The sequence below is a fragment of the Pimephales promelas genome, chromosome 15 (assembly GCF_988280905.1).
Source record: "Pimephales promelas chromosome 15, fPimPro1.hap1.1, whole genome shotgun sequence".
Lineage (NCBI taxonomy): Eukaryota > Metazoa > Chordata > Actinopteri > Cypriniformes > Leuciscidae > Pimephales > Pimephales promelas.
In genome coordinates, this window is record NC_142783.1 from 4,385,342 (window position 1) to 4,457,430 (window position 72,089).

The 72,089-nt window shown below is 38.0% G+C and overlaps 3 protein-coding genes across 3 annotated transcripts in view; 1 reads left to right on the forward strand and 2 right to left on the reverse strand.

Annotated features, from left to right (window-relative positions):
• The first annotated feature begins 4,645 nt into the window (after positions 1–4,645).
• On the forward strand, positions 4,646–17,262 carry LOC120487518 (D-beta-hydroxybutyrate dehydrogenase, mitochondrial). Its single transcript, XM_039683717.2, has 4 exons — positions 4,646–5,046; positions 12,309–12,461; positions 14,098–14,231; positions 16,761–17,262. The coding sequence occupies exons 1-4, from the start codon at positions 4,662–4,664 to the stop codon at positions 17,121–17,123; spliced, it is 1,035 nt and encodes a 344-aa protein (XP_039539651.1). The 5' UTR covers positions 4,646–4,661; the 3' UTR covers positions 17,124–17,262.
• Positions 17,263–24,995: 7,733 nt separating this feature from the next.
• On the reverse strand, positions 24,996–28,742 carry ccr6b (C-C motif chemokine receptor 6b). The gene is made up of 2 exons (XM_039683719.2): positions 28,657–28,742; positions 24,996–26,383 (listed from the first exon to the last, which is right to left on the reverse strand). Exon 2 carries the CDS (start codon positions 26,366–26,368, stop codon positions 25,304–25,306), a length of 1,065 nt encoding a protein of 354 aa, XP_039539653.2. The 5' UTR covers positions 26,369–26,383; positions 28,657–28,742; the 3' UTR covers positions 24,996–25,303.
• A 14,621-nt stretch (positions 28,743–43,363) lies between these two features.
• The window catches only part of atp6v1c2 (ATPase H+ transporting V1 subunit C2), a 29,927-nt gene continuing 1,201 nt past the window's right edge, over positions 43,364–72,089 (reverse strand). Inside the window, exons 2-13 of the mRNA XM_039655359.2 lie at positions 63,284–63,351; positions 54,016–54,101; positions 53,525–53,587; positions 52,788–52,900; positions 52,588–52,679; positions 49,321–49,419; positions 49,168–49,236; positions 48,843–48,935; positions 48,319–48,406; positions 47,208–47,305; positions 46,991–47,120; positions 43,364–43,512 (exon numbers count right to left, since the gene is read on the reverse strand). Of these exons, the coding sequence (XP_039511293.2) occupies positions 43,417–43,512; positions 46,991–47,120; positions 47,208–47,305; positions 48,319–48,406; positions 48,843–48,935; positions 49,168–49,236; positions 49,321–49,419; positions 52,588–52,679; positions 52,788–52,900; positions 53,525–53,587; positions 54,016–54,101; positions 63,284–63,351 (1,095 nt within the window). The 3' untranslated portion in view covers positions 43,364–43,416. The remainder of the gene's footprint in view (positions 43,513–46,990; positions 47,121–47,207; positions 47,306–48,318; positions 48,407–48,842; positions 48,936–49,167; positions 49,237–49,320; positions 49,420–52,587; positions 52,680–52,787; positions 52,901–53,524; positions 53,588–54,015; positions 54,102–63,283; positions 63,352–72,089) is intronic.

The window sequence follows — 72,089 nt, forward strand, 5'->3', positions numbered from 1 at the left end:
AAGAGCCAGTCCCTTAGGCAGTCTATGTAGGACTGATCTAGCTCTCAGATTCAATCAAAAATATCTTTATTTGTGTTCCGAAGATGAACGAAGGTCTTACGGGGTTGGTACAGCATGGGGGTGAGTAATTAATGACTTAATTTTCATTTTTGGGTGAACTAACCCTTTAAGATGTAGATGTAGAACGCACTGAATCTGATTAAAACAAGACTGTAGCGAGCACGAATTTGTGTAGCACATTAAACACAAATTTTTAGGGGGTTAGGCATAAATTTAGGGAGGCTGAAGCTGAACTAGGGGCTGAACTAGGGCGTGCAATTTGATCCTCATATAAGCTAGGCCAATTTAGTTTAAAGATGAACTGAACTGAAAAATATTGACGTTGAAAACGTGTTGTTTATGACAATTAAAAGTAAATTACACTAAACATTTTTTTAAAATATATATTAATATAGCTTTATTAAGCAAGCAAAATTGCGCTTGTTAGCGCTGGCAGTTCCGATGACGTCACTGGCATGGTAGGACCCGCGGAGCGCCATAGACAACAGCTGTAGGTCCTGTATACACAGACGAAAATGAGCGCTTTTAACGGCATGGATTACGCATTTGAGCCCGCGAGGGACAGGCCGATAGTGTCTAACTACCACCACATGGAGGACGATCAGTTTCAGGCTTCACTTGCAGTACAGGATCGTTTGGGGGAAAGTGACTGTGGGCGCGAGCGCTGTGGAGCATAGACACTGCACGGAGACGATCTGTTGCAGAGAGGTAAACATGGACATTTATTGATAGGCGAAAAATGCATCACCATGCACCGTTCATTTCGGATGCTGTTCGGTGAGTGAAACGTGTTGAAGGAGGCTATGCTGTCTCTAATGGATGTCCGAGCTGAGACGCTGGACCACCCCATAAGTAGCAGGGTATTTTACGAATAGGTGACGGCTGGGCTAACTTGTTACACTTTTCTCTCAGATTGTTTAGATTAACAGCGTACTGGCAGTTCACTCTATGGGCGAGGGTGCATTTAGGAAGGAGAAAATCCCATCCTTTACAGTGAACTATACATCAGGGATCTTTTCCCCCTCACCCGAATATCAAGGATTCGAGTAACGTTAACGTGATGCATTGAACTTGTAACTTGTGTAAATAAACATTTTGTGCATTGTCAGACGTTTCATGTACTCATTGACGAAAGTACACATCTCTAAATAGTGTGTCGCTAAAAAATCTGTTTCCTCAGCCATGTCAGCTAGCCTCAGACTGTTTACAAGCTACGGCTGTTCTGCTGGTGCGGGTAGGCAACGGAGTGGCTTACCATGCCAGTGACGTAGTCGAACGTTGAAATCCAACATGGCGGCGCCCGTGTAACAAAAACAACACTTTCAATGTACCATTTTATCCCTTTTAACAAATTCTGCCATTTTAAAAATTGTACCAATGAGAATAAATAAAATACATCTGTTATATCACCTTTTCTCAAATTTCAGTTCAGTTCATCTTTAAGCTTGTAAATTACATCCAGACACAGTGAACAGCAAAGCTGTAACAAGGAGGATGGTGAGTGGGTGATCTGAAGAAGATCGAGCAATTTAAAGTACTTTTTTCAGCATTGATTTCTTTGCAGTTTAAGATTCAGTCTAAAGCAACTCGCCTAATCACAGGTCTGTGTGATAAACGATGCTGAGCGATCTAATCGACGTCGATGACAAGACAATGATAAGCTCTGGACATTTTTACTCGTTATGAATTCATCTAACAGCAGGAATTAACGCGACAACAGCCAGTCAGTGCATGACGCTACTGTTAAGTAATTTATGCGTGTCTCTGTGTGGATAAAAACATTTTGATAAACAAACTCACACTGATGTTTTCAGCATCTGCGTCTCAATAGCACGGACTTCATCTCTGGTAAGGTTTCAGCAGTTCTAAGCTCAGCACATACAGGCATACTGCGACAGGGTTTCTCGAGTCAAGACAAAAACTGGTTGTTGTTGCAGCGGTTTTCGAATCACCAGTACTTACCCACAGAACCGAGGACCGATGAGCTTGAGATACTGCGCATGCGTGATAGCACCGTCTCTGCTCTGAACCGGTATTTTGATTTTGAACCGGTTCATTGTAACGAACTGTTTTTCTTATACTAATCGAACCGAATTTCTAATATGGACCGGCTTTGGTCCTTCACAAGATTTGAATTTTCACCGTTTCATTTGAGAAAACCACCGACAAACAACACTGAAACAAAAATCATCACGACAATCGTCAAAATAAAAGTCTTCAAAAATAAATCACTACTGCAAACTACTGTAGCCTACTTTTTGAAAAAAAAATGCAATGTTTTGTTATAAATTAATTGTTATAAAATCTAATACAATTGTTGTTTAAAATCTTGATTCAATTGTTAAAGTTTAAATAAATGTGTAAACACAGAATTCCATAAAATGTAATGGAAAACAGAATTTAGGGGAAAATAAAATGGATTTCATAGAAACCTAAATTAAAGGTTAGTTGAAAAAAAAAATCTGACATTATTACTCACCCTGATGTCATACCCGTTCACCGAGGAACACAAATGAAGATATTTTTGATTACAACATGATTTTGATTTGAACATGACATTTCAGGCCCTCCCTCATTTAGGAGCAACGCAATTTACACATTCAAGGTCCAGAACAATAGAACACAAATGTCATAAATATCTTAATTTGTGTTCTGTAGGTGAACTAAAGTCTTACGGGTGACATAAGTGTGAGTAATTAATGACAGAAGTGAACCCTTTAAAAGTTAGCTACTCTGTGGAGTTTAATTGTGATCAAACATTTGTTAGACATTCGTTCTCAATGTCTAACAAATATGTGGAAAGCATTTCCTTCCCCATTTAATTGTGATAAATACCGATATCATATAATATGGAAAAAGTATATTGTAATATGTTTGGCCATATTGCCCAGCCCTTGCTAATCATTCCTCTAACATCCATGTATCACTTTAAATACTTTTAAGATATTTAAGACATAACTCTTTCTCTGTACTTAAAGGAATAAAAAGGAATAAGAAAAAAGTTGCTATATTTTTGTAAGATGGGTAACCATTTTAGTCCTTATTTACTGTACAAAGAGTATTTTGTAGTGATGTTAGCCACAGTCCGTATTTTACTCATAAATCAAAAACTGCCTTTCTAGTATCCTAGGAACTCTCCTGAAGGAACCCATGGCGAATTAGCCTCCCAGTTAGGGATTGTATTATTTTATTTTCTAAAAAATATAATTGAGTTAGTCGAAGAGTTGTCAATAGCAATTCATTATATAAATGTATTAATGTGCATGTGAAAGGTTGTCAACCTTCCCTTAAAAAATTCAAGAATCGACACAAATTATTAGAAATAATTTTAAATTCAAATATTCTTGTGAACAAACCATGGAATTTGTTTATAAACCTCAAATTGGAATGTTTGTGTCTGCTTATCTGCAGATTATCTTCAATCACTCCTTGTAATTTACAGTAAATGAACCGATCGCAGCTCTTAATCAGTGGATCAATCTGTCTTTTCATGCATGACCTGGTTATGGTAAAGTGTAATCTTACTCATCTGTGTGTGTGTGTGTGTGTGTGTGTGTGTGTGTGTGTGTGTGTCAGTCAACAGGTAGGGCCTACATCAAGGATAAATGAACACTGTAAAAAAAAAAAAAAAAAACAATCCATTAAATTTACGGTAAAACCCTGGCAGCTGTGGTTACCAGAGTTTTCCTGTTAAAAATACGGTAGCAAGATTTTAGGTTTTACAGACTTTCAACCATATTTAATTTTACAAGACTTTCAACCGTATTTAATTTTACAGCAATATACTGTATTTCATTATCTGATATAATGTTACAGTAATTTACTGACCTTTTGAAGTATTAATATCTGCTTTGTTCAATTGTAATACATGGACAGCCAACAATCACAGCAGTTGAGAGTCGTATGATCAATCTAAGCTCATCATCATAATCAGCTCTTCCACAAGAGAGTTAATGCTACTATTAAGAAGCTGCACAGCTTCATTCACACAAACATTAAACACCATCATGGTAACATGTTGAAATTAAAAAAAAAAAATCAATAACTATAATTTAACAACATTAAATGTAACATAAAACCCTAATGTACATAAGTGATTAGAAAGAAAAAAACTAAGAAAATTCTGAAGAAACAGTTTAAATACATTAAATGTGAAGTGTCACGCTGGGAATTGTGGGAATGTCAATTTACATTTTTTATCACTGTATAAATTATATGTAAATATACTGTTTCACTTCCAAAAACTGTAAATTTATCAGTATTTTACAGTAAAATTACATTAAATGTACCATGTATATATATATATATATCACAGTTATTTACCGTATATAGTAAGGAAACTTTCTGTTAACCAGTTTACAGTTTTTCACTGTAGCATTTTTACTGTCTTTTACTGTTAAAATCACGATCATTTTTTTACAGTGAAATAAAATAAAAATGAATGTTGTAACATTTCTGCAATTGTGAGATCCCTTAATCTAATTATCAGTGTTAATTTCAGTTGTTTTACAGTAATTACAGTAAGTTGTTATTTTTTTGTTTTGTCTATTCCTAGGTTTGTCAATCAGAGCTTGTGAATGTTTGTGAGCTGCTAATTCACAATGAAGCCAGTTATACTCAGCATGAGTGTCCTGCTCATCTCCTACATCTGTTGGGGTGATCATATATGCATGTATGTTTGTCTCGGCGCCTGCTTCGTGCTCTTGGCTAACTCAGTTCGCCAGGCGGGACGTGGCTTGTCCGATGGAGATGGCCGGGCAGTGTTAGTAACAGGTTGTGATAGTGGATTTGGACATCACCTTGCAAAAAAACTGGACAGCATGGGCTTCACAGTGTTTGCTGGATGTTTATGCCCTGAAGGTCCCGGAGCTCAGCGTCTGGTTGAAGAAGGCTCTGACCGTATGAATGTGCTCCAGCTGGATGTGACCAAAGATGAACACGTAAGCTCGGCCAAAGATTTTGTGGAAGCAAACTTGCCAAAGAAAGGTAACTTAAACACTACAAATTCAATTCTTTCTAATATAAGGCATAATGGTATTTAAAGACGACCTATTACTCTCTTTTTCATGCTCATCTTTAGTGTGTAATGTTGTTTGAGCATTAAAAAGCTCTGCAAAGTTTCAAAGCACAAAGATATATGATTATCTATATATCAGTGTTTCTGAACTCCTGAACCGCCTCCATTGTAGTCTTGAGTTTCTTCCAGGAACGAACACGTCACAATATTCCTCATTTAAATAATTCATATGCAGAATAAAGGGGTGGGGCCTGGTTGAGTTAGTAGTGTGTTAAAACTGGCAATTATAGTAATTTCCCAAACACACCCAAAGCGCTTGACCAATCACAACACACTGCTCCAGCCAACCAATCAGAGCACAGTGTGCTTTTCAGAAGGAGGGGCTTCACAGAGACAGGAACTAAACGGGTGCGTTTCCCGAAAGCATCGTAAGCCAACTATGGTCACAAGTTTCGTCATTATCGTCATAGTTCAACGAGTCTGTGTTTCCCGAAACCGTCGTTCCAATGAAATTTCGCAAAATATCGCTAAGTTGTGTGTTCGGAGCGACAGCTCTCAGGCTGTGCATGGAAGCGATTTTGTAGATTGCATGGCATGTGTACTTTTTTATTTTATTTTTTAACAGTCAGACATACATACTGTACAAACAAACCAACATAGTGCAGTAGTGAGCAAACTTGTAAATCCATGATTCCAGCAGTGGCAAGAGTGATTTAAGTGTTTGATCTAAGTGTGTATGTGAGCGGGTGTGAGTGTGGGTATGTGTATGTGTATGTAAACAAAGTAACCATTTATTATTTATTACCATTGTCATTACCATCACCATCCCACTCCCCACTACCACCATACTACCCATATTGTGTTTGTAGATTTTTATTTCCATCCTTCATCCTATGTAACAATTGCCATTGTCAATCCTGTATAAAATATACACTGTGTGCAGAATTATTAGGCAAGTGAGTATTTTGACCATATCATCATGTTTATGCATTTTTTCCAACTCCTAGCTGTATAAACTTGAATGCTTATTGGATTTAAGCATTTCAGGTGATGTGTTTTTGTGTAATGAGGGAGGGTGTGGCCTAATGAGAAAAAACACCCTATATCAGGTGTGCATAATTATTAGGCAGCTTCTTTTCCTCAGGCAAAATGGGCCAAAAAAGGGATTTAACTGACTTAGAAAAGTCAAAAATTGTAAAAAGTCTTTCAGAGGGATGCAGTACTCTAGAAATTGCTAAGATATTGGGGCGTGATCACAGAACCATCAAACGTTTTGTAGCAAAACCTCAACAGAGTCGCAAGAAACGTGTTGAGAAAAAAAAACGCAAATTAACTTCCAAAGATTTGAGAAGAATCAAACGTGAAGTGACCAGGAACCCATTATCCTCCAGTGCAGTCATATTTCAGAACTGCAACCTACCTGGAGTGCCCAGAAGTACAAGGTGTTTAGTGCTCAGAGACATGGCCAAGGTAAGGAAGGCTGAAATCCGACCTCCACTGAACAAGAAACATAAGTTGAAACGTCAAGACTGGGCCAGGAAAGTTCTGAAGACAGATTTTTCAAAGGTTTTATTGACTGATGAGATGAGAGTGACTCTAGACGGACCAGATGGATGGGCCCGTGGCTGGATCAGTAATGGGCACAGAGCTCCACTTCGACTCAGGCGACAGCAAGGTGGAGGTGGGGTAATGGTATGGGCTGGTATTATTAAAGATGAGCTAGTTGGACCTTTTCGGGTTGAAAATGGACTCAAAATAAACTCCCAAACCTACTGCCAGTTTTTAGAAGATACTTTCTTCAAGCAGTGGTACAAGAAAAAGTCTGCATCTTTCAAGAAGTCCATGATTTTTATGCAGGACAATGCTCCATCGCATGCATCAAAGTACTCCACTGCGTGGCTAGCCAGTAAAGGCCTTAAAGATGAAAGAATTATGACATGGCCCCCTTCGTCACCTGATTTAAACCCTATTGAGAACTTGTGGGCCCTTCTTAAACGGGAGATTTACAGTGAAGGGAAACAGTACACCTCTCTGAACAGTCTATGGGTAGTGATGGCCGGTTCGTGAACGAATCGTTCTTTTGAACCGGTTCTTTTTAGTGAACCGGTCGAACCAGTACACTAAATCGGACTGAATCGTTCGAAACAGTTCGCGTCTTGCGTCAGCGCTAAACCAAAAGTTACTAAAGTTACTCACTTTCAGACATGCCTGACAGTCCCTCCGAATCGAAATAAACCAATATCCAGAAGTACATTTTATTCCAGTAACTCAAAAAGTTCACTGAACGGAGACATATGTTGGTGCTGAGAGAAGTGATGAGCACGAGCAGCTGATACTGCGCATGCGTGTACTACCGAACGTACAGATACAGCGGTCGGATAACCAGTACAGAACCGAGAACTGTTTCTTTCGGACACGTTCGACATATTGAGAACTGATGAGTTGATGAGCTGAGCATGCGTGCATTTTTTTTCTGAGGGACGAAATGTACGTTTCCACGTCTTTAGTTGAACATCAGTAAGTGTAACAAAATAAAACATTTTGGAAACATGTTTATCCCATTACTGTATCACTTATTTTAACGATTGGAAATAATGATTGGATTCTAAAACTGTCAAACTACTAAACATTTATTATTATACTAAAATAATATTTTCAGGAACAGCTCATTTAATTTCTAAGTATATAAATCTTTGATGTAAACTCTTGCCAAGGTTTGGTGCACTGCTTAGTAAATGTTTATGTGTTAACATAACGAATTAAACATATTTAACGAATTAAACATATATGTTTAATTCGTTATGTTAACACATTATAAACATGATGTATACTGTTACGTATATAGGCTACAGGCTATATTGGAGACAGACATGCATCGATTTTTTAGTTTTGTCGACTGTCAGCTCAGCACAGGCTATGGTTCTCGAGTCGAGAACTGGTTGTTGCAGCTCTTGAATCACTAGTGCAGAACCGAGAACTGTTTCTTTCGGACACGTTCGATACGGAGAACCGATGAGCTGGAGATACTGCGCATGCGTGATAGCACCGTCTCTGAACAGAACTTTCTTTCGGCCGGCTGATCCTGTGCTGATATACGAGCACGCAGTAGTACGGGTGAACCCAGGACTTAAATGAGAGGGCGAATCGGCGAAATGTAAGTTTATTTAATAACAAATAAAATAATGAAGACCATTTATGCATTTTATATATTTAAAACATGTAAAACATCCGCGTTAGCACATCGACTAGGCTGCAGCAGGGTTCGTTTTCAAAATGTAAATGTAAGAAACTTATCCAAGATGATTATGACAATGCATACTATTATTTAACTGAAGTTGTGATTACAAATGCCTTTAATTTGAAGTATTTTTATCCGCCGGGATGATAGAATTGACGTAATTACGTGATGACGTAAAAGAACTGGTGAACCGGTTTTTTGAACCGGTTCATTAAAACGAACTGTCCGAAAGAACCGGTTCGCGGAAAAGAACCGGACTTCCCATCACTATCTATGGGAGGCTGTGGTGGCTGCTGCACAAAAAGTTGATCATCAACAGATCAAGAAACTGACAGACTCCATGAATGGAAGGCTTGTAACTTATTGAAAAGAAGGGTGGCTATATTGGTCACTGATCTTTTTTTTTAAATGTTAGAAATGTTTATTTGTAAACTGAGTTGTTGTTTCTGTAATTCTCACTTTAACAGATTAAAATAAACTGTTGTTTATTTAAAAAAAAGTGAGAAGGGAACATTTTCATTTTGCTGCGTAATAATTCTGCACACTAAGAGTTGCCTAATAATTGTGCACACAGATATTCTCCTAAGAAATCCAAAACCTCACTTTTGCTTTCTTAAATATTCAGGATTGAGGGTTTATTAACGTTTTGGATTGACTGAGAGCACATTATTTGTTCAATAATAAAATGAATCCTCAAAAATACAACTTGCCTAATAATTTTGCACACAGTGTAATATGATATAATAAAATAATATAATATAAGATAATATAATATAAGATAACCTTCCCCCACATCTCATCAGTCCCTATCTTTTCCTTATTTTTCTGTTTTTGTGTGTGTGTGTGTGTGTGTGTGTGTGTGTGTGTGTGTGTGTGCGTGTGTGTGTGTGTGTTATGTGCAATGTCTAAAGTGCATTAAAAGAGGGAGTACAGTGCGAGAGTGTCTCAAATTGGGCCAGAGATGCTGTCCTGTTGAAACCACTTCTCGCCTGTCTTGCCTGCCTTGGTGTTTGGCGTGGTTTTTTTGTTTTTGTTTTTTTTCCCCCTATTCTATGTTGTGGTGCATTAAAAACCCATGAAGAGATAAGAAGGAAGTTATTGCAATACTGATGACAATGACACTTAATTCTAGGTCTACATTCTAATTCTACAGCATTGACAATGGCAATATTGATGATAATTATAATAATAATAATAATAAATGACAATGATGATGGCAGTGGTGATCACAACGGTGAGAGCAAAAGACAGCAACAACAGCAATTACAACAATGAAACAATAACAAAAAGAATACAAGTGAAAACAGTAATCATAACAGTAACAGTAAAGATAGTAATAACAATGATGACAGAAACAAGTTCAAGCAATTAAAATGCACAAATATTCGTGGGTTGGTTAAGAAGGTGGGAGGAGTCGGAGTTAAGAACAGAGAGAGGATTGATAGCTGTAAGAGGTCAGTGTGTAAATCCTTGTCTAGAGCAAAATAAGTAAGCTGGCATTCAGTGCAATCAATATCTTTTATTAAGAATACATTCAAATGTCTTTGAGTTAGATTTAAAGCAGGAGTTTTTTAAGAGTGCACTCTTTTCAAGAGGTCTACTATATAAGAACGAGCATTATGATTGAATCTGGAAATAAAGCAAAGCAACTGAGAAGAATAAGAGATAGTCCTCAGATATCATGTATGTAATTTATAGCAAAACATCTATCACTGATTCGATCTCAAACAGATTCACTAAAAAACGTTATTACTCCGCCACCTGTGCGACATCATTAAAAAATGTGGTTGAACAACCAATTTGGGATAATGCGGTTTCGAGAAACAGTCGTTACTAGCTGATTTCTTCAATGATGCATTGTACTGTTAGAGTAGATGCCAGCCTGATCCAGGAAGTTCGGTCTGGACTCGATCCATTGAGGTGTAATTATGATCGGTTCAGAAATTGTCGGGCCAATAAAAATGGCCAGGGTGGACTTTATACGATGGTGGACAGATCTGCAGTAACGTAATCATCAGAGCGCTTGGGTTGAACTGGTTTCCCTCAAAGTTGACTCATGGAGGACCAAGTAAAATAAGCAACACTCATTATTTTACTACTTCTTCCAGTGTGTGTGTGCAGTTCTGTTGACAACTATGTGTAGCTCAACATGCGTCACTTATTGCGTTGCTCTGATTGGTTGTAGGTCTATCCAATTGAGTGCAGTTTTTTTTTTCCTGGTTCGGTTAAAGGGTCATGAAACTCCCCTCTTTCAGCTCAAGTCTAGCTCACCATCTTTTTGAAAAATGCAGCTTAAATGTGTGTGGATAGCTGTGAGAAAAAGGGAGGGAGTGGGTGTGTTAGTATCACTAACAATGTCCCATGCATATCGACTATCACTAAAAAGCAGTGGTAAAACGTGAGGAAATGCTAGATTATTTTATATAGCTGGCAAAGTCTTATGAAATACACTGACACTTTATTATTGTCCTTTCAAAAGGAACTGAATGCCCTATACATATTAGCCTACAGTAATCGTAATTCTATTCAAAACATATTAATGTAGGCTACACATATAATTATAATGTCATTATAAAATATATAGTGGTTTATATAGACACTACAAATGCATTAAAAATGGTAAATTTTCCGCTTTAAAAAAATCTTTCCATGCATAGCTCTACGTGCCCCCTGAACCCCCATGATGGCTCTGCTGAGGTGTATGACTTCTCATTTTAGACACACACACATCTCTGAAGTGCAAGACGCCACTCCACATCTCTCGCAAGACGCCACTTGGATTAGTTGTCAACAAGGCGAAGTCCACCATTATCTACTTCTCGCAGCTCTTTCTCTCTAAAATGTTTGCGGCACACACTATATACCCCTTTTGCGCCGACGTCACAGTTAGGTCACGGCGCTAGCTGGAGGCAAAACAAAGTGAAAACTGGAGGCGGTCAATGCAAAACAGCACAGATTCGGCTACATAATAAGGAGCTTAAATAATTGTTACTATTATTAAATGTCATCTTGTTGTGTTGTTTGGTGCAAAAATTGATGAAAAATGAATATGCTGTGTCTGGAACTTTTATTTCTAGAAAATATTCACATCATTAAAATCGCACTGTAATGTCACTCTTTACATTGTCGTGGTCTCGGCGCTGGCTCGGCAGAACTGCGGATCGTACACACAAGTCTTGTACAGGACCATATAGGCATCTAAAGATTTATATGCCTCAGTTTCTCTTTACGATCGGTTTCTCTATAAGGTAGGTGTAGAAGTCAGGCCACTCAACCGAGGTAACGTAACGTTAATCCTGTCAGATCATCCATGCATTGAGTGAGCGTGTAGGCGGCTACGGGTCGGCCAATCTGGTTCCGTCCGTTAAAAATAACTTTTGGAAATAACATTCGCGGTCCTGGACACTGAGTGACCTTACACATTAAGATAATATCGGATTTTCTCCAGTCATTGTTAAAAAACAAGCTAACAATCCTTGCTAACTCGCATTAGTGAAGTGGCCAGATGGATCTTTCTGCCTCCTCCTAAGCTCCGCCCACAAAAAAACGTCACCATGTTTACCAACTGTAAAAGGGTCTATAGTTTAGATCGTGTTTAGATGTGTCCGGTTGATGTGTAGATGTGTCCGGTTTAGATGTGTTAGATGTGTATTCAATACACATACTTCTGTTAAAATCTCAGAAAATTTGGTTTGAGGTTTCATGACCCTTTAAGACACGCCTCATAATCAAAGCCCTATGGAGCAGCATCAGACTCACATTCTGCCTATGATGAAGTCAGGCTATCGTACTGTGGTAGTGAAGCAACGAGTTGTGTCGTTGTACGGTGGAGTATATGGGAATAATATTGTGTTTTTTGAAAAGCATGAAACATGAAAATATATTCAAGTGGACCCCAAAAACAAAATCAAGACTTTGTAAAAGGGCATATGGCCTCTTTAAAATGTCCAAAATGGAAAGCCCTTTTCTCTCTATATTGTTGTGCATGGTCAGGTCTCTATGCTGTTGTAAATAACGCTGGCATCAGTGACTGGGGAGAGACGGAGTGGAGCAGCGCTGAGGACTTCCAGAAGATGGCTGATGTCAACCTGTTCGGGGCCATCAGAGTCACCATCCCATTCTTGTCACTTGTTAGAGCATCCAAAGGTCATTAAATATAATGTACTAAAGTCATTGTTGATTGATATATTCCTTCAAAAAAGTTAAAGGAGAACTCCGGCGAACAATGAACCTTTGGTCTAATAAAACATCGGTACATAGTTAACCGTTCTCTTAGATTTGTTTTCATGATAATCGAATGTAAAGAGTTTTATCTCTAAAAACTGTTTAGCGTATAATGCTAGTAATGGGGGCATTGACTAAGTAAAAAGAAATCGCTGGTTTATACCACCAAAAAGGCTCAAAATAGCCCCACACTCACACAGTAACATAATGAGGCTCCATACATGCAAAACGAAGCATTGAGAACTTTGTAAGTGTACAGACCGTTTAATAAGAAGATACTTTATGAAGACAGTTCACTTCGCGTAAACAGACAGGAGCCATCTTAAAAAATAGTCTTGATAAGTCAAACCACGAACGTCGTGCTGAGTGATCTGAACTGTATGAAGTTCAGCGAACTTCTGAACTGTATGAACGGCGTTCGGGGATCGACTTATCGAGACTATTTTTTAAGATGGCTCCTGCCTGTATACGCGAAGTGAACTGTCTTCATAAAGTATCTTCTTATTAAACGGTCTGTACACTTACAAAGTTCTCAATGCTTCGTTTTGCATGTATGGAGCCTCATTATGTTACTGTGTTAGTGTGGGGCTATTTTGAGCCTTGTTAGTGGTATAAACTAGCGATTTCTTTTTACTTAGTCAATGCCCCCATTACTAGCATTATACGCTAAACAGTTTTTAGAGATAAAACTCTTTACATTCGATTATCATGAAAACAAAACTCAGAGAACGATTGACTAGGTACCGATGTTTTATTAGACCAAATGTTCATTGTTCGCCGGAGTTCTCCTTTAAACTGAAGCTGTCAATAGGGGGGCATCCTTTCAAACGGTCATTTTTACTAGTGGTCGGCGATAGGGATTTTTTGATGACTGATATTTTACAGAGCAGAGTGGCTGATATGATCCTACATCATTTCATTTAAATAACATGCATAAAAATAGATTTATTTTACATATTTACTAAACTAGAAATAATTAATTGTAAAATGGATCAGTATGAAATATAATTTGTGCTTTACTAAAAATAAGTCAAAGCAAAATCAACATATTCATGTTTTAGTAACTTTTTGCTTTTGCTGTGGTGTATGTAGTCTTTTTCACAAATAAAGATACTGTTAAAAACCTGAATTAAAAGGATGTAAACAAAGCAATCAATTAATTTGTCAATCAAAATCAAGCCCCTCCCTGCATTTGTTCTTGTTCCTGAAGCAGTTTTACCCGGACATACATCACAATGACTATTTCAACTTCCGTTTCATGCCGACTTTAAAGATTGCATCAGTGCTGCTCAGGTGTAGCCGTTCTCAGCATCAGAATGAAATCTGCTTCCGAGACTGAAAAAAGCTTATCGGACGATAATTTAAAAGCCGACCTTTTACCATTTAGGTATTCTAATGATAATGCTTTAGGTGATGATATTCACCCTTTAGGGGTTAATAAGTCAATAATTCAAAGTCAAATAAGTTTGAAAGGGTGCCGCCCCACTGACAGCTTTTTCTGACAGTGTTTTGTGTATAGATAACTCACTACTTCTTTAATTTCACAATTCCTTCTTAGGTCGCATGTTATATGTGTCAAGTATCTTTTCTTTCTTCAATTGTCTGAACATGGGAGCATACAGTGTATCCAAGCGGGGACTGGAAGCGTTTGCAGACTGCTTGAGAGTAGAGATGGCCAGTTTTGGAGTTAAGGTAAGGACTGGTCCGTTCTGATTAAGAAACCTTAGAAACTGACACATGTACTGACCTTTTGTATTATTATAAATAAACAAATAAAAATATTCATTACAAATAGACCAAACTTTAAAATCAGGTGCTCAACTAACTGTTGAAAAGGTTCAACACAAAACTATATTTCTGCATTGAATAACAGTTGATTAGTTATTTTTGACAAAACATACTATATTTTTAAAGGGTTAGTTCACCTAAAAATGAAAATTCTGTCAGTATTTACTCACCCTCATGTTGTTCCAACCCCGTAAGACCTTCGTTCATCTTTGGAACACAAATTAAGATATTTAAGATATTAAGATCACTCCTGCATACTAGTCCATAGGCTTCTTGAGGGAATGACACTTGCATCGAAAAGTCATTAAAGACATCGTTAAAATAGTGCAAGTGACTACAGGCGCTCAATCTTAAGTTTATCAAACGACGAGAACACTTTTTGTGCGCAAAAACAACAAAAATAACGACTTTATTTTAACAATTCGTTTATTTCCCCCTCTGCGCGAGTCAGGTTACTAGTTTAATAGCGTAAGCTTCTGTTATTGTACGTCACACGCATCACACACATGACCAGCGTCGGCCAATAGTGAGCCTTCGTGTGACGTAGCTTTACGCTATCACACTACGTTAACTGACTACAGGCCCATAGAGAAGGAAAGTCGATATTTTTGTTTGTTTTTGCACACAAAAAGTATTCTCGTCGTTTGATCAAGTTAAAATTGAGCCCCTGTAGTCACTTGGACTATTTTAACAATGTCTTTGATGACTTTTCGATGCCAGCAAGTGTCATTCCCTCAAGAAGCCTATGGACTAGTATGCAGGAGCGATCTTAATATATTAAATATCTTAATTTGTGTTCGGAAGATGTTGAAACAACATGAGGGTGAGTAAATACTGACAGAATTTTCATTTTTGGGTGAACTAGCCCTTTAACATATGAGCAGAAACTTTCTAACTAAAGCTTATTTGATGTCTATTTTATAGTAAAAACTTTATAATCTATTTCGTCTCTATCTGTGCGTTCGTTCGTTCACACACCCGATTCATATTTAAACAGTCTTTTTGGTTTTACAGATCAGTATAGAACAAATCTAAGTCTATATAGTCTTACTAATATAGGAGCGAAAGTGAATGAACGCATGAACGCATCTGTCTGTGCGCGCATTTAATATTTAAACAGTCTTTGTGCAGTTTACAGGCACTATTTAATAACGCGATTAGAACAAAGCACTTAAGAATAAATGACTTACATCAGCTGAGTCCACGCTCCTCAAAATTAAACTGCACTTCTGAGGTAGCTTTTCCAGGATTACTGGTATTATTCCTCACTGCGCACTGCGCAGCAAGACGAAAGGTAAAAATTAGTGATAAACTGGATGTTTTATCCTGCTGATGTGGGCGTTTTCATGGTTTGCCTCAACATTAGCGTTTGAATGGCGCACGCTCTCAGTAGGCGGGGTCACATTAACACGTCATACGCTATAATTAGGTGAAAGGAAAAATACAGACATCTCTCTATTTTCATACAGATTACATCAACTGAGAATAGTTGCTTTTTTATGTAAATTACTTCATTTAAAAGAAGAGAATTTCAGCTTCATATAGAGAAATCTTTTGGGTCTCTGTGACAAGTATTGTTACAGTTTTCGGACGCATTTCAGAAAGATTTTTGCGGAGACAGAGTGAGCTGAAAGCATTTTGATGTTAATAAGAGTGTACACAAAAAGAGAAGACCCTCTATAGTTTATAATCATGTATTGATTTTATTTATATTACTATTAATGACGGAGTATTTTAAGTTGCAGCTATGTAAAAAAACAAACAAAAAAAACAGCTAAACGCGCCGGCGCGTTCCCGACCTCAGAGGGTTAAAACACTGTAGTTTAATCCAACTTTAAGGTCTTCGTCAGACATCAAGTGTTTCTAAGGGAAACTAAAGATAAACTTAAGAGACAGTAGTGGTCAAAAGTGATGTCTGGCCTTGGAAAATGGACATCTTCACAAATATTAAGAAATCTCTCAAACATTGAAAATATGATCACATGGAAAAAAATGTTGATTATGTTGTAGTAAATTTAGGCTTTTTCCTGTGAGCTTTTTTTTTTATCTATGCTTTTTTTTTTGCATAATAAAATAAAACATGTAGTTATGGTTTAAATTTTAATATAATTTTGTCAGATAAATACCTTACTGAGTTATGTTTTGTTATTCCGTCATATTTAAAAAAAATATATATATATATATATTAATTTTTCTTATTTCAATGGTTTAACCGAGCTTGAAGGGTCATTAAAAACAAGTATCCCCTAGGCAACAAATCAAGATAAATCACTATTTTAAATTCAACTGTATTTGTCATTTGACTATCTATTCACAAAATATTAAAAGACTATGACCCAAAATAAATAGTAGCACTAATATAATTAAAACAATCCATAATCTATTTCTTGATTTAGCATCTAACATTGCACATGGTTTTGTATTGTTTTGTAGGTCAGCATTATTCAACCAGGAAATTTTGGTGGAGCCACAAACATTCTTCGCAGGAAAACGCCGCAAGACATATGGGATGGATTTGACCATGCGCGTAAACTAAAGTTCAACCAGAAATACATTGATATGGCATGTGAATATTTCCAGTCGGTGTGCGCTTCCGGGTTTAAGGATTGCACTTTGGTTATCGATGCCATGCTACACGCTCTCACGGCTCCCAGACCTCGAACCCGATACCTGCTGGTGTCCTGGACTGACTTGCTGTTTTTCTACATATACCCTATTCTCCCCACATGCGTCACTGACTCTGTGTTTCTAGCCAGTTCCATGTACTACAAGCGTAAAGCAATGCTGTACTCGTAAATTACGATTATTCATTATCAGAATAGGAGAGCTCTCTTTACATGAACGACTCGGTTCCTATTGTTTGCTTAAGGTTTCCTGGACCGTTATAATGCACTGAAACAAAATATGCGTTCTGTACATCTTTCCCTTTTTTTGTCTGAGGAAAATAATAAAGTAGTTATCACAGAAAGTCTTCTTTTTTTCACTTCAATCTCCTAGAGAGAAACTATTATTTATATTTTTACATAAACACCGCAGGATCATTAAAACTATTAAAGGTAAAAGGGTGAAAAGGTGACTAACTTTACAGTTTACGGTAATTTTAAGAATTTAGTAACACTTTATTTTACAGCTTACATCTTACATGTACTTACTATAATCAGGGTAAGTTTCTTGTATTTATGCATAATTTACTGTTATTACTTTAGTAAGTAGGTCTACATGTTGTTAATAAATATTGGTACGTATAAAATTACACAAGGGCACCTTAAAATAGTCTAACCTAAACTTTTTTTTAAAGAAATTAAATTAATCAAGGATTATTTCAACAGGGACCCAGCAAGGATGTTTCAACAAAAGTGACACTTACAGTGTTACAAAAACTTTTTCAACGTTATATTCATTAAAGAATCCTGAAAAAAAATCATCACGGTTTTCACAAAAATACAAAGGTTTTAAAATTGATAATAATCAGAAATGTTTTTTTGTGCAGCAAATCATCATATTAGAGTGATTTGTTAGATGCTGAACATTCAGCTTTGATCACAGGAAATAAATTACACTTTACTATATTTACATAGAAAACAGCTGTTTTAATCAGTAAAAATTAGTGCTGTCAAACGATTATTCGCATCCAAAATAAAAGTTTGTGTTTACATAATATATGTGGGTGCACTGTGTAAAATTATTTTGTATACATAAAAATACACACACATGAATGTATATTTAAGTAAAAAGTATTATTTACATATAAAATATTTATATTTATATAATCTAAATTATATATACAGTATATACATGAAAATATTTCTAAAATATATACATGCATGTGTGTGTATTTATATATATAAAATAATTATACACAGTGCACCCACATATATTATGTAAACACAAACTTTTATAATCACGATTAATCGTTTGACAGCCCTAGTAATACTGTAATATTTCAAAAATTAAAGAGCCCGTATTTAAGATTGTGGCCAAAACTGGTACTGCAATCACTTTCATATTACTGTAGAGTGGTGTATCCCCCCCCCCCCCCCCCCAATTGAAACTGCTTCATGTTTTAGTAACAGTTTCTTGTTGAATCCGGTGTTGAATTCATGGAGATTCTGAAAGCTGTCTTCCGTAAAATGCGCAGCACAGAGAGCTAGATTACGATTTTTCAAGAACATAATCAAACATAAATTGTATCCAGTGTTGACAAAGTACAGTGTCCGTGGGAAGCTCGAACACAGAAGACCTGGCGGCTGGGGTAACACAACACACTCGACGAGCCGCTTAAATATGCGCATGCCCTTTACACACTAACAGCAACATTACACACTATTTACACACATTCGCGGAATTATCAACTTTACGTGAGTTCACCCTCGACACAGCACATGCGGATGAACACATGAGGAGACTGAGGCTGTCCGTCACCGACGTGCCGGTGTGGATACTGTCATTCAGAATCACAGATTATTCTTTTTGGAAGAATGACCAACATAGCAATTTTCACTGGGAAATGTCTGAACCAGTAAGAAACATCCACCTTTGTTCTGGTTCCGACATTGCAGTAAATCGCCCTGATTAAATCTAACAATCATCATATCACGAAAAAAAAACATGCAAATTACACTTTGTTCTCAAATTGTTAATGTTAACAACGTCAGAATTGCTTGACTACATGTAATGTCCTTCTAATATGAATCCTTGTTTTCGCATGGACCGGTTGCGGTCTGTTTTTTTTCTGTAGCCAGTCCGAAGTCCGAACAAAGTCTTTAGCATTTTACAGCGGGTGAATCTGTTAACGTTTAATTATATCGAGTGCTGTGAGAAAAGGCTATAAATCTCCACCTCCAACATCCTCACACGCAATATAGCTTATACTAGCCGAGACTGCTTCTTTATGTGTACAGATGTGTGTGTACAGATGTGACCTAATGATACAAAGACATGCTCGAATCTCCTGTGGAAATCCACGAGTACCACTGGAATTAAAAACATTATTACAAGCTTACCGCTTTGAATTGAGCTACGGCAAGCAGAGAGTTTTGAACTCTTGCTGGTTATGTATTTTCTCAATACTGTATGTATTTTGGGTCATTTTTAACCCCAAAAAAGCTACAGACTGCTCTTTAAAATGAAAAAAGTGAAATCGCAATCAACCACCCCATTAGATAACAATATCCTGGCCGGACTAGCCTTCTGTTGTCAGTGATATAATAATTCTTAATGTCTAGTGACATATCAGGGAAAATGTGTGATTCATTGAGATAAATTTCTTGCATACAGCTCCTTTAATATTACAGTTTTTGGTAAATAAATCCAGCCTTGGTGAGCAGAAGAGACTTTCACTTAGAAACTTAAAGGGATAGTTTTAGTGAAAACTCTGTCAGTAATTCCGCTCCCTCATGTTGTTCAACCCCGTAAGACTTTCGTTCATCTTTGGAACACAAATTAAGATATTTTTGATGAAATCTGAGAGCTGGATCTCTCCTCCATAGACTTCTATTGTACTTGAAAGTGGCCGGCCCAGAAAAGTTATTAAAGACGTGGTTAAAACAGTCTGAGTGACTACAGTTTCTCAATCTTAAGTTTGTCAAGTGACGAGAAAAAAAAAAGACTATTCACGGCTGACGTACAACACAGAAGCGCTGTGCTCTTACACACTACAAAGGGTTCCTCAATTAATTTTTACCAAGGGCCAAATTCTGCTGACAATACAGAGCCAAGGGCCACCAACCACAATGTTATGACCTCAATGTTTGCTCTGCTATTTTTGTTGTTGTTGTTGTTAAAAAGAGTCACAAATCACCACATAACCCAATTATTCTATTTTTATTCTATTTTTATTTATTATTTTCTTTTTCAAATGAGTGTTTTATTCAAGAAATTTTGAGCAGATGTTAAAATGGCGTTTGATATTCTCAGACTTACAGACAGCCACGGTCTGCTTGCATAGCAAACACGTTGGCTTTGCGTTGTGGTGGTCAGGCAAAATAAAACAAAATTGTTCAGTCCAGATTTGAATCGTCTGTTTTCTGTGTCCACTTTTCTTTTCTTCGCACTTGCCAATATTACTGATGTTACCATGACAACCTGGAAATGAGCGCGGGCCAAACATTTTCCTTTCGCGGGCCGGATGTGGCCCGCGGGCCGCCTATTGAGGAACCCTGCACAGAGAAGATAATAAATAGGGTTTTTTTTTTGGTTTTGTTTGTTTTTTTCCACAAAAAGTATTCTCGTCACTTGATTAAGTTAAGATTGAGCCACTGTAGTCGCTCGTTCTATTTTAACAATGTCTTTAATAATTTTTCTGGGCCGGAAAGTTGATCTATCCCTTTAATGTTAATAAAACTGGTTGCTGAACTTGTAAATTTAGGGGATTTACGATGCAGTGTATGTATGCAAATTCAGTGAGTTGTTTGCTGATGCACAGTAGGATGAGGAAATGAGCCAAGCATCATTTAAATAGATAAATACACTGAAAAGAGAACTGTGTTTTGTTAGCGACGGTTGAAAAGCCTCTTTCTCCAGTAGGGTTTTCATCTTATGATATTTCCTGCTTTCATGCACTCTAAAAAATGCTGGGTTGTTTTAACCCAATTTTGGGTAAAATATGGACAAACCCAGCCATTGGGTAAAAAATGTCATTCAAAAATGTAACCCAATGGCTGGGTTTGTCCATATTTTACCCAAAATTGGGTTAAAATAACCCAGCATTTTTTAGAGTGTGGTTATGATGTTGTAAGTCATGTTGTTTCATTTATTTGGTTTATTGCTCTCTGACCCATTTAGTTAGATTTAGATAATCATCCCACTACTTTCAGTAAACCCATGCATGTACATTTATATTCAGAGGAAGGAGAAGTGTGTCATTGGCCCCTATCCACACTTTGTGAAGACATGATTAGATCGAGAGCCTCCTTTCTGACCACAGGCCCAAAAGTCCCTGTCTGAGACTCCAGAGAAGAACTACAATGCAACAAAATACAACATTGTTCACCCTATAATGGTGGATCATCATTTAGAAATGTCGCAGAGAAAATGCAATAAAAATAATGCAATTATATGCAATATTAATGCAATAATATTCAACCAAAAGAAAACAAAATTCAGTTTAGCATTATCATATGACATCCACTGGTACTAAAATATAAATCCATTAGCTATGTGCTTGACATTTGAGACATTTGCTCATATAGGTCAAGACTCTATTGTGAGTTCATTTTAAACTAAATATAAATTCATAGCATTGTACATCCAAATGGTCATTTTTAATCCACATTTTGTAATAAAAAAAAATCAAAGACCAAAAGTTCTGTGTCATTTTAGAGGATTCATATTTTTTGTGCAGCTGTAAATGCTAATGTGCAGGTCAAATGATCCAAAAATAGGTCAAAATGGAGATACATGTGGAACGTCTTATTGATTTTCACTTGTGATACAATCATTGATTTGGAACAATGTTAAAGATTTGTTTTATATATATATATATATATATATATATATATATATATATATATATATATATTTTTTTTTTTTAACACTAAGATATTGTTTCATTTCTTTCCAGGCAGTAAAGTTCCACCTGAATTTGGGTCAAGATTTTGACATTTTCACATAATAAGTTCTAAATGAAATATAGCACAAGATGACATGGAATGTTAATAAAGCTTTTTAATGTTTGTTTTTTAAAACACTGAAATATTTTCACTACTTTTCTGATAGAAGATTTGAAAGTGTGTGAAGTTTCAGATAATTTGTCAAAAATAATTTACCCAAATAAGTCGGTTATAAATAACGGCACCCTAAAAAAAGGTTTTGAAAAGTAATTTTTAGCAATGATTTTAGTCTTAAATATATAAAATATAATATCATTTATTTATTTAGTCCCATAGATGGTTAATCAATTTCATAAACCTGTCCAGCAGATCTCACTGAGCACTGTCACACTTTCATGAAACTTTATTGTTCAAACAACTCAGAAATAATAGTCACCTTTTTTAAATTGAACATTTTATTAAAACCTTAACACAAAATATATTTTAAAAATGCATGTTTTTTGTTGAGTACATATTAAATAATGCGTTTTTATGGCTCATAGTCTGATATTGTGAGAATATGAAGCTCAAACTCCACTTTTTCAGAGGCTCAAACTAAACAAAAGTTTGCCATTTGGTGCATATACTGATATTTATATAGACAAAATGTAAGATGAAATTCTGATGCATGTAATGTAAATCATTGAGAACTTTATAACAGTATACTTACATAAAATTCATTTAAATATCAGCTGTTACTCCATATCTGCCAATAATGTCTTAGTAAGATGAAATTTAAATGTTTAGTTTATAATCAAAGCTCTGCAGTTTTCAAACATATAATGCAATATTGAGAGATGAACAAATAATCCTTCCTCGAAAGCCTGATGATCATATTTGATACTCATGCACATCATTTTTACAAAAAAAAAAAAAGGGATGAAGGGTGGCTTCAGTCCAGTAAGAGTTCATCTTCAAATATTACCAACAATATAAAAGTTATTCTAATGTTTACTTTAGAGGCCTTGGAGTATAGAATATGGTACACAAGGCTTTAGGGTTATTAATGTTTATGTTTTCTTGTTAAAGCTTGTTTTGTATATTGCAATAATATGTTTTATTGAGCCATTTACAAGCCACAGACATTTTTTACTTTCACACATTTCTAGACTCATAGAAATAAGCATTTGGATAAGCATTTGCCTTGCAAATAAGACATGGGCTGTAGAAGTCGGCCCACAGTAAAGTTACTGTAAAACACATTTGAATGAGACAATGAGGAAAACATCACAACAATTTGCTTACATACAAAAATATTTGGCATATTTTTCATATCCCTAATTCAAAAGAAAGTTTTGTAACACTTTACAAATAAAGTTAGTTAACAATGACAAAACACTTCTTAATCATAATTCATTGGACTTGCAACATGTTTTGATGCATTATTTTAAAGGTACACTATGTAGGAATTCCGTTTTTGTCAAACAGCGACCCCTAGAGTCGCTGTGGAGTACTTGTACTGTCATAAAACACTGAGTGGAAATAAGGTGTGGCCTCTTTAAGAGCTGCACGCGCCGGGTTAATTCTGTTTGATGCTCATTCTTATCCTATTTTTAGTGAAAGCCTGACCAAGTGAGACTCTTGTCCGGCTTTTTCACGCGGTCAGTTCCTCGTTTTCTTTTTGTTGACTCTTCCGAGCCTGTGGTCACGTGACGGTCGTAAACCGACACGTTCTACAGGCATTCTCCAGGTCACATGACCTGGCCAAAGACGGTCCGTCTTCTCCAAACTTACATAGGCGGCATTTCAAGAGGGCAGCACCTCTCGGAGCATTGATGGTGTCCAGCGCTGTATATTGACGTTAACTCTTTTGGCCAAAAGTTACATGGTGTGCCTTTAAAGTCCCCGTGAACCGGAAGTTGCAAACGACTTTTCTACAGTGTTGTGACGTATTTTCGAGAGAAACGGAATACTAAATGAGGCAAAATAGTGGGCGTGGCTTTTTTCCAACTAGCACCTGATTGGATCTAGAAAAATGGGTGTTTCATTCTGAAATTGATGATGACGCAAGTTTACACACGCTGTCAATCAATGCTCGCTCGGCGCTCACAAACACACAGCAGCTGTCAGTTGGAGGGGCGTGGTTATGAATGTTAAGGAGACACCCAAACCGTAAAAGAATACGTCGAGGGGCACTTTCAAAATTTGATTAAAGATTACGAAGCCCAAATTTTTTTTTGTGTGGATTGACTTGCATGTATGAATTGTTCACCACAAAACGATCAATTTAGGCAAACAAAGTAAGTATGGTCAATTTTGATTTCATAGGGACTTTAAAATCAACATGCTGTACAGTATGTTAAAGGGGTAATGAACTGAGAAATAAAATTGTCCTTGAGCTTTTGACATCTAAGAGGTCATCGTATTATAAGAATATCCTGTAATTTTCAGAACTGAAAACATCCTTGTTAGTCCAATAAAAGCTTTAATTGACACCAGCCTCAGCAAACGACTCGTTTTTCAAAGTGGGGAACTATGACGTCAAAGAGGATAAAACACCACCCCCGCAGAAGAAGATCAACGCCTACTTCAACACGGCCGGTTTAGCCCCGCCCACCGATTCGCGCATTACACCCATAGCTAAATAACATAGACCCCTACCTCGTGATGACAAACCAGATCGAGCTACCTCTGGATTCCAATAGGACTGAGTGGATAAACTTTATTTGTAATGACGTTCCAGCGGATGAGGTAAAACATTGTCCGTCTGTTCGCTTCATTTCACTGAGGATTGTTTTGTGAACAAGACTGGATTTGCAGACCAGTTAAGAGTAAAGAACGGTGCTGTGCCGTCTATAGTGGATCTGACAGGAATGGTGCAACACACGGACTCTGGGTCGAATCATTCCGGTTTTACAACATTGGACGTTTTCAAAACAATTTCCCCCAAGTGCATCGACGGGTGAGTTGAAACTCATTATAATATGCAAAACTGTTATCCACTCACAGCAGTGGGCGTTTACTTCCAAGTCTTCAGTGTGAGACGCCCATAGAAACCCAGCGTTTTTCAGCTAGGCTCAAAACTTGGTTACAAAATAACCTATTACTTATTCATTTTGATGTTTTTGAATGCAAAAACCAAGCGAACGTCATAAGTTGGCCTCAGACAACAATATAATGAAATTTAAAAAGCCAGTCCAATGAATAGTTTTGCTTTCATGAACTAACATTAACGTAGATTATTACACGTATTCTTGGATGTAAATAATCCCTTACTGTAGCAAATGCTCATTGTTAGGTAATGTCAGTTAATGCATTCACTAATGGGAGCTTACGGTAAAGTGTTACCAAAATATTTAGCATATAACCGTACTTGGTAAGTCATACACAGAATCATTCACTTCTTTCTTGAGAACAACCGCACGTCAATCACTCGAACATGTCATGTCACATTGTAAATGACGATTGGTTGTCATGATTGTGTTCAACAACGGTTTTCATTGCCGATACGTACAAGTCAGAGGTCTGCTGAGAGGAGCGTCCCGAGTAAATGTACCGTTTCCCCAGGCACCGCAAGTCCTGTAGGATCTGAAAGAAGTGGCTCCTGAATTTAACCCCGATGAAGGCGTACAGAATGGGATTTAAACAGCAGTGGAGGTAAGCGATGCTCCTGCTGATGGACAGCGTCATCAGAGTCAGCTGTTCCTCCTTGCAGAGTCTCTCATTGAACAGTTTGCTGATGTAGACGAGGAGCGCCACGTTGTAAGGCAGATGGCAGAGGACAAAAACAGAGACCACGGCCAGAACCACTCGGACCGCCTTGTGCTTCTGGAAGGTTTTTGCTTTGAGCAGCGTCGCAATGGTCCACGAGTAGCAGAATATCATGACCATCAACGGCAGCAAGAAGCCAATGAGCATCTGCATGCTGGGAATCAGGATCTTCATTAGCTTGGCGGTTTCCGGTTTCTCAAAGAAGCTGATGCATTCGTTCTGTTCCATCTGGTAATATGCGAACGTAGGCGAAGACAAAATGAATGCAAGCAGCCAAATGACCACGCAGATGAGGCGGCTGTACGCTCGAGCTCGCGATCGAATCTGGACGGATCGTGTGGCTTTGACGATGGACATGTAGCGGTCGCCGCTAACGCAGGCTAGCAGGAGCGTGCTACTGTACACGTTGATGCTGTAGGCGGCTCTCAGCAACTTACAGGCCCATGTGCCCATGCTCCAACTGTACAGTTCGTTGTATATGATCAGCGGAAGGGCCATGACGAAGAGGAGATCCGCCAATGCCACGTTTACCAGGAAGATGTCGGTCATGGTTTTGGCTTTCCTGTAGAAGGCGTACGTTACGAGGACCAAAACGTTGCCCACCAGGCCGAGAGCACAAATCAGGGAGTAGATGTACGTTTGGATGGTCACTTCATCCTTGTTGTACCCCGTCAGGTTACAAGGCTCTGCTTCTTCGTCCAAATAATAATAATCAGAGTTGTTATACATGTCGTCAGTCATATCTGTACGATTGACCTTGATAGGGAAGAGACAGATGGAGTGAAATTAAAAAGAGCATCATAGAAACCACACAGTAGTACTATGAAAACTTGTGCATATCAGACAGAAGCTCGTGCCTTTATTGTTTTGAATGGTCACTTTAAATCTTTACTTGCAGGTAATATTAATGTAATAAAAGGCCACTTTACACTTACACGGTTGTTTCTTACACACTCTAGAACACTATACACAAGGTGCACTTTGCAATGTAAAATTAAGATATTTACTTTGATCATTTTTTTAATAATCAGTGAAAGTCACGAACGTGCATCACAGAACAGAGCAAGGCGACCATTTGAGCTTATAAAACTTAAACTTCGTTATTATTATTTATTTTTTAAATGAGCGAACGTTTCGCTTGATAAGACCCTTATTCACCGTCTGGAATCGTTTAAAGCCCTTTGAACAGTTTGCACTGAAACTGTCTTTTGGACCTTGAGCCAACTCGTTCATCAAAATGAATGAATCTTTTTTCGTGTCATTTGGTTCATTCAACAAACGACCCTGTACCAAAAAAAACCCAAAAAAAACAAACAAACACAGGCTTTGGTAATCTTAATAACCTCTGTCCTATTTCCAATCTTGCCTTCTTTCCCAAACATTTAGTGCAAATTGTTGCTTCTCAATTGTCGTCTTATCTTACTGCAAACCATATTTTTGAGGCCCTTCAATCTGTTTTCCGTAAACAACACTGCAACTACATTAGTAGGTATGATTTGACTAGATGATTATGATCGTATGACAAATGATTTGTTAATTGCTTTGTACTCTGGCTGTCTTTAGATTTTGACTCCTTGATCTCAGTGATGCTTTTGACACTGTAGATCACTTTTTTTAATCATCCGTTTAGAGACTAAACTCTATTGCACTAAACTGGCTTGAATCATACCTTTCAGATCGAAAGCAGTTTGTTGCTATGGGCGGTTGCAGGTCTGAGGTTGGTGTGGTGCAATATGCGGTTCCTCAGGGATCAGTTCTGGGCCCTTTACTATTCTGCATCTACATTTGGTCACTTGGTCAACTTCTAAGATTGGTCTTAACTTTCATTGCTATGCAGATGACACCCAGCTTCACATACATTCAAAACCTGATAATATGGCTGTTGCCTTTCTGTCGCAATGTATTTCTGAGATTTAAAAAAAAAATATCGATGACTCAAAATTGGTATATTAGGTTATATATATTAGGAGTATAATAGGTTATACTCATTGGTTCACCCCACCAGCTAAGCTAAGTCTTTAACTTTAAATGTGGATGGCTCTGTCTTAGAGTTTCAAGTGAATAAAAAAAAAACTGAGGGTGAAATTTGATGCCAATTTGACATTTGATCCTCGTTTCCAGAATACTGTCAAAACACACACACACACATATACAGTATATATATATATATATATATATATAACATTTTCAGTTACATTATTCAGAAACATTATAGAGAACAGTACAGTATATTATGTCCATAGTATGGTAGATAGATACTTCTTAAAGTACGGTACATTTTTTACACAAGGGATTACAAGTTTTGCCTAATTGCATGTGTGAGAGGGAAGCTAAGCAAATATTTCTGCATCATGTTTGTGTCTGTGTAGATATCAGATAAGATAATGACACCACAGTCATAATTACAAAAAATGAAAGACGTTTGTGTCCTTGTTTAAAATGTGTTTTGTTTAAGGGACGTATCAGACATAGAAAGTCCTGCAGATATATTTCTGCACATTCAAATGCATCTACTTCTTTTTAAGTAAAACATTTTACATTTTAAGTCAAACTCACTCCAACTCGTTTGTTAAACCATAGTGATTAAGGGAAAATGAAGTATTCATTTTGTTAAGAAACCCATGCCCAGGGACAATTTATCCCAAAGTATTTCAGCTTAAAGCTTAGCCAGAAATAAAGACAATAAATATTCACTTATAATATTACTTTATATTATTGTAATATACAATAATTGATATTATTATTAAACTGACTTGAGTTGAATTATGCTCTATTGTCCTCTGTAGAGGTGCTGTACAATCAATTTATTAATTTATTCATAACAGATGAATTGTAAAACATTAACAGTGTTATTTTCCTGTGTATTAATGTGAAGCTGATTTGATACTATATTGAATGAACTGTGATATATGTCCAAACTTTGACTTGAATAAAGCAATATTTCCCACATTCCTAATTATATTTGTGTATAATCTATTGTGAACAAAAGCACTTTTATCAAATGAATGTCTGTGTTTAAAATACTGTACCTCGAAGCGGCCTCTTCTTTAAAGGTCTTCGGACTGATTTGAGAAGAGAGGAATAGCTCACCACCAGTTCACTTGTGATGCACCTGCTTCAGTGTTGAGTTCCTCTGGCTGTTTCCTTATGTTTGAACAGTCCGGCCCATAGAGATCATGTGGTATTGTCACAAACACAGACTACTTAGATCAAATGTCTCTGTTGTTTCCATGGTTCTGCTATCTGATAAAGCTTTTTTATGTCATTTTCTTCCACCTACACCAATGAGAAATATCATTTGACTTTTAAGCCCACAAGGAAAGCTTTGATCTCTCAAATATATTTGCAAGTCTGTCAAATTACACTTCTGATCCCTATAAGTAGACAGTGTTATTTTAGTATCATTGAGATATATTTAATAATTTTTAGAATTTTTGACAATTTTCATTTTTCAAAATATATATATATAATAGTGCTGTCAAACGATTAATCACATCCAAAATAAAAGTTTGTGTTTACATAATATATGTGGGTGCACTGTTATATATATAAATACACACACATGCTTGTATATTTAAAAAATATTTTCATGTTTTAATGTATATAGATTTATATATAATTCATATTATATAAATATAAATATTTTATATATAAATAATATTTTTTTCTTAAATATACATGCATGTGTGTGTATTTATATATATACAAAATAATTATACACAGTTCACCAACATTATGTACAAACTTTTATTTGGATGCGATTAATCACGCTTAATCGTTTGACAGCCCTAATATATATATATATAGCCTATATATATATATATATACATAATAGACTGTGGTGGGAGACACAATGGGAGTGATGTCAGGTGGTGTATTTATTAAAGTAGATAACCATAAAATGTCCCAAAATGGGTGAAATAAAGTGTTTAAACAAAAGGGGATGTGTCCTCATTGTGCCAGGGGATTGTGAAGGATGGCTATAGTGAACTGATGGGATGGGTCCAGGTAAAGCCTGGTTGATCCTCACTTAGATCCTCAGGCGATAAACTGATATCTTTGATGGTTTTAGCGCCTCATTGGACAAAATTTCTCCACATTTGACACACTGCGCCTTAGTCTCAGCAGTACCTGCCCTTATAAACCCAAATTTAATGTATTCAGCATCGAACTTTCTCACCACACACTTAGAAAGCCTTTGCTTGCTCAGGTCTATCTCCCACATCTGCTTTACTTTTCAGAAAACGATCAATAAATGTCTATATAATGTCATGTTTGAACGATTGCTGTGACATCATTGGTGTTGCGACATTTAAACATAAATGAGCTTTTAGATAATGCATCTTGATTTGAGTAATTAAATAAATAAGAACGAGTATAGAAAATAACAAGATTTGCCAATTAAAAAATAAATTAAAGGGGTGATTAAGTAGGATTTTACTTTTCTAACTTTAGTTAGTGTGTAATGTTGCTGTTTTTGCATAAACCACATCTGCAAAATTACACGTTCAAAGTTTAAAAACAAATTAAGATATTTGCTTTTAAAGAAAAGGACTACAACAAACGTTTAAACAACCGTGATGTATTGTTCTCTTTAAAAAAAATATATCTTAAAAATAATCATGTTTATGTGTGAATAAACTCTCTGACAGTGGGATATGGACATATGATGTCATTTAAAAAAAAAACAAACAATAAAAACACTGTCTAAAGTCTGTACTAAAGAAACAATTATTGATGAACACGTATGGAATGTAATTAAATAATCACTTTAGGTGTCTTGTTGATTATATTTAGTTTCATATAAAAGCAACAGAACCTAAATTACATCCATTTTATTAGCAACACGCGCACGGGCGTGAATCCCGCGATATCAGTCTTTAATCTCACAGGTGTCCGGCTTGCCAGCGCTTTTTTCACTCCTCTCACTCCAGCGCCTACTCTCGGAATCGGATACATTTCAGGCGAGGCAAGGCGCATCTCAAACAAGCCTACAGTTCACTGATCGCGTGATGAGAGACGAGATGGCATGGCGAATGATTCATTGCGCAACAGAGCCCAGGCATCTGATAAATGTCTTATCTTGTATTATGCGTGCTCAGCGCCGATGTTCACTACACACAATCCGAAAGTGAAAGTAAAACACGGGCGCAATGCTGCATACATTAGACTATCTCCCAATATCTAACCCATCTCTGGAATCTGGACTGTGTAGGCCACGTGGCTCTGGTCTCTATTTTGGTCTCTGTTTGCACTTTAAATATTGAGTACTTTGAATATTGAGTAGGGGAGAGCGGGGCACAACCTAAACCTTTTTGGTTTTGGCTCAATTAATTAAAAAATAATTAGGTTAGATTAATACTTTTTTTTTCACAAGCAACATACACATCTCTGCTACAAATGAACACTTAAAGTTTTTTTCTAGGACCTACCATTTTCGTACAGTTGCACTGAAGTGACAGAAGTGCAAATGTTACAACTTACCCCATATGCGGGGTTAATTGTAACAGATAGAGGGGTAGTTGTAACACTTGTGTGTAACACACATAGTTCAGTACTATTTTATTTGTATAGTTTGATATTGTTTGTGCATCTGTATAGACAGATATCCATACATATCCCTCATCCAATCATCCTTCTATTATGGATCAATATCATGGATAGAGACATAGAAAAGGGCTGCATAGTTTTGCAATAAATAATAATAAATAAAATTATAAATATTGTAATTTCAATTAAATTAGATTTGTGTGTGGCAGCTGCATGATGTACAATTATTATTATTATTAATAATAACAGTAATGATAATACAAATGAGCTTAAAATAAAAAATTAAAGGGTTTATTGCATTAATAACAGGCCATATTTTTAATAAATAAGCAAGTTATCATTCATAGTACACTAAATTTTAAACATTTTAAATCCCAACATTGTTTATGAAAGTCTAACAAAGTTAAATGTAGCCTACACTCAAACCTGAAAAGGTGTGTGGCTCCGTTTTCATTTGATTATCATTAGCCGCGTTTCCACTGCCGGGCTAGGGCTGGGCCAGAGCTAACAGCGAGCCGAGCCGAGCTAGTGGCCTCGGGCCTCAAGCACCGGGCTTGCGTTTCCACTGCCGGGCCAATAGCCCCACAGCGCTGCCCCTGACCCCACCCCTAACACGCCTTTCTGGATCAAACGTCACAAAACCCAACCCATTTCAGCAGGTATTATGAATTAATTTATTTTTTTAATTAGGAAGATAGCATGTGTATTAACTCACCTGCCGTAGTGGCTGCAATAGTGTCACGAGACCAGTACAGGCGATTCTCCATTTCAAGCAGCGATTTTTTGTAGAAGTCTTGTAGATTAAAGCTTTAAATGTCCAATTTAAAACGAACAAATTCGAATCGAAAGCCAATATCTTTCTGACTATGTAATTATGTAGCCTAGCTAATTAATTTCTCTCTGTGCATCCGGAGATGCAGATGTTTTTAGCCGAAAATCATTTAGAAAACAATAGTTTATTAATAAACAATTAATGCCTCGTTATTTTATATTATTTTATTAGCAGACACATTTATTATAGCCTATAAATCACCTATAATCCCCTTTCTGTAGGCTGTGGTTACGGCTCTTTCATTCAGCACTGCAGGGAAAATATCATTTCCAGGTTCTAATTTGGCCTCAGAAAACCAGTAAAATATATATTTTTTTCATATTCATTTGTCAAATATTTTAAATGTTTAAGGGGCAAAAAATCAAACAAATATCTGAAAATTCGTCGATATGTAGCCTATATATAGCCTATATATTTTTGCGCAGCATTTGGCATAGGTCTACAGTTCAAATTAAAATGTTATGCAATTTTAAACGGTTAATCGGTTAAACATGGACACCCGTGCATCTTGCTTCAGATCATAACGTTCCATAACACCGATAAACTCCGCCTTTTACCTTGAGCACGCCTCTAGCCCGAGCTGGCCCCCTCTGGCCCAAGGTATTCGACGGGCCAGAAATCCTGGCCGTTGGCCCTGAGGAAGCCCCGATCAAGCCCCGGAAGTGACAGTGGAAACGCGACTGGCCCTGGCACGCACTAGCACGGCCCGGCCCTGGCCCGGCAGTGGAAACGCGGCTATTGTACACTTGGAGGCTAAGTTGAAACACTCTGTTACAACCAACACCGCTGTGTATTACATATTTTAACCCTAGCTAACAGTCGCTAGGAATTGCTGACATGTTTCAAAACGGTGTTATGTTTGAGCCAACAAGACAGTGATTAAGGCAATAATATAAAGTTAGATTTGAAAACGTATACACCCAACTCAGAAACCGAAAAAAAAACTATGATGAAAAAAATTGCTGTCATGGTGTCAAAACACTCTTTGTCTAGTATCTTCACGAAATATAATCAAAACTTTCCGCAAATTCGCGGGAGATCGTCTTCTGGCAGCAAGAGAAAAATAGCGGAAAGACGGCGGCTTGATCCTGACGAACTATGTAAACGGTCCGTGTTACATTTAACCCCGTGTTAGGTTGTGCCCCGCGCTCCCCTACTTTGATTTTGGTTGCAATTATTGTTTGCACTTAAAGGTACAATATGTAAGACTTTTGTAATAAAATATCCAAAAATCACTTGCACAGTGTGACATATTTCCTGCAGTTGTGTGGTCGTCCCAGAAAAAAATGTCGCCTGTCAATGACGTAACCCATGGCGACAGACCTGCGTAGTGCGTAACGTTTAGCGGCACGCAGTTCTTGTTTCTTTCAAAAACAAACAAACAAAAAGTTATTTTTTCTTTCAAACATAGACCATAAAAAGCAAACTTTGGGACAAACAAAGAGAACTAAAATGAGGTTCAATATCAGCGTGGCGTTTTTGAGATGCCGAGAGCTCCACGTCCACGACTAACTTGGACTCGACAGAGTGTCACGAGTCACGACATGACAGCTTTATTAGACAGGTGAGCAAATGTACATAAAACAAATCAACGTTATAAAACGTTAGCTCAACAAGATGAAATGTTAGAATAGGGTCCGTATGTTATTCTAAATGTCGTTTACTGTGATAGGGTAACGTTAGAGCAAGTTTCCTCACAAGTTTAATTTGTCTAACAAACTGACCAGTTTGAGTAATCCAGCGCTTGTGGGTAGTTCGGTAGAATTAAATGTCCTTATTCCTTTATATCCATGGGATTTCTGTCTCTTTAGAAATTGCAATCTGCCTCATACCACTGTAATGTTAAAAAACATGAATGTTTGCACTCATCCATAAACATTATTAGATCCAGCACTTGACAGCAAGTCCCATCATTCAGCTCATCACTGCGTCATCAACCTACGCCTTTGTTATTGTTGGAAACTGCGGCCTCTTGTGGCGGAAAAAAACGACATTATTGTGCCTTTTAAAAGACTAAGATTTTTGTTTTTTCTGTATTTATTTCAATGTTCAATTTGTAGAAGCGTTGGTCACACACAGAAGATCTGGAAGCTCATTTTTCATGTACAGTAGTTTCTGAAGAGACTCCTGTGAAGTCACATTATAATCTATATTTCAATAGATATAAAATAGATTATTAGTTAAAAGACTATTTTTCCAGTCTTGAATTTTGTCATTGAGGATTTCTATATAACATTGTGCAAAAATCTTGTCTCGTTCACGTGAACCTTGTGTCTTGTGAGATTAGTGACTTGTCACACCCCTACAACAATGTAGTACACTCTAAAAAATGCTGGGTTGTTTTAACCCAATTTTGGGTAAAATATGGACAAACCCAGCCATTGGGTTAAAAATGTAATTTAAAAATGTAACCCAATGGCTGGGTTTGTCCATATTTTACCCAAAATTGGGTTAAAACAACCCAGCGTTTTTTAGAGTGTAGCCTACGTCCGTATTACATTAATACTACACACATTGTGAAGACATTACTTATTCAGTATAAATATCAGAGAGTATGAAATTTGTTTCAATGATCCCAGCCTGAGCTCCCCTGGTCCTGTGTGGACTTTCCTGTTCTTTGCCATGTTTTGTAATCTTTAGTTCTTCCTGTTGATTAGGTCTGGGATCTGTTCCTGTGTTTGAATCCAGCTCTCCTTCATTTTTGAGTTCCCTCTAGGTTATAGAAGACTCGACCACAAATGGATCCAGCAGAGGAAATGTTGTTCCTCAGACAGGGAACCAGCACCGTATGGACCACACTATGCAGTTCTGTGCCCTCTTTGCAATGAGTGTTTAAAGCTGTTGAAAAGTGGAGTTTAGAGGGGGCGGACAACAGCTAACAAAACACGGAGCTACAACACACTCATTACATTATCAGAAATAATTTGAGTCATCGCGTTCATGATCAGACGTAGGCTACTGCAGTCCTAATTTCAGCATTTACTTAATTTGAAGAAGACATTATGAAAAACTGAAAACACACTTGCTTCGGTCCATTTATATATGATCCGTGCTGCGAGCATTGTTACGCTGCCTTCACGACGCCTTCACACTGGCAGTTGTGCAGTACGAAGAAAATCGTGTCCGGATCCGCTCATTCGGATGCGTTCAAAAAATTGAACTCTTGCGAAAAGCTATGGACGGTTCCTATACGACAATTCTACAAGAATTTGAGCGTTATGGTACTGATAAACAAACCTGAATTCTTAACGTTTAATAAAATAAATAATGATTTTATAACGAAAAGTTGTCATGTCATTTTTTTTAAATTATTTTCATGACTTTCTAACGTTGTTAGGGCAGATAATACAATTAAATTGTAGGCAGAAATTGAACTATTGACCACCATATCTGAATCTGAATTCTCCATACTGAATCTCTGTAACCCTCATCAGAGAGATCATTCAGAACTGACTGAATCAACCTTTCTAATCTCTCCGCCATTTTTGTTCTACCCGCTTCTGACGCTTTTCACTGTGTAGTACGACATCCGTTGGGGGTGTATTGTGTATTACGGAGCTGATTTCAACTGTCAGTGTGAAGGTGGCATTAAAGGTGCCATCTGTAAAAATTGAGGTTAAAATATCCCAAAAATGAGCTACACGCATCAAAATAATGAGAAGAAATAAGGTTGATGATGTCATTAAAAAAATGACAAGTTATAGAGCTGCCGAGATATTAACCTGAATTAGCATGCTAAATTACTAGCCCCGGCCTGGCAGGTGTCGTAATACCAGTTTCGGCCATGGGAGGCGGTATGCGGGCATGCAGGCAACATTACCACCAGCCGAACTGCAATAGACGAGTAACTCGCGCAGCTTGTGTGTACTTGAACCTGACGTCAGTCGTGTGGAAAATACAGCCCACTACTACATTTCAGTTCAGGGAAGAGTTTAAAAAATGATTGGTCGACATTATGCATGAGGAATACATTTTGGTAAGTTGTAACATACTGTATCTTTCAACAGTGTTCGTGTTCTTTTACCATTAGCTAGTAGAGATGATCGGTTCACGTGCGCTAGGGATCTGTCGTGTAAAGCGCCAAAACTGTATTTATTGTTTGAATTGCGTAATAAAATCAACAGAATCTGAGAGCTGACATCGGTCTCCGTGTCCTTTTCTGTGCATGACAAAATGGACGTGTGGTGTGAGAGTGTGTGAAAAGTGTTGTGAGAGTTGGCAGCTCTGAAAGACGCTAGCTTGGTCCACATCAGGGAACGCTGTCTGTCAAATTAATTCAAACTAATGATAAAAATGTAACATGAACAAAACAAATATCATAAAACTAGAAATAATAGCCTGGGCTTTAATTTTCCCATATCGTCGAAATGCACCGACTTGTCTATGAGACGGCCTTTATAATTTAGTATTGAGATGTTGTTCATTTAGTCTCTAATCTGTAAAAATCTTCAAATGCTCCACGTGAAACTGGGGTTTTCCAACCTTTTACTATCGTGTCAATTGATTTGATTGATATGCACGAGGGAGACAGAGCAACACAGCGCTCGCCCGTGTTGTTTGATGAGAGTGCGCGTGGCCGTGGAGGTATTTCTGGAGGTATACTGTCCCCATCTGGTATGGAATATGTTGTATGATTTGATTTTAAATACCAGAGGGCACCTTTAAACTCATCGAGATGTTCCGCACAGAAACCGATCTCAAGTGTTCTTACATATTAAATATTGTCATATTTTCCACATGTTTTACAGTTACGACAAGTGTGTCCGAATGCAGAGCTGAACAGGAGAGGTGAGCGAACAGCACTGAAAAGGTTTTTCCTGAGGGTGGAATTCTCCTCTGACTCTTCTGTGATTAAAGGCGACACTTCCGGTTTTCTTCCCACACCCCGGTTTTGATTTCAAAATAATAGGCTTTTTTGAGATGAGCAAAATTTGCGGAGAACCAATTATCGGTGATCACTGCAAGATGCATGCCAGTTAGACATGTGACCGAGTCAAGGGGATAATCCATCAGCCGGAAGTTGAAGCCTCGCGTGTTAGCACTCCATTGAATTTTGGCGTCATTTTGACAGAGAATAACTCCATTCATGGCTGTGGGAACATATTTTATCATGGGGGTGCTGGGGGCGGGGCTTAATGGGCGTGGCTTGACAGAGTCGGCGCCAGAGCAGATCTACTGGAGGGGCATTGGGTCATCAGGGGGTTTGCACTGCCGTTTGAGAAATATTTTGACGCAAAAAAAAAACAAAAAAAAAAAAACAAACAAACCAGAAACACCTTTTACTACTATCATAATTATTAATAATTATTATTTGGGAATTTCTCCAGCACTTTTTGCCAGGGTCGCTATTGTCCCCAGCACTTTTAAACATCTCGCGGCGTGGATGTACCAATACAAATAAATAAAACAAATCCGGTTAACTAGTCTAGCAGAACATTCATTTGTTAAATAAGAGGAGAAATAGCACGCTGAAATGTGTTATTTTTAAAAATCAAGTGATCATAGTAGGCTACTCGTTGACTCAGTGCTGTGCTGATAGTGTTCTCTTGTGGCTTGCGCTGCCAGAAGGAACATCTTCACACGGACACGAGCTTGATCAGTTGCGGAGAAATCTCTATTCGTACCGGTGAAACCACAAAGTAAAATGCATTCAAACATTTTGTCATGTCCCTGCTTGACAACAACTGATAAACATAATCGGTTTTAATGAGGGGGGAAAAAAACTATGCGAGTGTGGATAGAACTCAGAAACTCTTGCACGTTAGTCTAATGTTCTTCCACTTGACTTGACCATTACATTAACTACCATTACACCACATACAGGCGAATTTGGGGGAATGCAAGGTCTCGAGGTGCATTTTTGTTGAACTTATTTTAACTTGAGTGCCGCGTTTTGAGAATGAGGTTTCATTCGCGAGACGCGAGCGCAAAAGTTGCGTGCGCGTTCACAGTGAAAAGCATTTGGAACAGTAGCAGAGGGTAATGGAAAAACTCGTTCTTTGTGAACAGCCCTTAATGCCAAAGAATGCTTTAATCAAGACATCTGTATTTAGTTTTTTCACATGCATAAAATGAGTGTCAAATCAATTTTGAGATGCTGGACCTCAACCAGTGTCGTCATGCCACTCTATGCGAGATCGACTTTTGCCTTATGATAGGCAGCCTATATTAATTTCTATACAACTCTTCGACAACATATGGAAATGAAATAATCGTTAGTCGTTTTATAAAGGTAGAAGGTGTTCTTAAAAAACATGTTGAAAAACAAAGTTATTTAAAGTCACGTCATATTAAATTTCAATGTAGTGAAACAGCTGTCGCCAGGGGGTGCTGCAGCACCCTCAGCACCCCTAGTTCCCACGGCCCTGACTCCATTTGTCCATTATTTATTTCTAAAGAATCACGACAATGTATAAAAGGCTCCGTTACCTTGTATCTTACGTTATAGCCCCGTAGATGCCGTAAAAAAAAAACCACATCTGTATTAAAAAAAAAAAAAAAAAGATTGATAAACACGTAACTGGAATGGAATTAATAAGTACTTGGGCGTCAGAACACAGGAATGAACACAGAAACAATGAGAACTGGGAACACTTCAATATAAAAGTCCTTAAGACAGGGTAACACAAGACAGGAATCAAGACATAATCGATAATTCTGTAATTTGCAACAATCCTAATGGAATTACAGAGACTGTCGGGGCCATCAGCCCCAGAAACATGGTCTGAATGGGTCCGTTCTCCCTCCCTAAAAAGAGATAAACCGCCAAAAATCGTCCTGATGCGCTTCTCTGACAGAAACAGTTGATAATGGTCTGAGGTCAGTCTGAGACCTAGATTATCTCTTGTGTGGGCACCAAGCAGCCTTTCGTCTCGCTTATGTTGAAGCCTGGGTTCTCTAAATGAGACATTAACATCTTCTTATCTATCTCTGCAAACTTTTGTGACAGCACACAGAGCAGCAGATCGTCCAGATCAGCTGACACTCTGAGACCCACTGTTCTCAGCAGTGTCAGATAAGCTTCAACACGTTTGCTGGCAACACTCTCGAGGCAAATGAAAAGAACAGTCAAAAATTTGTAGGCTGTGACTTGACGGGCAAACCTGAGGAATTGTTTTGTGTGATGCTTATATATAGATATGTGAAAATATGAATCCTTCAGATCAACTGACATAAACCAGTTTTTGGGATGAATTAAGTGAGATAGCACTCGTATCCCTTGTTTCACAGACCAGGCAAGTCCCAGAAGAAAATGCATGTTTGAGCTGATTTAATGAAAACCAACATATCTTTAAAAATATCAGTGCCATTGTTTCATCTCAAGATGTACACCAGTAATGTTTTATAAAAGCTAATTAAATGTAATTAAATGTTCTAATTTAAGTAAAGTAATAAAGTAAGTAACCAATAATGGCTTTATCTAAGCCCTGTCTGTGAAACCAGGCCTTAGTATCAAGATTTTGAAGCTTTTGTGAGGTGTTTGTTGAGGTTTCAGAATCCAGAGTGGGATGGAGATAAGGGTTAGTGGTTGGATATCCCTAATAGAGGTCTTCACAGGTCCAAAAATTCATGCCCGAACCGGAAGAGACCCGTAATGTGCTACACCGAACCTACCCGGACCCGTCGTTCATTTCAAAAGTTGGACCCGGACCCGTGCAGACCCGAGAAATGCCATAAATGTACTGCCCGGACCCAACCTGGACCCGTCTATTAGGCCTATTTGAAAACTGGACCCGAACCCGGCAGGAAGACACAAACCCGACTGGACCCGATTGTCACATATTATTTCACACGAGTTGCGAAAAATAAAACTTTTTGTCTCACCTAATTTCAGTAGCCGTCGTCTCACTTCCTTGTTACGTTACCTTACTGACTGTGATGCATTACAATCCACCGACAAGAAAGTTCTATCCATGTTATTTCTCTCGTTATTCCAAGCTTAATCCACTTTATGATCTTCACTTCATAATACGGATCCAAATAATTTGTAATTCCCACAGAAGTATCTAGTAACACTTTCATCTGTGATTATAAAGTGAAGATCATTGGAACTAACTAGTAATGACTCAAGTGTTACTACATGATCTAGTCATGATTTAGAACTAGAACTACTTTTAGTTAATAGTAGTTACTAGATTGTTAATAAACTTTTTCAGTAGTTCTCTGGGAAGTATTAAAAATAAATAGTAGTTATTGATTAGTTAAAAGTGAACCACCACTTTCATCTGTGCGCTATTACTTACTAATGATTTGGATCCGTATTGTAAAGTGAAGATCATTCGAACTAACTAGTAATGACTCAAGTGTTACTACATGATCTAGTCATGATTTGTGCAACCGTTTGAGATTTTTGGTGAACTTTAGTATACTTTTAGAAAATGTCGTTAGTAACACTTGAGTCATTACTAGTTAGTTCCAATGATCTTCACTTTATAATACGAATCCAAATAATTAGTAATTCCCACAGAAGTATCTAGTAACACTTTCATCTGTGAGCTATTACTTACTAATTCGTTAATAAGAGTTTATTTTAGTTAATAGTAGTTACTAGATTGTTAATTTTCAGTAGTTCTCTGGGAAGTATTAAAAATAAATAATAGTTATTGATTAGTTAATAGCGAACTACCACTTTCATCTGTGCGCTATTACTTACTAGTTCGTTAATCAGAGTTTCTGGTTAGTTAATAATACTTACTAGATTGTTAATATTGTGTTACTCATTGGTTCTTGTGTAGTTATTCATTAACGAAGGAACCGTATTCTAAAGTGTTACCGAAAATTGTTATATTGTTATATGAAAACAGGACATGTCCTGGGAAAACAGGACAGTTGGTCACCCTAACGTAGTCGGGTGAAACAAATAGGGGCTTCTCAGTATTTCTTAATCAAACTTTAACAACATAAATGAGATCCCTTGAACACTGCAGCAGATGCTTTGAATTATCCTTTCCTCCACATTCGGGCACGTTTCTCACCAGCATGCATCTTGCGGTGATACCAGTGATCGGTTTGGTGCAGATCTCAAACAAGCATGTTGCTTCTTGAACGTTTTGCGACACTTTCAAAGCGGCATGTCCAGTGAGTGGCACTAAAAGCATTCGCAGTTTTATCTGAAACAGATGTCATTTTACATTTTGAAACATTTGAAACATTTGAAAATGACATACAATCTGAAACAAAACCCTACACCAGAGGTCCCCAAACATTTTAGAGTGGCGTACCCCCCCCGAGGCCCCTTTCACACAGCGTGTTGATCCGGAGAAATTGATCTAAAATTGCAATTTTAGATCTTTATACGATGATGGACAGATAATCTGCAGTTACGTAATCATCACGTTATCAAAGAGCGTTTGGGTTGAACTGGTTTCCCTCAAAGATGGCCACCGCTCAAAGATGTATAGATTCCGCTATCGTATCTGTTGTAAAAGAAATCGACAGCTGATTCATGTTAAAAGACGAAGAGAGAACTGCAATGAAGGCATTTGTCGATCGGAAAGATGTGTTTGCCGTCCTTCCTACGGGATTCGGACAAAGTTTAATTTATCAGCTGGCTCCGATGGTGACTAAGAAGATGGGACTCAATGAAAACCCTGTGGTCGTTGTGGTTTCTCCTTTGGTCGCACTCATGGAGAACCAAGTAAAAAAAAGCATTATTTTACTATTTCTTCCAGTGTGTATGCAGTTGAGTTCTGTTGACAACTATGTGTAGCTCAAAATATGTCACTTACTGCATTGCTCTGATTGGTTGTAGGTCTATCCAATTGAGTGCAGGGTTGTTGTTCTAGTTGTGACTAGAATATGAGCATGATGAAGTCAGGCTAACAGAACGCGCCATGTGTGAACAAAAGCCAGGCCCAATGCCGTAAGAGGTGTGTCGTAGTGATAACACACGTGCCATCGCATGGGCCTTTCTACAACCTATGCTACAGCATATGGGGAACAAGCCACTCTGCAAACCCAGTGGCACTACTGGGCAGTATGGACTCGTCTTCGTGGAGAATTGACGTTTTTGAGTTATCAGCAGAACTGACATCTGCGACACATATTCCGTGTATTTTCTGGAATCTCTGTGTGAAAGGGGCTTTAGACTGCAGTCACACCTTTTTCATTAGGTGATACGATTTGCTCCCTTAAACCGTTTTTCAGGTGAATTTTTTACCTTTATAAAAGTAATGTGTTTCTAACCCTATTAAATGTATAATTGTTTGGTAGAATTCTTAAAATTCATTAATTAATAATTTTATAAATAAAGCAACAAATTAAACTAAATAAAAAAAGTGGCACAAGTTGAATCTAGATGTACTGTTTTTACACACTGTTTAATGTTGGCATGAACGCAATTACAATGGCATAGATAATGTTTTGAGATAAAATCTATATCACATTTGCGATCTTGTGTGTATTTCAGTCCCTCCAGTTATCCACGATTCCCTGATAGCTGAGTACAATTCAAAATAAATTTTTTTTGCAATCCTGCACAATTCACCATTTTATTGTTATATGCATGTCTGTAACCCTTTTGCTGCAAAACTAGTTTCCCCAACAATAAAAGTGAAAAAAAATAAAATTATTATTTTCACACTCATGTTATGTCAGTCGCCTGTGTGAAAAAGAAAAAGATTTATGCTTTTTTTTTTTGTCCTTTGTGTCATGTGACAATTGTGCATCTTCTAATATAAAACACAATATGGTAAATGTGGTATCCTGGTTATAAATAAATAGAAATTGTCGGCACAAAGCATTGTTTTGCTCATCGAATTAACGTTGAACCAACGTCAGATGCGTCATTCTTTCAAAACTAACGGAAAATCAACTTGAAATCAACGCATTGTTTCAACGTTATGAAAGCAAACCAATTTTGGATTTCATTTAGCTTTGAAGAATGCCGCGTCTGACGTTGGTTCAACGTTAATTCGATGAGCAAATCAACGTTGTTTCAATGTCATGAGAGACGTCGTTTCCACGTTGATTCAATGTCAGTTTGCTGTCTGGGATACGTACATTTTTTCAAATTTGCGAAAATGTAGGTTGAAGGATGTTTTTCCAGTGAGCCTGTTGGTAATTTTGTTCCAAGCAGGATTCGAAACTGTGTCTTAAGTGCACCTCTTGAGGCCAAGGGAGTGATTTTTACAGCACAGGTCAAACTCGCTTTTCTCTGTTACACACGCATCAATCATAAAAATATTACAATTTTATGGTTAACATGGGCAGTTGGTTAAAGGTTCCTAAATTATTTTCAAAACTTCACAGTCCTAGTCCTGTTTAACACAAAAAGTACAACAACTTAGTAGACATGTATTTCATCTGTTTGTCAGGGTTTATTTTAATATGCAAGATGCAAAACAGAAACAGAAACATGAGTGCCAATTAACTTCAAAAATTCCTGAGTACATTTCATGATTTAGCACTAACTTGGATCTACCAAATTAATTTTGATAGGATAACAAATTAAGGAGTAATATTCCTGCTGACCAGTGCTTCCGTCTGGGATTTCAAGCCCCACCTAAAAAGAGTGACAGCAAAACCATCACAACAGAATGAAAAACATTATTCATCTGCAAACTCCTCGTTTAATTACACACTAGCTATGTTTCCATCGATGTTGCAAATGAAACTTCCCCAAAACAGCTGCGAATAAAGCACATGTGTTTCACCCCATGTGTTCTAGAGAATAAAATCTTCACTTCCTGGGTACTTGACATGTCATGTTATCTCGACTTTGGATGCCTGATATTTGGGTTCAGTCATTCAAATACATCTGTTGAGTCAAATGCTGCATTCACACCATTTACCGCAATTACGAGATGACAATATGTGACATCCTACAGAGCTGGACCTGGACCTCGGATTTAGAATTGTGCATTATTATGTCAATACTAACAACACCAAAATGAATCCACAGTCGTCAAATGGTACAGCGAATACATAGTGCAAAATGGATCTCTCAGAAAAGACTTTAAAGGGTTGCGAAATCTGTAAGGAAGTGAACGCTTTTATCGTAATTACGCTAATTCTGACATAGTGGCACTTTGCACTGCCATGAATATTTAGTTGTGCGACCAGTAATTTTTTCATTAAATTTTTCCATCGTAATTTGTGCGCATGATTTCTTACCAAATAAAAAAATGATCCACTTCATTTGAGTGCATATGTTTTTCAAGCACAATTTAAGATTGTATTCCTTTCTGCGATATCCCAAAAATCACAGACAATTTCTTGGATGGAAACATAGCTAATGTTAGTGGGAAGTTCAAGAAATTGTTCACTTCAAAACAACTTAAATTTCAGTCTCTTCTTCACACAAATATGATGTATGGATTTAGAACACTTGGATTAAAGCCATGTGGACTAAAGTTATATTATTGAGTAAGGTGTTGGTTGCTGTGTCATTTTTGAAGCTTGAACATTTTAGTTCTCATTCATTGTAAAAGAGCATGTAGAAGGCCTATAAATCTTCAGAATTTCTCCTTTAGTGTTGGATAAAAGACATATGAGCAACTACATCATCTGGTTATAAAGAGCATCTTTCTCCTTTGTTTAATGTGTATGTTCCTCTTTGTGCTGTGCTGGAGTGGGTGCTGGTGAATATTGGATCTGCCCAGGGCAGGACCTCACCAGCCTGACTCTGGATCCAGAGCCCAGTTATTCATTCGCCTCTCTGAACAGACATGACACCAGGGCCCACTGCAGACAGAGAGCTTGAGCCTGCAATGATGCACGATTCAGGGGCAGGTAAAGAGGATTCAGCCAACCACTGTCCCGCAGCCCAAGCGCCCTGAAATGTCTGACCAGGTGCGTAAGCTGGCAACAACTTGTGCCACCATGGGAGTATTAGTGGAGTGTGAGGGAATGGAGGAATACCCCACCCACACTTATACTTCTGAGGAAGAGCTGCTGCAGACCTCTCAACATTATTTGGATTCGGAAGAGGACATTTCTATAAATCTCCTGAGTCTCTTCTGTTTCCGCCCATTTCAAAATCCCCTGTGTCTCCAGAGTTCCCACTTTTCTCCCCCACCTCCTCTTCCAAGATCAGGCAGTTCCTCTCCCAAGCCTCCGCTGGTTCCCTTTAGTTCCTAAGCTCCTCCTCTGACACCACTCTATTGTGTTCATTAGCCTCGGTTCTTCATGTCTCCAGCCCAGTCAAGAGGACCCCCTGACTCTGCCTCCAGCCATCAATCCCGTCACTCCATTTCGGCCCGTCGACCAGTTGGCTCTGTCTGGGCTCCGTCCTCCCTCAGCTCCATCAGGAAACATCATCCTTATGTGCTCCCTCATTCGTCCGGCTCCACCTTGGTGGCTATCTACCTACAGGCCATCAGCTACACTTCGTCCCTCCACCACTTCACCATTTCCACCCTCCACTGGGCTCCGGCTTCGTTTTGATCCTTGGTCAAACTGGCTCTACTTCAGTCCTCTGGTACCCTGGCTTCACCTCAGATGCTTGTCACTGCAGCTCTGCCTAGACCTCCAGGACTATCGGTGTCCCCTAGTCTTGTAAGCTCTCCATCTGCACCCTGGTTTCCTCTTCTATCGGCTCTATCGCGATCAGACGTTCCCCTTGTGTCAAAAGCCAAATCTCTACTGTGGTTCCTCCCTCCCTCCCTCGCCTCCACCATGGGCCATCATCCTGGCTGCACTTTGTTTCCCTGCATGGGTCCTCCTGCTTCCTTGACTCCTCCCACTGTCATCGCTGCCCTGGTGTCTCCTGCCACTCAGTTCTTGCCTTTTGCCTGCTCAATTGGACTGTTTGCTTGAGGATGCACGGAGTGGGGCATACATGAGTATGTTATGTTTTATTATCATGGTGTTTTGGTTTCCCTGTTTGCCAGCCTGCCTGCTTGTGTTCCCTAGTTAGTTCCCTTGGTCACTGATTACAGTCACCTGTCAAACATTACCTCTCCCCATGTATTTAAGCCCTGATTTTCCCTACTTCTTTGTCCGGTATCATCTATGTGTAACCTGGTTATGTTTCAATTGTATTCCTGTTATTTTTCTGCATATTCCTTGGAAGATTAAAGCGCAATTTATACTTCTGTGTCGAACTCACACCGTAGCTATGCTGTAGGCTGTGTGTAGCGTGCGTACCCTTCGGCTTACCCTGACGTGCACCTTTCCAAAAATGTAACAACGCGTCAATTCTAGGCGCACCGCAAGTGCTGTGTTTGTTAGAACCGCTCCCCACGTTTCACATGCTCCCTCTGCATGTGTAATTGCGCGTCAACGTGGAAAACAACACGTAGCCTATAGCGTAGAGGCTCTGCCGTAGATCCAACGCAGAAGTATAAATCAGCCTTTATGGTAACACTTTTTTTCTGATGGTCCCTTTTGAATATTCTGTTGACTACAAGTTACTTTGTAACTACATGTTGACAGTCTACTAATACTCTATTAACACTCCTAGTAGACATGCAGTAGACAACAGAATGTATTAAATGGACCATCAAAATAAAGTGAAACAGAATCTGACAGATTGTGACACTTTGATGGTCATTCCAAAATGTCTGTACATTCTGCCAAAATGTTTGTTTGTTATTTGTCAAGCAACAAACGAAATTATAATTGCAAATATTGCCTTATATAGGTTACATTTTTATTTGAACTAATGTTTTAACTGTGAATGCGCCTTATTCACGGCAGCGCCATCTTTGATTTTTAATGAGAATGAAAGCGAGGCTGTGAGGGATAGACTTGCATCTCTTCAATGGGTTGTACTGTTATTTAATGTGTTTTCGGATTGTTCTGAAAAATATCTTTCCAAGAAATTTCAGTTGACTAAAAACTCCCGACAATGTAAGTTGTGGAAAATTGTAAGTTGTCTAGAAGCTTTATTCAGCTTTTTACAGCAGATGCCATTGGAAACACGGTAAGTCTATCCTTTACAGCCCCACTTTCATACCTGTCATGGCGCTGCTCTGAATAAGGTCTATGACTGTGGAAATGGGAATTCAGGTACAGAATGAGAGAGAGAAAAATCTTACATCTGGTTTACCGGTCACAGCCGCTGGGTCGAGGTGTTTGAAAATGGAGTTGAGTTGCTGCCTGAGCTGCTTCATACTCTTCTTACTGGGCTGTAGCAAAACAGCCTGGAAACTGACCGGCAGACCGTACCTAACCAACAGCAGAGACACTGTAATGTTTGTGTTGATCTGTTTATATTCATATTTGATTCATTGCTTGTTCAAGAGGTTATTTTACCTGAGAACTGACTCAACAAATATCCGAAGGACCTTGACATGAATCCAGGCAACAAAGATCTCACTAAAGTTCACCTTCAGCCAACACACAAAAGTTCTCTGTTGGGACAAATAAAATTGTTGCATTGATTCTCGAGACATGGGATACAAGCTTTACCTGCCATTAGTCTTGAAAATAACCATAGCATTTCAAATGTTCTCTTTATCTGTATTTGATCAAATTAAGGCTATGTTTACACGAAAACGATTCTGAAGAGAAAACGCAAAAGTGGCGTTGTGTTATCACTTTTTATACTGCGTTTAGACGAGCGTTTTGGGTGGGAAATGCGTTTTGCGTGACGCAAAAGTGTGTGAAATTCAATGTAGTATGCACTCCAGGCGGCTTGGTGGCAATGTGGAGCACTGCCACACAACAACACTAAGTCCACGCGCCTGCGTACAACCTTCACTATCAAGCAGACTTTTGCATTTTTACCGGTTTTTACCCTGTACACAGGAACAACCCGGTCTCACCCCAAGACGTCATATAACTGACGTTTTGGGACGTCTTTTGACCATACGTCAATATTCGCCTTTTTAGGGCCCCCTTAAACGTCGGTAGATGAGGTTATGGGATCCTAACTCTACCCCATACCTAAACCTAACCCTAAACCTAACCCGTCACCTAACTGACGTTAAAGGTAAAGCGTCAGTTGTATGACGGCCCGGGATCGCCATCTACCGACGTTTAAGGGGGCCCTAAAAAGGCTGATATTGACGTATGGTCAAAATACGTCCCAAAACGTCAGTTATATGACTTTTTGGGATGAGACTGTGTTAACAGGAACGCGGCGGTGGAGCGTTTTTAAGATTTCCACTCTGGAGGGTGGTTTCACTTTTTTGCGTTTTTAAGCCCCCAAAACGCCATCGCCGTGTAAACGAAAGGCACATCCGATAAAATATTTTTACGTAGTCACCCGCGAGCGTTCTCGTGTAAACAGGGCCTAAATCTCTCACTATCCCAACCTGCACTCACATGAGATCAACCAATAGCAAACCAGTCATCCAGCCATCCAATCAATTCCCATGGATAAAATCAAGTCCCACCCTACATTTGTTCTTGTTTTACTTACATACAGTTCCTTCTTATCCACAGCGAGACGGCTTATCTCCTGTTTTTGCTTCTCGGCCTCATCCGAATTGTACTCCCGCACTGTAAACCTGTTGGCCAGCAGAGGAACAATAAGGACCAGATTGACTAAACGGCAAATTAGCTCGAGAGCACAATTTCAAAAAAAGTGCCGATGGGAGTAGAAAGTTCTGCTGTTGATAACCATGTCCAATTCTTTTCAGTGCTTATTTATCACTGGGTGCATGTCTTTAGTAAATCCTGACATTAGTTTTTTAACGCCAAAAGAGGGATTGTGCTGGCTCAAGCTGTTAGTAAATCTGGCCCAATGGGCACTCTAAAATAACGTGTTACCTTTAAACTGTGATACATTTACATTTAAATGCAATTGTCAGGCAGTTAAGTGCCCCAAAACACTATTTATTAAATTATTTTATTACACATGTTATTTCTGTAATAAGCACTCTTTTTTAAGGAAAGCTAAATTTATCACAAGGGAGAGTAGTAACACTTTGACAGTATGCTTACTTGTGAATTTTGGCATGGGCTTTGAATTCACTGATGACACTCTTAAACAGTGTTACTGTGAAAATCCCTGCATCTGCATCCTCAACCAACTTCCTGTCAAAACAACAGTATTGAGCAATGAATTCTCATGACTTTTCCAACAACTTTTTCAATCATTCATGAATGCTAAATAACATCAATAACATCTTATAAAAAAATGACTGGGGTATACATCAATTTATAATATACCAATCATTGTAATTAATATATTTATTTAACAATTAAAATTTATATTTTCATGTTTCCATTAAATATAAATTCTTCACAAACATGCATGGGGACCGACCGGCTGGAACGAGGAACAACAAACTTAGACATCGACTCATATGTCTTCGCCCATAGTGTATATGCCGTCCTATAGAGATACATATAAAAATACATTCAGAATAACTCTTGATGAGTAATGCATGAGCTATCTCCTCTCAGAGTTCACACTGACCTGGGCACCACAACTAGCAGTGTTGTGAGGTACTCTGAATTCAAAACCAAGTCCTCCTTCTTCACAATATTGGTCAATGCACGGGTCTGCAAGCTTCCCCTGGTTAGGTTCAGCAGTAGCAATGGTTATTACAGTTTCTTTGAATCTCACATAAACATGTCTAGGTCACTTTTAAATACTAAGAACCTTATTTTAATCTTTGACATTAAGGTAGGGATTTGTATGAAACCCTGAAAAAGGACATATCAAAATATGAGATGGAAGGAAAAATTATAAATCAATGCCCATGCATTTTTTTGTTTGCCACCTCCTGAGAGACTTTACATTCTGCGATCGAGAGCTCAACCTCATGCAAATAAAAGAAAAGAGAAGGCATTTCTCCTTGACACCCTGATCTTGCCCTCTGGCCTGTTCGGCAATGTGGTAAATACCATACAGTAAATATCTTTGATGACTAGCTGACCTTCAAAGACCACATTGCAAAGACAACATTGTGTCCCATTATTTTCTTCAGGTTTTCAGGGTGTGTCTCTACTTTTCCCGCCACCTTTGGTGATTCAGGAGGTGGAGGTGTCTGATAGGCCATTCGCCCCATCTTCTCTCATGAGTGAATCCTCACTTCAGTTAGTTCAGACAGTCCCTGCCAGTTCACTGCATCAGGGCCTCAAACAGACCGATGCTATCGGAAAAAAAAATCTTCTTCTGTCAGACTTTGTGGCAGCAGTGCAACTTCTGCCCAACATCTATCAGTGGGTCAAGAAAAAAGGTTAAAAGATTCAGTTTGCTTCCCATTCACCCTGTTTCTGAGGTGTTACCAATTAAGGTGTGCCAGATGGCAGATGAAAAATTTAAAAAATATTTTTTTTCTTCAAAAATGAGCAGCGTTCTCTCCAGACGAAAGGGGTCATAGAATATGTACCTCTCCCAGAGAGAGGGAGAGGCAGTGCCCAAAAAGGATAGGGGGCTGTATCCAAATTTAGATCTGAGGTTTTTGAAACCCTCATCTTCTGACATACAGATTCAAGATGCTTACCCTCAAACTCATATTGTCAGAAATCCAATTCAAGGATTGGTTTGTGACGATAGATCTAAAGGGATGCTTACTTTCACATTGAGATTCGGACAGAATACAGGAAGTTTCTCTGGTTTGCTTTCAGGGGTGAAGCATACCTCTGAATCATCCTTGCAGAGTCTTAAGAGTCATGTGTCGCAGGCTATAATGTTCTTCAACTTTGTAAGAAGCCTGGGTGCCTCAACAGGGGCTTGACACTAGAAGCATGTTGCTGTTGCAGGCTGGGGTGCAGTTCTCAATGGCCAACCAGGCCCTGGTCTATGGGGGGACCCTCATCTCTCCTCGCACATAAACTGCCTTGAGTTGAGGGCAGTGTTCCTAGCTCTGAGGGAACACTTCCTTCCAAAGCTGAGGGACTACCATGTTTTGGTTCATACAGACAACACTTTGGCAGTCTGCTATATCAATCACTAGGACGGGCTTCATTCGCACCCCCTTTTCAGGTAGATATTGCTCTGGCTGGCCGAAAAGTTGTTTTCTTTGAGAGTAGTTTATATTCTGAGGTACCGCCAGGACTGAGTTCACCTACTTCTAGTTGCTCTGTTCTGGCCGGTTTGCGGACTTGGTGTCTCTCCTGGATGGCATCCTTTCAGAGATCCTGCTCCGAAGATATCTTCTCTCTCAAGTGTAGAGGACAATATTTTTAATCCCCAGCCGGAGATCTGGAAGCTTTAGGTCTGGGCCCTTAGGAGTACCAGCTTTTTTTGTTGTTGTTTTTTTGGCTAAGGTCACTGAGACAATCCACAATTCTAGACCTCTTTCTATTAGGAAGTTGTATGCCCTGAAATGGCAACTCTTTGTAACATTGTGTGAACAACATGAGGTTAATCCAGTTAACTGCACAATTGGTCCAGTGCTGGAGTTTCACAAACGTCTCTCAGAATGGGTGTCTATGGCTACCTTAAATTTATATGTGGCCACTATTCCCGCTTTCCAAATGCCTTTGGTTAGTAGGGACACTATGGTGTCTCTGTTCTTGTGCTTTGCTGGACAGTTGAGGCATATCTGCTGGTTGCAAGTTCCCTCCTGTACTGGATTACTGAAGTCATCATGTGTAATGGTTTCGTCAGTTGGGGTTAGGGCCCACTACACAAGGAGTATAGCGCCCTCGAATGCTCTTGCTGTGGTGCATCTTTACAGGATGTTTGTGCTAGGATTAGGGGCTAACCCTCCTCTCCGCACACATTCATCAGGTTTTACAGTTTGGATGCAGATTTAAACCCAGGATCTTTAGTCATTCAGGGTGTACCCAAGTCCAGTCTGAGCTTAACAATCATCTGTGCCTATACACAGCATTGTAGGGAGTCAATATTGTTAATTTGGGTATGGTAACATTTGTATTTCAGTTCCCATAGAATCAACACCATGGCACAGCATCAAAGTTCGACTTCTAAGGGGAATGTCTCACGTTACGTATGTAACCCAGTTCCCAAGAAGGGAACGAGATGTGGCATTGCATTGCCACGTCTCAGTTAGACAATAAGAATTTGTCGACACACATTTTTGCTGTCTATTAATGGACTTATTGGCTCACTATGCCTCTTCATGACCAGTGTTGGGGAAGATACTTTTAAAAGAAAGGCATTTCAATATTGCGTTACTCCCTAAGTAACTAACTTTTTTTATGGAAAACCATAAGTGAAATGAATAAGCCTCTATGGCTCACGCAGAAGCGTTCCCACAGCTTCAATAACACAGTCTCATCCCAAATCGTCATATAACTGACGTTTTGGGACGTATTTTGACCATACGTCAATATCCGCCTTTTTAGGGCCCCCTTAAACGTCGGTAGATGGCGATCCCGGGCCGTCATACAACTGACGCTTTACCTTTAACGTCAGTTAGGTGACGGGTTAGGTTTAGGGTTAAGTTTAGGTATGGGGTAGAGTTAGGATCCCATAACCTCATCTACCGACGTTTAAGGGGGCCCTAAAAAGGCGAATATTGACGTATGGTCAAAAGACGTCCCAAAACGTCAGTTATATGACGATTTGGGATGAGACCGGGTTGGCTTCAACGCAAAATACGTAACTCCAGACATATTCCTCCGATCTCATTTTTCCTATCACTATGTCCTTTTAGTTAAAATAAACGTAATGAATTATGAAAACAATGCAAAAAAAGGTAATAAAAATAGACATTATTCAACAATATTATGTATGTCCCCATGTAAAATTCTAGATGTGAAAACTCACTCATTTTTCCGTTCAAAGCTTTGAATACTGGCTTTAAGATGACTGTAAGCAGCCCTGCGTGATTTCAACTCAGTGTCCACCTGCGAAACTTGCTAACACACACACAACCACCCACACAGACAAACATTTATCCGATAGGACATAAATATAGAAACAAATAGTTGTTATTTTTTAGAAAATGCTTTATATAAGGTGTATACTTTGGAGATGATCTCAGTTAGGGTCTTTATAGGCTGTGCAGTGGGGTATTTGGCTCTGTCCCATTGAAATCTGGTCACATACGTCGCCAAGTCCATTGAAACATCAGGAAACACTGAATCAGAAAGCAGTAAACCACAAAATACATTAAAGGAATATTATTGGGTAAATGTATCTGAAATAACATTACACAATAATAACATTTATAAACTGTAAAAAATATTTTCAAGATTTGTTATCACAACATATTTTCTTTTGTCAAATCAACTTTATAATAATTTATTTAGTTGAGATAACTTATTATTTTGAGTTTCTGATGGTTAAATTAATCTACTTCATTGTATTAACTCACTTTTTCCAGTTCAATGAACTTAAAATTTTAAGGCAACCAGGTTACTTACTTTAAGTTAAACCATCAATATTTTTTTACAGTGTACACAAATGGTCATTAATCTACACACTGTAGCTATCTCGAGTGTAGCCTGGTTAAATCTTCAGTCACTGTCTTTCAGTACACATATGTTTCCTTTTATTTCATTAATATTAGATTATCTGCAAGGACAGACTTAAAAAATCTAGGCTACTTTAAAAACACTTATGACTATAAGTGCATATTCAATCTAATTAAGCAAACTTCTTTCACGAAGGATGAAAGATATGCTTATAACTTTACACAGACATATACTTATAATAAGTGTATAATATTAGCACAGAAAGCTACTCGCAAATGTTAGTGTACCTTGTACGGACTGGCAGTACGATTTCAATGGTGACCGTTGATCTTTCTGGCTAGTCTTGTGCTCTGATGAGAAAATTGAAAAAAACACTGTAAATTGTTTTTTAATTTTTTTTTTTTGTCAAGTAAACCTTCACTTCTGTTTATCTAATAGATTTTTCCAACGTTTTTGAATTCACAAAATAAAAAAAAAGGTTATCTTAAATTTTGGAATATAAGTAAAACTCAAAAACGTTTTTTTTTTTTGTTTTTTTTTTTTATTACTACAGTGAAATACTATAGAGACTTTTGATTGACTGTCCAAAAAAATAATATTGCAAGGCAGATAGAAACCCTTCTATCAGGCCATGTTTATGTAATACTGTATGTAACTTGATCTATTGGTGAGCATGGTCTGGCTCAGAGGGGGTGGCCTTGTGCTAATGAACTCTTCTCTGCTTTCTTATGGGACAGGTTTCGCCGTTACAGAGCCTGTGTTCTCTGCATTCACTCACCTCCATTGGCCAGCATGCTCTCCAGGAGTTTTCCACTGAACTCTTCCATCACCTCACCCAAACACTGAGACGTCTGACGCATCACACTGTTATGGTGCGAGAGAAATTACAAGTGAATTGTTGGTTACACTTTGTAATAAGGCAAGGGTCTATACTTTACCATTAGTTAAGGCACAAGCTATCATGAATTAGCATGTTTAACAGCATTTATGTTCATTTATAAACGGTTGTGATGTGTGATGAGTGAAGTGTGCTTAATTGTATTAAAAGTGCACGTGTAGTGTACGTACTTCAGTTCTTAAAAGTATATTTTGTAACGAAACTTTCTGATAATATAGCTTTAACAAAATAAAAGCCACTTAAGTGAATGTTCTTAACACAGTTACTCTTTTTAAAAATTCACAAATGTTTTACTTAAAGTACATTTTCAATAATAATGTTTTAGCAATTTTCTCATGCTTCAAACTTGAATATTATTTATATTATATTATTATTATTATTTTACTATTCAAAATTACATTTTAAGTGATTGACAGGTTCAACATAGAAATGTCAATAAAAATTACATTAAAGAACATTTTAGTTTATCATCATATAAATTAATTTAGAAATTAAATGCTTGTCTGTACATTCAGCAGTACACTAATCATATTTCACAGATAATATGAAATGATATTTAAATATGTACTTAAGTCCTTCTTAAAAACGATCTAAAGTTAACAACTTATTGTATTTAATGAAATAAAATGTATTTTAATTGAACTTAAGTACTATGTTTTAAAAGTATTATAAAGTGTACTTTAAAAAAAATCTGATTGAAAATATAGCATAAATGACAATGAGGACATGTAACAATACTGTTTGTAACCTTTAGCATTGAATTTCCATTTACCTTGCAGTGGCAAAAAAATATCTCTCAGTCAGGATAATGATAATGAAACATTAAAATCATGCCACTATTAGAACTATGACCAAAAAATTAAACCCAGCACCTGAACCCAGAGTAACCTTGTCTGGAAGTCATTTGAATGGATATCGTAGACTGTAAGAGAGAAAGGAGAAAAGGAGAGGGCAGTTTCCACAACACATAAACATTGCAGCTGAGACAGGAAGATTTGTGTCAGCTGGCACCTGAAACTGGAATCGACTGGATTGGGTGACTCAGTGATAATTGTATTACAGCAGCTTGAGTATTTCCCCGCAAACACTCAGAGGTACACGTGCTATAGAACAGAACTGTCTGATCGAGCAAGACAGACTTTATTCGGGATAGGAACAAGATATGATAATGCGACGAAGGGTGTCCCACAAACTGACAGTTGTGTATTTTTTTTTTTTGTGTAAGCTTATACCCTCCTATTATCTTTGGGGTCGATTTGACCCCGTTCAGTGTTTAACTAGCTCTAAATCCATGATGAACACTTTTTTTGTTTCATATTTAATGATTTTGATCCTATTTTGATCGGGCCAACTGGTAAACATAAAATTAAGATGATGATATTGTAGGATTACACATTTATTTAAATGTTTCATTTAGGTTCCAGTACAATATATAAACCAGTACAATTAAACTGAAAAAAGTCTAGTAGACTGATTTGAGAGGTATAAATGAGCAGATTACTGAGACTTGTTGTCTGTAATGGCTCTGGGAGCCCCTGGCTCAGTTTAAATAGTTATGCTTACATGCTTTGTTTCAGAGTGTCTCCCCCTCGATATAACCCCTCTCCATTAAGCTCTATAATAATGTGAAGGTATAGCTGAAACAATCAGGCTGATTGGATTACCATCTATACATGACACTGTTATGCTGATGAGATCTGATGAGGGAACTGCTGGTAACAAGCTGAATCCTATGCTTCATTTACATGCTGTGTTTCAGAGTGTCTCCGCCTTTATGTAACTGTTCCCTCTTGTGAGGTATATGAACCAGAAGCGGCTGGTCAATTATGGGTGCTGGGGTGCCGCCCCTCCTACGAAGTAAAAAAAAAAAAAAGTTACACACTAGAAGGACAGGGAGGGGGTGGGGATATTTTTGTATGCCAGCTTAATCATGTAGTTTTATCCTCGGGGCGCTGAGATAGAGCGCCCTCGCTATCTAACCAATGAAGCTCTGATATGCTATTAAAATGTCACTAAATTTGCTCAATTCAACCACTGACGCGCAGTGTTAATTCTCTGATGGGCGCTTTGCCTCACTGGGATGGTCAGTGTTTCGAGGCCGCAAAGGCCGGTCTGATAAAATGGAGCGTAGCCTATATTTGCACTAAGTGTCTATGTTCTTAGCAAAAAACACACCGGTCAGGGAACAGCTTCAGTGGTGTAGGTAGTAGAGTGTGTAGTTCGTGAAAGAGCTTTTGATGCGCTCGGACCCGAGTTCGAATCCGCCTTTTGTCGAACGTATGATATGTAAAATGAATAAACTAACATGAAGGTCTCTACAGTTATATTTTGCCTATGAACTAAATTTGAAACCATGATATGTTTTTTTTTTTTTGCCTTCATAAAACAGCACACGACTTTAAGAATAGGCATCCTGTTTTGCTGAGTGATTTAGAGAAACGTGTGCACTTTGCTCATGCGATCATCATGGTCATCTGGTGTTTTCTCCTAAATAAAAGCTCAAGGGTTTATTTCTTGCAAGTGTAGAAATAAAGACAAATGTATTTGAATTTTCCTATATTATAGCGTAATGTAGACTAAATTATTCTTTTGAAATATTCATTTTCATTTATATATACCTACATGTATAGGCTATATGTATTTTATGTCATAGGAATAATTATATAAATCATTATTACATTATTATAATAATTGTTTGGCATCCTAAAACACCATTGACAATGTAATGTAGACCAAGACTCTCATAATTAAAAAGATGTTTGAGCCCTCTTTATTGTCCTGGTACAAATACATGCTTTATCTTTGTTTAACGAGCAGTTCATGGGTTGAAGCTTTTCATTTTGATCTCTCAAAGAGCATGAGACTGATGCATTTAACCTTAAAATGTAAAAAAAAAAATTATTGCAGGGGAGCAGTCAGTAAAAGTCAGTAAAACATAAGATTATCTTTTAAAATCGATTGAACATGGAGCAGTTTTTCCTGTGAGTGAGACTGGAAAACCCGTAGTGGATGAAATCGGAGTGATAACAGAACGCTTAGAGTGCAGAGAGGAATGTGCTTTGTCTCCAGTCCTGGTTTTGCCTCCGTGCCGTTAGGAGCTCAACATCTGTCTCGCATGCACGATCGCTCTAGATTAGAGGATATTTTAACTAATTTGCGGTAGAACTATATTGTTGTATTCCCTATTATAATTAGAATTTATTGTTATGTGTTTGCACTTTTTCTATCTGGACACGGAGAACAAACATTTATATAATAAACAACGTCATTATCATTACCTGTTAATCTGTTGATTTATACATGGCAGTTCAATTAATATTGTATTTTTAGACCATTGGCATTAAGTGGCAAGGAGCATGGCCTGAGGCCTAAAATGCACCAGAATGCAGGAAATCACTTCTACGAAATTCAAAATTTGATGGCGCACCAGTGGTTGCGCAAGATTGTCTCTGTTGAGGTCAGTAAGCTGGGCTGAGTTGAGTGGGGGACAGAGGGGGGTGACTCTGGGACACCAGGGTTACTGTCGAGCCCTCTTGAGGTGTCGTGGGCTAGTCGACGAAACACTGAGGACGGAAGGTGCCCACTCTAGAGATGTCCCCTACTCGGCTCAATTCAGAGGGCTGTCGTGGTGGTCCCAACCCTGTATCACACGAAATACGTTCTGAGGAAACTATTTTGCAAATCGCAATTACGTTACATGCCAACATATAAGCAGTGCTATTACGTTGGTCCTTAACCTAATATGTCTCATTGTTAATACGTAGGTTTAATACGTTATTTTCAAAGATATGAAACGTACGTTTTTGTACGTTTGGATAGATGCTAAAACGTATAATATGGACGTATTTGCAACATTTAAACGTAACCTTATTACGTTTTTACAGCTACAAAACGTTAACTATTTACGTATATTTCATATAACGATATCTGTATACTTTCACTTTTAAAGATAAATGTAACAAGACCCCTTAATCCTACTCCAAAAACCTAAACATATTTATTTTATACAGAATATAAAAAGGATAAAACGTAATGGACAGAGATGTGTAGTTAAATGAGTTTTAGCATTAAAATATATTTTGAGCCACTAATCCTACTCCTACCCCTAAACCTAACCATAACCATTCCTTAAAACTAACGTAGGCTAACACAATTATGAAGAAAAAAAAAACATAACAGACAGACAAGTATACATTTCACAATAATTTATTTATTATTATTTAGTTGATGTATCTATGGCAACCAAATGTCACTGGTGAGACAAACGTGCAACGAACGGACGGTCAGATTATGTTTTGGAAGGGGAAAAACTGATCAGAAAATGTAATGAAAAAGTAACAGAAGTTGTAGAAATGTAGTGGAGTAGAAAGTAAAATAATTGCTGCAAAATGTAACGAAGTAAAAGTAAAAAGTATGCACTATTTATTCTACTTAAGTAAAGTAAAGATACGTGAAAAATGTACTTAAGTAAAGTAACAAAGTATTTGTACTTCGTTCCATTCCACCACTGGACGAAGCAGGTGAGAGCCAATGAGCGTTTGATATCACTGCCGTAAAACATGTCGTACCGCTTCTTGAAGGCGCTTTTTTGGAATTTCAATTCATCACCAGCGCGGATTTGACGTTTGCGGTCGCTGCTGAGAAATGAAGATGAAGACCACTGGATAAAAGGCTAAATTTGGATCTGTTTCTTGCAAACAACGTATGGATTCTAGGATTTGGTTTACATCAAGCTAATAAAATTTATGTCTTTTGTGAATGTATCAGTAGCCTATGTTGTATTTTATTGGAGAAAATGATTTTTGTGTAAATATATTTATGAGTAACGTTGGCCTATTATATTAATAAATGCGAATGAAAACTTAATTGATATGACAGTTGAATGCAATAGAGTCAAAACTTTAATGCCACGATTAAGCATAAATAGTAAAGAAACCTGCTTTGGATGTATTATGTTCAGGACAAACGTAATAGCACTGCAATAGTATTAGGTTAAGGACCAACGTAATAGCACTGCTTATATATTGGCATGCAACGTAATTGCGATTTGCAAAATAGTTTCCTCAGAACGTATTTCGTGTGATACATAGTTGGGTGGTCCACTAGGGAGACCAAACTGTAGTTGCAGCCGTCGTGTGTGCTGACGCGGCAAGTACACAGCCGTTAACGCCGGACAGAAGGGGAGTCACACGACTATATGGAAAGAAGCGTAAATGGATGCAGGGTTGCCAACTTTTGAGTTTTGCTTGGAGTGATATTTGTTGGGAGGGTTTTTTTTTATATGTTAAAAACTGTCCTTCTTTCTGTGGTCTTGGTGCCAGAAAATTGATTACATGGACTTGACACACATGCACACATCACTACCTGATTATGCCTGCATTTAACATATTTTAATTCAGAATGCTGTTGTGTAATTGTTTCCCCAAATATATGTATTTGTCTGTTTGCTCCAACATGTTCGATTCGATTATTCTTTTTTCTTTTTAAAATAAAACTTCACAACCCAGTTAATTGCAGTTAGAATTACCTTTTATTTCTTGTAAGAATTTCCCCCAAAACTTTGTTTTGGCTGTTGGTCTACTAGTCTCATTCTCGACCATCAAATAGTCTGTCTGATTCAAACAGGTTTTTGTAGCATTTGCATACCCCTAATTGGACTGAACCATTAGTAGCTTTGTCTGGGAGAAGGGGAATAGCAGCTAAACAATTTTAGCCTTTTTAATTTTTTTTTTTTTTTTTTAATTTCTTGTGTGTGTGGTTAAAGCTGCAGTCTGTAGCTTTTTTGGGTTAAAAATTATCCAAAATACATATTTGAGAAAACACATAACAAGCCAGTGTTCAAAACTCTCTACTTGCCATAGCTCGATTCAAAGCGGTAAGTTTGTAATAATGTTTTTAATTCCAGTGGATCTGGTGGATTTCCACGAGAGATTCGAGCATGTCTTTGCGTCACTACGTTACATCTACACACACATCTGTTCACATAAAGAAGGAGTCTTGGCTAGTAGGAGTGTGAAGATGTTGGAGTTGGAGATTTATAGCCTTTTCTCACAGCACTTGATATATTTAAACTTATCAATTTGATAGCGGATCCAGAAAGGTTGAAACGACAATCACCAGTGACAGATTCACCCGCTGTAAAATGCAAAAGACTTCGTTCGGACTTCGAAGTGGCTACAGAAAAAAGAGACTGCAACCAGACCCATGCAAAAAAAAAGGATAATTTTGGAAGGACATTACATGTAGTCACGCAATGCTAATGTTGTTAACATTAACAATTTGAGAAATAAAGTATAATTTGCATGGTTTTGCATGATATAAGTGATTTTTAAATTTAATCAGCGCGCTTCAATGCAACGTCAGAACCAGAACAAAAGTTTATGTTACTTGTTCAGATAACAAGTAACATAAAATGATTATGGTCATACTTCCAAAAAGAATAATCTATGATTCTGAATGCCAGTATCCACACCGGGCGTGGTGATTGACAGCCACACACCCTCCTCAAACGTTGTGTTTATCCGCGCTGTGCCGTGCCGAGGCACAACTCACGTAAAGCTGATAATTCCGCGAATGACTGCAATCGCAGATTTCAAACAGAGATGGCGACAAAGAGGAAAAACTGTATGTAGCGAACACAAAGATGAAGGAACAAGTGTATTTTAATATAAGTCTCAGGCGACAGGAACACAGAAACATCTACATACCATTAACAAAGCATGACGAACTGAGCAGAAACTGAGAACTTAATTACGGGTGGTAATAAGGTGAACACAGCTGTATGGTTACACAGCAAATTAAAAAATAAATTATTTTTCGTTTCGGTTCGAGGCTTCCGGTTCGGTATGCATACAAACCGAACGATTGCTTGGACCATTTTTCCTGCCGGCAAAATTCGTGCTGACGCGGCCAACACAACGTTGCGCAACATCAAATGGCAAGCGTAATGAAAGCAGAACGAAACTGCGCTACTCGTTATGTGCTTCACGGATCGTTTATCAGTTCGGACCAGCAACATCTGTGCAGCGCGAGCCGATCTCGATCAAGCAACACTGTTACCACACCGCGCTAAGAGATTCGGTAAAGAACACATTTGAATTCGCCACTGAGGTAATAACATCGCTGCGAGATCTAGTAAGAAGCATTCACATTTCTCCGTTATTAACCGTAGATCTCTATTAGATCAAACAGCGCTGTCATGGAAACCAGGAGAAACATTGTGCCGTGAATGAACTAGTAATACTTTCATCCACAGACCAGCAACAATTACCATGGATTTAATATAGTAACACTAACTGGAACCAGTTTGGCTGGAATGGTGAAATGCTTTCAAGTACTTCATACATCTTTTTACAGCACTTCAAAATTCAAATATTCTTTAAATAAATATAAATGTTATTTTTAATATGATGACCAAAACATTATTTGTTCATCCTTCAAAGATGACCCCCATTTATAAACCTGAAAGTTTCAAGATCTAGGAAAACTCACACTTATTTAAAAATATTTTTTCTTTAAACAAATAGGAAATTTCTCTGGCATTTCTTTCTTTTTGCTGTATCGAAAACGTACCGAACCGTGACTTCAAAACCGAGGTACGTACCGAACCGTGATTGTTGTGTACCGTTACACCCCTACTCTCAATCCATCCTAGGTGTATATGACATTCTTCTTTCAGATGGCCTGGCTTTTCCAAGCTTTATAATGGCAGTGATTGGCTGTATATACAATAAGTCCATCAAAGTGCACCCATCCATGATAAAAGTGCTCCACACGGCTCTTGGGGGTTAATAAAGGCCTTCTGAAGTGAAGCAATGTGTTTGTGTAAGAAAACTGTCTATATGTCAAACTTTATCAACTAAAATATCTAACTTCCGGCAGACTGTTACGGATATATGGACACAGATACACTGTACGGACTATTGATAAACAAAGGATGTGATGAGGTGAGTAGGGTACTGCAGTCCAAAGGGTGATAGAGGAAGGTACTGGAGACTGGAGACTGGATGATGACATCCACATAAAGCCTAGTTCACACTACATGATTTTATGTACAGTTCACAGTACATGACTTGCTCTCTGTGAAATCAGGAGTGTTGTTGAGCTGTTCACACCACAAGACACAACGTGATTGATCCGCATCAGGAGGTAACGTACTACACGAGTTGACAACAACTCTGTCATCCAACGATTTTTACCTTGTCTACAAACCACGTTTTCTCACGGAAAAATCACGGGATAAAACGAACCGGAAAAGACGCAAAACAGCACAATACGCAGCGAAGACGACAAAGAACACAACATGCGAATATGGACGTCACACAGAATTTTTTTTTTTTTTTAAATTAAAAATTAGATTTACCCGGTGACCTCAAGCCATGCCTTGCTCTGATTGGCCGTAGCTCATGACATCACGTGAGGTTGAGTTGTGCGACAGCTCTGGATATCTAGCATGCTAGATATTTTTCTGGGCTTGGCGAGCGTCTTTGATGCGATTTTTCTGCGAGCATTTTTGATGCACACGATTGGCGAGCGTTCATCGCCCGCTAATCCCCCGCGATTTGCACGCTATAACACCCTGTCTCTTTCATTTTCTGCAAGTAGTCTGCTATACTGGTATAAAGATGTCATCATTGTTTTACATTATCAGAATTTCATCTTACATTTTGGCCATATAAATATCCAGAACTACACCAAATTGCACATTTTTGCTCAGTTTGGGTATCTAAATAATTTTTAGGTGTTTTTTTCCCCTTCGAGTTTGAGCTCCATATTCTCATTATAGTCTATATGAGCCATAAAGAGTTAAATATGATACTTTAACATGTAATTTAAAAAATATATTTTTTAAGATTTTATTTAAAGGTTCAATAAACTGTTCCATTTAAAAAAAAAAAAGTAATTTCATGTGTCAGTCTTTACAAGGTAAAATAACATTTGGTGATGGCAAACCCATTAACTAAACATGTCATTATTTGAATCAAACGTTAAATATTTACAGTAAGTTACTAGTTGTAAATTAGAGTCAAGGGTGAGCATATTATTATACTCTGAGCGCATTATAATATAGAAGAATGTGACAGTTTATTAAAGAACACATGATGCATTCATGCTGAGACAAATCTATTTTTAAAGCAACAGTACTTACCCCTCTGTATAGGTGTCCAGTCGGGACAGGTCATCAGAAACTCCCAGCAGCACATCCAGTGTTCCCACCTTCATAATCATCATAATAAAGAGTTACACAACCTACACCAACAGGATTATAGACAACTTAACCATAAAGGATTTGGTTTATCATGTTGAGGCTTTTAACCCAGATGGCCCATTTAACATGGTCCCCCAGAAATGTATATGACTTAAACCTTTAAGAGGTCAAACATTTAGCCCATATATACTTTTACAATCTGAAGCTGAAATTACCATTCTGAAACTGATTTTGAGAAGCGTGCTCCTGAAGAGACTTTTCAATGAAGCAGGGAATCCAACACCTGTAATGATTCATAGACTGACAGTACCTGACTCACTGGTAAGCTCTTTTTGTTTCCGTAAATTCATATGGAACAACTGGTCACTACCTAGAGTCATGTTGCAATTATTCGTAAGTAGAACTTGTGCTTTCCATTAGGACTAAGGATTAGTTCAACCAAAAATGAACATTTCCTGATTATTTGCAGGCCATCCAGGATTTATATGAATTTTTTCTTTTTTTCAGCCATAGTTTATTTTAGCCTGGTTCAACCAGACTCTAGTTCATTTCATTTCCACATAGAGTCTGGAACCGCTCCATTGAGAAACGTTTCCTTCCTTGTAGGCGGGTTCACTATTAAAGTTCAAATCTATTGGATCTGCCCAAAGTCACTCACGATCTGCCATAGCCAATCGCTAAGGGGGTGTCGTGAGTGACGTCACGCGCCGAAATGGCTGGAAACAAGAAGTCCGAATGATCAGAGGATTATGTTTACAATAGGATTTCAGTCAACGAGAGCTGCAGGTTTTGTTAATCTAGGAACAATTATTAATGCGAAATGTATATTTGACATGAAGGACAGTGATATATACATTCAATGGTGGAAGCTGTGTCTAATCATTACAAATACGCCGCTGCGGTCGTTTTATGATCTGCCGCAAATGCTGTAGCAGCTACAGTGAATGATCAGTCTGTCTCTATCTGCAGATGTGTAATAAACAACAATTTTTCATATTACGTCTTATTGTTTCTTAATTACCTTAATTATGGTCTTCAAAGTATGTGTTTGTACATTTTTATGTGGCATTTTTTTTTTTTTAGTAAAACAAATCAACCATTGCCATCTAAAACTGAAAATCAAATATCTTCAAAGTATGGTTTTTCACATTTTTATTTATGACAATTATTATTTTTTTAAAATCACAACCAATTTGTATGATTTACAACATGTAAAACTGACACACCAACCTCCTGCACGAGTGCACAAATGGGCTCAAAATGTTATATTCATCACTAGAATCAGTAAATATACAGTTGGGAATATGAGCGACTGACATGACTCCTGAGCGGATCCTCAACAATAGTTTAGCAGCCAGGACTCGGGGCTTCCGAACACCAGGCTAAACCCTCCGTCCAAAATGTCACGGTCATCGTGCACGAACTGCCCAGCACAAACTTCCAAACTTTCTGCCTCCTTCACTTGGTCCTCAGTTATGCAACAAGAGGTTAGACGATAACAATCCGGCTTTAAATTCTGTATATTCGGCCGTTTCTTTTCCAACAACGGACCGAATAGCTTTTCTCACGTCTTTCTCCGCTGCCATTACTGCACTCAAACTGACGCACTACATCAACGTCATCGTTCTCAGCCACTCCCTCTATTCGCTGATTGGTCCTACAAAAAATTGATTTCTGGAAACCTAAGGATATGGAGCGGTCCCAGACGCAGTACTGAAGGAAAATGAAATTGAGCGGAAGTGCGTAGGCGGGCGCAGCCAGGCTACCATTTAACATGGTCCCCCAGAAATGTATATGACTTAAACCTTTAAGAGGTCAAACATTTAGCCCATATATACTTTTACAATCTGAAGCTGAAATTACCATTCTGAAACTGATTTTGAGAAGCGTGCTCCTGAAGAGACTTTTCAATGAAGCAGGGAATCCAACACCTGTAATGATTCATAGACTGACAGCACCTGACTCACTGGTAAGCTCTTTTTGTTTCCGTAAATTCATATGGAACAACTGGTCACTAACTAGAGTCATGTTGCAATTATTCGTAAGTAGAACTTGTGCTTTCCATTATCATATTATATCAGCTTCTGTTAAAGGATTAGTTCAACCAAAAATGAACATTTCCTGATTATTTGCAGGCCATCCAGGATTTATATGAATTTTTTCTTTTTTTCAGCCATAGTTTATTTCCGACAGTCCAAAATCCATATTTAGACAGCTTCAAATGGCTTCACAGGTCCCCAACCAAACAAATGATCTGCCCGACATGTCAGATTCTGACTCATCAGTATTGGGTTTGAGGAGATACGGCCTTTTAAAATCCTAAGAATGGGAGACACTAAGTTTACATGATGCAGCCAATAACCCAATTGAAAACCGGGATATTAGCAATAACCCGGTCGGGAACGCAATGTGAACACAGCCAAAAACCCGAATATGCTCATATCCCGGATTTTAAAAAACGGGATATTATACCACGCATTTTTGGTCATGTTAACGCGTTTTGGCATATCCCCATAGTGATTTGTGCTTTGCACATGTTCTATTCGCAAGGAATCTTGGTCTTTTGAGTTGAGAAACTTCTCAGCGCATATAAAAATCCACGTGCAGTATACCGGAAGTAAACATGTCGAGACCAGGTGAGACACAGCACAGCATACTTTTGCGAGCTCAGTAACGTTACCAGCATCAAAGCGCAAACAAAGGCGATCGCTATCTGCCCCGAACTATTCATTATCCGCGTACTGCTGCTGTTGTTGTCTTTGGATACAGGAAGAAGAATCGGAAATGACACATTTTGCGTCTTAAGGTTGTCCGTACGTCTAGACGCTAACCGTTTACATCGGGATATTGCAATTCCATGTATAGCCTACAGGAGAAACTCTCTCTGCTCACGCATGTAAACGGGTTATTCCCAATGTTTCAGAAACCTGAATAGTGACCTTAACCCGACCATAACCCGAAATTTGGCTGCATGTAAATGTAGTCACTGTACAGTCTAAAGGGCCCTATCTTGCACCATCATTGTGGTTTACATGAAGATGAAAAAAATGAATTACCCATTTTTAAGGCTAATTGTAGTAGCCTACTGGATCAGACCTGTTTGCCCAATAGTGGCAAGAAACATACGTATATAATGTTTAACCGACGCTGATGTGCGGGGGTTTCTCCCATCCCCATACAACGTCACTTCTCTGTCTTTCACTTCCCTGACAAGAACGTCGGTCTCATCGGCTGTGAATGCTCCTGGCGTGGCCTGGTTAACCCGCCGTTATAATAACAATCCGTCATGCAACATGCGCACCTGCTCTTAAAGGGTATGTTGGATGGTGCTCGGATTGGTTTATTTCACGTTACGCCCAAACCACACCTATGAATAATGAAGCTACTTCAGACCAACCTCTTTTAGATTTGCGCCAGGCACAAGAGGCATTTATCCCGCCGGGAAATTAGCAATAGTGCCGGGACCCGCCCACAAAGTTACTTGCGCCATGCGCTTTAACACTTGCGTTTCAGATCGTTAAAATAGGGCCCTAAGTGTTTTGGAAACCTGCTTGGAAACAATCAATATTTTCAGAATTCATTTTTGTTCCAGTGAAACTGAAATGACACAAGATTCACTAGTAAAATTGACACTTCAACCTAAAAATAATATTCTTCATTGTTTGCTCATCCTCATATTATAATTATATATTTTATATTATTAATATAAGAGAAGATATTCTGAGAAATGTCTCAGTCAGTGATTTTTGTTCAAACAACAGTCACTAGACACCAAAAATTCACTGGGCTCGACAAAATACCTTCTTTTGTGTTCCACAGAAGAACTGAAGTCATACAGGTTTGGAATGACATGAAGGTGAGAAAATCATGAAAGATTTAAAATTTTGGTGTGAACTTTTTAGGTGAAATAATACAAAGGGGTCCTATCATGCTCATTTAGGTGTTCATATGTTTGTTTAGGGGTCTACTGGAATACTTTTATATAATCTAATGTTGTAGATCCAATGTAGATCCAAATGCAGCTTCATTAAGAATAGTCGTACACGCAGGGTCGAGAATGGGCAGACAGGACAATGGAGAATAAACAAAGGGAATCCAAGAAACAGGCAGAGGTCAGGGCAGGCAGCAATAATCAGAGTCCAAGAACAATCCAAAAGTCAAAAACAGAAAAACAAACACGGGAAACCGCTCGGAAATGCAGACACACAGTACAACAAGACTTAGCAAACAGTGAATGTGAACACAAGGTATATATAGACAGACTAAGAGGATGAGACACAGGTGAATGCAATCAGTGAATGAGGTACAGGTGAATGTGATCAGTGATGAGTTCGGGCAGTGAGTTCTGGGAAATGTAGTTTGTGAGTGATAATAGTCTTATCTGGAGTGCCCTCTGCCTGCTCAAAAGGGCACTCGTCCGTTTGTCTGTCTGTCTGCTCTGTTTTAGGCTGCATCCGAAATCGCTTACTTCCCTACTATATAGTAGGCGAAAAACAGTATGTCCGAACTCACAGTACTCATAATAGAGTAAAGGCCATTGCACACTGAGTCCGAAATTTTTGTATGCGTTTTTTCGTGTTCGTCAGCCTAAAAATTCGTCACGCACAGAAACCTTGCACACTGAGTCCGATGCGTATTTATTAAACCTAAGCGGAAAAAAAACGCACAGAAATACAAAATGGATTCGTCAAGCAGTGAGGATGATTTTGTTGCCTTCTCTCTTATTGAAAAGAGAAGAAAGAGAAAATATTGGGATACATCCAATCCTGAAATTGTGCAGAGAGGAAGAAGAGTTCCACCTCCTTATCAAGGAGTTGCGAATTTATACCGAACGATTCAAAATTTACTTAAGAATGTCAGTGGGACAGTTTGAATTGCTAGCGATTATGGAGCCACATATTAAAAAGAAGATTCGTGAACCAATCGATCCTGAACAGAGACTGGCAGTAACCTATGTCTAAGTTATGGACACACACACAGTCACACACACAAGCGCTGGGCAGACAGAACAGCTGTATAGGCTACAGGTTAAATATTGTACCCAAATAATACATTAGTTATCGAATTGGCTGCTCAATCACACCTTAATCGATCCGAAATTTTGATCTGATTGAAAGGGGAGATTTATTCCTTTTCTAATCTGATCAAGAGAACATAAACACTTGATCGAATTGAAAACCGAAACTGAAAGGAACGTGCATGTATGTAACAAGCTCCCCCGAGCCCTGAATTGTCAAAAAAAAAAACAAAAAAAAAAACTCTCAAAATGCTGTCTGTGGATGCGAAAAACGCAGAAAATCGAACCCAATCCGAACTTTTTTATGACGGACGAAAGTTTTTTCGGAAAAAATATGAATGGTAGTCAATGGCGAGAGACAACTTATCTTTTTATTCCGTCTAAGCTGTGCCCTGAATTACACAAATTATGTTTGTCAATTTAAAAGATAATTCTGAAAGTCAAAAACTTCACAGTTTGTCATAAAACAGAAGAGTAACATTTAGTTTTATGTGAAAATCGCTGTGTGAACTACATCTCCCGGGAAGCGAAACGAGATCCACTGCTCGTGTGTGTGCAGTCTGGTACAAAACACTCAGGTAGGACGGTGTAACATTACGATTATAACGTAAGACTGTAGAAACAATGACAGACAGCCTCAGTAAAGTTAGCTTCATTCATTGAGAGAAAATGTGCGCCTTTGGGGTTTGTAGTCTTTGTAATTACGTATTTTCAGTCTTCTCAAACTGCGACTTTCTTTACTTTAAAATGTATCTTTTAAATTGACAAACATCATATGTGCAATTCAGGGCACAATTCAAATGAGATCAAAATATTTGTTGTCTCTCGCCATTGACTACCATTCAATATTTTTCCGAAATAAGGTCCCATGGTGGTCGACCGGAAGGGGAGGGACTTAGGCTCTCTACCACCTGATAACAAGGCGCTGTAAATACTATTACTTGGGACCAACTTCAAATATACTTAGTATACTTTAATTATACACCTGTGAAGGGACTAATTACATGCTTGATTAGTGATATTAAAGTGTACTTTGTGTTACAATTAGAGTACAAGTATATTACGACAAGCAATATACCATAAGTGTGTGTGTGTGTGTGTGTGTGTATATATATATATATATATATATATACACACACACACACACATTACATACTCATATTTTGTTTATCCATACAAAATACATACTCGTGTCTCCCAAGGCACTACGGCGCTATATGATTAGTATTAGTATATGATTAGTATTAGTTACTGTATTTTGAAACTACTGTATACTTGCATTGTTACAATGATCATTTCCAGCACACAGTTAAAATATACCTAACATATATTTTTAGAAAATATACTAAAGTACAATTATTTTAAAGTGTGTTAAAAGTAGAATTTTCAAAATAGGTAACCGCATGATGCTAATATACTTTTCATATATTTAAAGGTACAATTTCTGTTAGTATATTTGCGATGGGAAAAATATTTTCATTACAATAAAGTACACTTTTTTTCACTAGAGATCTCATTCCATTTTCCTCCTTTAAAGGTGCCATCTGGAACTAAAAATCAAAAAATATTCCATATTCCATAACAGATGGGGGCAGTATACCTCCAGAAAATGTGTTGTGCCGCTGCCGCACGCACTCACGTCTTCAAACAACACAAACGAGCGCTGTTTTGCTCTCTTTCTCCGCATATTATTCAAATCATTTGACACGATAGTAAAAGGTCGGAAGACCGCAGTTTCACGTGGAGCATTTGGAGATTTTTAGAGATCAGAGACTCAATGAACAACATCTCAACACTAAATGATGAAGACCGACTCATAGACGCCTGTCTCAAAAACAAGCTGTTGCATTTCGACGATATGGGAAAATAAAAGCCTGCAGGCTATTATTTTAAGTTTACGGTATTCGTTTTGTTCATATTACACTTTTATTGTTAGTTTGAATTAATTTGACAGACAGCTTTCGCTGATGTTGATCAACCTAGCGAAATTCAGAGCTGCCAGCTCTCACGAATTCACCGTGAGACACATGCAATTAACACTTAGCAAGCAGGTTAGTTAAGCTCTCAGATTCTGTCATTTTTATTATGCAATTCAAACAATAAATAACATTTTTGCGCTTGTACATGTTACACCACAGATCCCTAGCGCACGTGAACCGATCATCTCTACTAGCTAATGGAAAAAGAACCCGAACACTGTTGAAAGATACAGTATGCTACAACTTACCAAAATATATTCCTCATGCATAATGTCAACCAATCATTTTTTGAACTCTTCCCTGAACTGAAATGTAGTAGTGGGCTGTATTTCCACACGACTGACATCAGGTTCAAGTACGAACACACAAGCCGGCGCGAGCGCGACTCACTCGTGTACTGCAGTTTGGCTGGTGGTAACGTTGCCCGGCCGCATACCGCCTCCCATGGCCGGAACTGGTATTACGACACCTGCCGGGCCGGGGCTAGTAATTTAGCATGCTAATTTAGGTTTATATCTCGGCAGCACTATAACTTGTCAGTTTTTTAATAACATCATTGCACTTATTTCTTCTCATTCTTTTGATGCGTGTAGCTCATTTTTTGGATATTTTTACCTCAATTATTACATATGGCACCTTTAAAATAATACAGTTTTTTTCTGAAGCTTAAAGGGTAACTAAACCCCTGGTCAGAGCCTGACTCCACCCACTGCAATATTTGAAAAATGCTGAAAAAGTGGGCAGACCCCGGAGATAGAGGAGACATTTGAAAGTCGTATTCAGCGGGAAGAGTTTTCACTGCAACCGTGTTCAGCAAAGCTGTGGTCAATGGGAAGAGTATTATCACCTATTATTTATTTTTGCCTTTGACATTCTGAGTTAACTTTATTTGAGCGCGACCTCGACCCACACATAACGAACCTGTTCTCACATCACAAAGTGATGATAAAGTATATATACTTGAACAATACATTTATAAAATGAGTACATACTGTATACAAATTCAGGTCCAAAATGTTTGTACGCGTTTGTCGTGTACACAAAATAGCATAACTAAGTGGCAGTGTTGGGGAGTAGTTAACTACAAGTAGCGACGCTACTAACTACTACATTTTTCAGTAGCTTGGCTGTAGCTCAGTTGCTTTTTAAACAGTGTAGCTTTTCCAGTAGCTAACTACTTTTTGCAGCAAGTAGCGGTGTAACTCGAGCAAAAGCTACATTGCGTTTGTCGTCGAGTCTGCGCGAATCGGCACGATGCAAGGATATTCTTCTTCTTTTTAGATTACAAACTCATGTTTAATCACGCATCTTGCGGCTAACGGTTCACTGACGTACAGAAGTGTGTTGACACACACATGATGATGGAGCAAGATGTGACGGAAGATTTGGAGGATGGAGAAACAACTAAAGTTAATTATCCATGGCCTTATTTATCCAAGTTCAATCGGTATTTTTGAGAAAATGTTCTACATGCAATTTACGTTGGATGTATATTTTTTTCTTGCAATATTGTAGGCTATTTGTTGCAATTTTGCACTTTTGACAAACATTCTGAGATATTTGGGTGTTGTCTGTAATAAAACAATACTTTTTGAAATCATAATTTTATTGCATTGTTTTAAACACTAAATATTTTACAAGTAAAACATTTAGTGTTTAAAACAATGCAATAAAATTATGATTTCAAAAAGTATTGTTGTCCCCTTCTGTCCCCCCTCAGACACTTATTCAGTTATTAATAATATACGTT

Excerpts from the sequence above, each read along its gene's own strand:
- LOC120487518 (XM_039683717.2), top strand. The coding sequence starts at position 4,662 with ATGAAGCCAGTTATACTCAGCATGAGTGTCCTGCTCATCTCCTACATC. Across the intron at positions 12,462-14,097 it reads ACTTGTTAGAGCATCCAAAG|GTCGCATGTTATATGTGTCA; the intron begins GTCATTAAATAT and ends ATTCCTTCTTAG. Across the intron at positions 14,232-16,760 it reads TGGCCAGTTTTGGAGTTAAG|GTCAGCATTATTCAACCAGG; the intron begins GTAAGGACTGGT and ends ATTGTTTTGTAG.
- ccr6b (XM_039683719.2), bottom strand. The coding sequence starts at position 26,368 with ATGACTGACGACATGTATAACAACTCTGATTATTATTATTTGGACGAA.